The sequence below is a fragment of the Salvelinus namaycush genome, unplaced genomic scaffold (genome assembly GCF_016432855.1).
Source record: "Salvelinus namaycush isolate Seneca unplaced genomic scaffold, SaNama_1.0 Scaffold234, whole genome shotgun sequence".
Taxonomy (NCBI): Eukaryota; Metazoa; Chordata; class Actinopteri; order Salmoniformes; family Salmonidae; genus Salvelinus; species Salvelinus namaycush.
Window position 1 is genome coordinate 185,779 of NW_024059164.1, and position 72,089 is coordinate 257,867.

The following is a 72,089-nucleotide window of genomic DNA, read 5'->3' on the forward strand; positions in this document are numbered from 1 at the left end:
TTGTTTTTAATACAGCAGCCTCTGTCTCTTTCTATGTTGTGAGGGGGGCTTTGAATTCAGCCGGTACGTCACTGTCCAGTTTACTGATGACCTTATAGATGGCTTTCTTCCAGGATGGGTCTGAGTCTCTGGCCAGGGAGATGGAGATGTAAAACTCCTGTAGTGTAATCTCAGCCACTTCCAGGAACCTGTCAGGGACCTGCAGATTAAAGGCACAACCTGTAAGATGTATGTAAATGGATAATCTGCAATTCAAAAACAAAACCGCCACCATTTTGGTAAAAAAAGCTGACGGGTGTGGAGAAATGTAACCACTTCGAATGTGTAGACGAATTGCCATCTGAGTTACAGTTCATATGGAAATCAGTCAATTTAAATGCATTCATTAGGCCCTAATCTATGGATTTCACATGACTGGGAATACAGATCTGCATCTGTTGGTCACAGATACATTAACACAAATATTGTGGCGTGGATCAGAAAACCAATCAGTATCTGGTGTGACCATTTCCTTTCGCATAGAGTTGATCAGGCTGTTGATTGTGGCCTGTGGAACGTTTTCCCACTCCTCTTCAATGGCTGTGCGAAGTTGCTGGATATTTGGCGTAAACTGGAACACGCTGTCGTACACATCGATCCAGAGCATCCCAAACATGCTCAATGAGTGACATGTCTGAGTATGCAGGCCATGGAAGAACTGGGACATTTTCAGCCTCCGGGAATTGTGTAACATATCCTTCTGACATGGGGCCGTACATTATCATGCTGAAACATGAGGTGATGGCGGCAGATGAATGGCACTACAATGGGCCTCAGGATCTCGTCACGGTATCTGTGCATTCATAGTTCCCATCTACAAAATGCAATTGTGTTTGTTGTCTGTAGCTTATGCTTGCCCCATACCATAACCCCACAGCCACCATGGGGAACTCTGTTCACAACAGTGACATCAGCAAACCGCTCACCCACACGACACCATACACTCTGTCTGCTGTCTGCCCGGTACAGTTGAAACTGGGATTCATCCATGAACAGCACACTTCTCCAGCGTACCAGTTGCCATCGTCGGTTACGACGCCGAACTGCAGTCAGGTCAAGACCCTGGTGAGGACGAAAAGCACCTAGATGAGCTTCCCTGAGACGTTTCTGACATTTTCTGCAGAAATTCTTTGGTTGCGCAAACCCACTCTTTCATCAGGTGGCTGGTCTCAGACGATCCCGCAGGTGAAGAAGCTGGATGTGGAGGTGCTTGGCTGGCATGGTTACACGTGGTCTGCGTTTGTGAGGCCGTTTGGACGTACTGCCAAATTCTCTAAAATGACATTGGAGGCAGCTTATGGTAGAGAAATGAACATTCAATTCTCTGGCAACAGCTCTGGTGGACATTCCTGCAGCGAGCATGCCCATTGCACGCTCCCTTCACTTGAGACATCTGTGGCATTGTGTTGTGTGATACAACTGCACATTTTAGAATGGCCTTTTATTGTCCCCAGCACAAGGTGCACCTGTGTAGTGATCATGCTGTTTAACCAGCTTCTTGATATGCCACACTGGTCAGGTGGATGGATTATCTTGGCAAAGGAGAAATGCTCACTAACAGGGATGTAAACACAATTTTGCAAAACATTTGAGAGACATAAGCTTTTTGTGCGTATGGAACATTTCTGGAATATTTTATTTCCGCTCAGTAAACATGGGACCAACACTTTACATGTTGCGTTTATATTTGTGTTCAGTGTACAGTTGTGGCCAAAAGTTGAGTGACACAAATATTAATTTTTACAAAGTCTGCTGCCTCAGTTTGTATAATGGCAATTTGCATATACTCCAGAATGTTATGAAGAGTGATCAGATGAATTGCAAAGTCCCTATTTGCCATGAAAATTAACTGAATCCCCCCAAAACATTTCCACTGCATTTCAGCCCTGCCACAAAAGGACCAGCTGACATGTCAGTGATTCTCTCGTTAACACAGGTGTGAGTGTTGACGAGGACAAGGCTGGAGATCACTCTGTCATGCTGATTGAGTTCGAATAACAGACTGGAACCTTCAAAAGGAGGGTGGTGCTTGGAATCATTGTTCTTCCTCTGTCAACCATGGTTACCTGCAAGGAAACACGTACCATCATCATTGCTTTGTGTCAAGAAGGGCAGCAAAGAAGCCACTTCTCTCCAGGATAAACATCAGGGACAGACTGATATTCTGTAAAAGGTACAGGGATTGGACTGCTGAGGACTGGGGTAAAGTCATTTTCTCTGATGAATCCCCTTTCCGATTGTATGGGGCATCTGGAAAAAAAGCTTGTCCGGAGAAGACAAGGTGAGCGCTACCATCAGTCCTGTGTCATGCCAACAGTAAAGCATCCTGAAACCATTCATGTGTGGGGTTGCTTCTCAGCCAAGGGAGTGGGCTCACTCACAATTTTGCCTAAGAACACAGCAATGAATGAAGAATGGTACCAACACATCCTCCGAGAACAACTTCTCCCAACCATCCAGGAACAGTTTGGTGACGAACAATGCCTTTTCCAGCATGATGGAGCACCTTACCATAAGGCAAAAGTGATAACTAATTGGCTCGGGGAACAAAACATCAATATTCTGGGTCCATGGCCAGGAAACTCCCCAGACCTTAATCCCATTGAGAACTTGTGGTCAATCCTCAAGAGGCGGGTGGATAAACAAAAACCCACAAATTCTGACCAACTCCAAGCATTGATTATGCATCAGTCAGGATGTGGCCCAGAAGTTAATTGACAGCATGCCAGGGCAGATTGCAGAGGTCTTGATAAAGAAGAGTCAACACTGAAAATATTGACTCTTTGCATCAACTTCATGTAATTGTCAATAAAAGCCTTTGACACGTATGAAATGCTTGTAATTATACTTCAGTATTCCATAGTAACATCTGACAAAAAATATCTAAAGAGACTGAAGCAGCAAACTTTGTGGAAATTAATATTTGTGTCATTCTCAAAACTTTTGGCCAGGACTGTAGTTTTGAGTTTTATAAAAACATTTATATTTCGATTTTATATTATTTAGTTTTAGTGTTAGGTAGAGAAAGTAGTGGATTTGTTCCCTGTTAGCTAGTGATACATAGCGATGCATAAGTCTGTTTGAAACATCTCTGGATTTTCAAGCTTGAAAACCACATTAGAAAAAAGTCAAAATCCCTTTGATTTTTGTCCCCCCAAAAAACAACTAGAACTGAACATATTCATGTCGGTTTTTATTTTTAAAGATAATATTTTTAGTTTTATTTCAGTTTATGAAATTGTTTTTTTTAAGGATTATTTTTAGTTTCAGTTTTAGTTTACTATACTAACCTTGGTAACATAGCACATTTTCTGATATACAAAGTAATTCTGTCACCGGGCCGGCAGACGTGTTGATGGTAAGTTATACGTGCTTTTAATGCCAAAACATATGGATTTTTCAACAGCAGGAAATCTTTCTGTGGATTCTTTTGAACTGTCAGTCTTTTCTTTGTAGTCTCATTTGTGTAGTCGTTTGTGAAGTTGTTTGGCAAGATCACAATGCTTGGGTAAGTAAGCAGGCCAGTAGCAGGCTGGTTTGAATCCAGGTCCAAGGAAAGCGGTCAGATGAATTGGCAACAGGTTTAAAATCTCCTGCCGTTGTTCCCTTGAACAAGGCATTTAAACCTCAAAAATAGTTCTAGGAGTATTGCACTGCAGCTGACCCTGTGATCCAGCCAAAATGTGAGTTGTTTGTGTGGTGTCCCGGGGGGGGGGGGGGGGGGTTGCAGAGTAGAATAAACAGTTAATTCTGTTGATGGATGAATACAAATATAAATATACATATTCTATTCTCCATTATGACATCAGACAGAATAATCAACATCAAATGTAAACAATTCTACCCTTCTGAACTAACAGGTTTTATATCTGTCTGGCCTATTGACCTTTGACCCATTTAAAGCGTTTTGTTTGATTTCAACTCACCATACTTGAATTGATCTTTGTAGACGTGTACAGATTTAAGGCTTTTTTTTTTTTTATAAAAAAATAATCTGTGCTTAGACTTCCATTAACATACCTGTTGTATATGCTGACCACATATAAACAATGTATTGTGCATACCATCTTATCTTTGGATCAGATTGACTCTCTGTACAGGGATACAGCTGAGCACAATGGAGACGTAAGGATGAAGGCATGTCTTAAAAATACCGTGAGAGCGATGAAGTCATGAGCAGCACAATGAATTCAATCCGTGTGAATCCGCAATTAGCGAAACAGAATGTAGGCTCGTGAGATCAGGATGGTCGTACGTGTTTTTTAATGAATACAGAGATTTTACAGTACCTGAAAGTCATTGGCCTTGTTGTAGTGCATGTTGAGGGCTCTGAAGAGCTCCGAGTCTCTCCTCACTGCTACATCCCTCACACTGTTAACCCCTTCCACTCGCGCCTGACGGGCAAACTTCTCCATCTGAATATAGTAGAACTCTCTGAAGTTGCTGAACCATTTAATCAGCTGGGACATGATGCAGCGAGTGAGCTGTATGTGGGAACACAAAATAAACAAACAATTTGGGTAAGTAGATTCTAAGTTATTTTAAAATGAGTGATAGTTATATCTGGGTTATTTCACTTTGTCTGATGTAGGTTTAATTTAGTTGCTTTTAGTATGTGTGAGAATTTTTGTTCATCCCACTGTTTCTGCTTTCTTTGTAAATATGTCAAATAAATCATGTATGAACTATTTTGAATAAAGCAAATTGCCCACAGTTATGTGTGCAGTGATTTGTTTTCAATGAGGGGATTCTATCTCAACATTTCAGGTATTCACTCTACCAGTACTGGTAAGACCATAGTAAAAGGTCATTCATTAAAATCTGTATAATTCTCTGGATATATAACACGCCATTTATAACACATTTAAATCTGTATACACTATATATACAAAAGCATGTGGACACCCCTTCAAATTAGTGGATTTGGTTATTTCAACCACACCCGTAGCTGACAGGTGGATAAAATCGAGCACATAGCCATGCAATCTCCATAGACAAACATTGGCAGTGTCATAGGATGCCACCTTTCTAAAAAATGTCAGTTGGTCAAATTTCTGCCCTGCTAGAGCTGCCCCGGTCAACAGTAAGTGCTGTTATTGTGAAGTGGAAATGTCTAGGAGCAACAACGGCTCAGCCGTGAAGTGGTAGGCCAAACAAGCTCACAGAACAAGACTGCCGAGTGCTGAAGCGCGTAGCACATAAAAATCCTTTGTCCTCGGTTGCACCACTCACTACTGAGTACCAAACTGCCTCTGGAAGCAACATCGGCACAAGAACTGTTTGTCGGGAGCTTCATGAAATGGGTTTCCGTGGCCAAGCAGCCGCACACAAGCCTAAGATCACCATCCGCAATGCCAAGCGTCGGTTGGAGTGGTGTAAAGCTCGCTGCCATTGGACTCTGGAGCAGTGGAAACGCGTTCTTTCGAGTGATGAGTCACGAAATCTGGGTTTGGCGGATGCCAGGAGAACGCTACCTGCCACAATGTATATAGCCCACTGTAAAGTTTGGTGGAGGAGGAATAATGGTCTGGTGCTGTTTTTCATGGTTCGGGCCCATTAGTTCCAGTGAAGGGAAATCTTAACGCTACAGCATACAATGCCATTCTAGACAAATCTATGCTTCCAACTTTGTGGCAAAAGTTTGGGAAAGGCCCTTTCCCGTTTCAGCATGGCAATGCCCCAGTGAACAAAGCGAGGTCCATACAGAAATGGCTTGTTGAGATCGATGTGGAAGAACTTGACTGGCCTGCAGAGTGCCATGCCCTCAACCCCATTGAACACCTTTGGGATTAATTGGAACGCCGACTGCAAGCCAGACCTATGTTCCAACATCTAGTGGAAAGCCTTCCCAGAAGAGTGGAGGCTGTTATAGCAGCAATGTTCCAACATCTAGTGGAAAGCCTTCTCAGAGGAGTGGAGGCTGTTACAGCAGCAAAGGGGGGGGGCAACTCCATATTAATGCCCATGATTTTGGAATGAGATGTTCAACGAGCAGGTGTCCACATGCTTTTGGCCATGTAGTGTATTTCATTACCTGGACATCGGAGAAAAAGGTTGTGAGCACGTTAGAGCTAGGGTAGCGAGTATAGAAGAACATCAACTTGGCTTTCTTCAGGTGGTGTGTGGTCAGACCCTCCTACAGATCAGGTTATGGAGCTTAACACATTCAGATGTTGTGTGGTCAGACCCACCTACCAGTCAAATGTTTGGACACACCTACTCATTCCAGGGTTTTTCTTTATTTTTTACTATTTCCTACATTGTAGAATAATAGTGTAGACATCAAAACTATGAAATAACACATATGGAATCATGTAGTAACCAAAAAGTGTTAAACAAATCAAAATACGTTATATTTCAGATTCTTCAAAGTAGCCACCCTTTGCCTTGATGACAGCTTTGCAAACTTTTGGCATTCTCTCAACCAGCTTCACCTGGAATGCTTTTCCAACAGTCTTGAAAGAGTTCCCACATATGCTGAGCACTTGTTGGCTGCTTTTCCTTCACTCTGCGGTCCAACTCATCCGAAACCATCTCAATTGGGTTGAGGTCGGGTGATTGTGGAGGCCAGGTCATCTGATGCAGCACACCATCACTCTCCTTCTTGGTCAAATAGCCCTTACACAGTCTGGAGGTGTGTTGGGTCATTGTCCTGTTGAAAACCAAATGATAGTCCCACTAAGCGCAAACCAGATGGGATAGCGTATCACTGCAGAATGCTAACTTTAATGAATTTATAATCTGCAGCAGAGGTAACTCTGGGTCTTCCTTTCCTGTGGGGGTCCTCATGAGAGCTAGTTTCATCATAGCGCTTGATGGTTTTTGCGACTACAATTGAAGAAACTTTCAAAGTTCTTGAAATTTTCTGGATTGACTGACCTTCATGTCTTAAAGTCATGATGGACTGTCATTTCTCTTTGCTTATTTGAGCTGTTTGTGCCCTAAAATGGACTTGGTCTTTTACTAAATAGGGCTGTCTGCTGTATAACCCCCCTACCTTGTCACAACACAACTGATTGGCTCAAATGCATTATGAAGGAAAGAAATTCCACAAATGTACTTTTTAACAAGGCACACCTGTTAATTGAAATGCATTCCAGGTGACTACCTCATGAAGCCTTTTGAGAGAATGCCAAGAGTGTGCAAAGCTGTCATCAAGGCAAAGGGTGGATACTTTGAAGAATCTCAAATATAAGATTTGTTTAACACTTTTTTTGGTTACTACATGATTCCATATGTGTTATTTCAATGTAGAAAATAGTAAAAATAAAGAAAAACCCTGGAATGAGTAGGTGTGTCCAAACTTTTGACTGGTACTGTATATTCTGGTTATGGAGCTTAACACATTCAGATGGTGTGTGGTCAGACCCACGTACAGGTCAAGTTATGGAGCTGAACAGATACACTACTCAAGTCATTCATACATCAGAATAATATGAATGGGAGAAAATACATAGTATTCCTAAAGAAAACCATGTTGTCTACTCTTTTTTCACATGTCAATAGGTTTCACTATGTTGCTACACTTCTATTTCAATATTTATACCGTTGAAAACAAGCTTCTTTTCCTGAATTTCTGACAATTATTTTCAAAGACAGATATTATTTTTACATCAATGTTTTTCTTTGTCCTGCAATCATTAGACTACACTCAGATAGTAGAAGCAATTTCCATTCGGAGTAGAGATCACAAGATCAAAGGGTAAATTCTCCTTGAAGTGCAATCCTACCACAGCTACTAATGCTCCCCCCAAAGCCTCATAGATATTGTTCTCCTGGAAAAGGAAGAAGACTGAATTGATTTTTGTTTTATAGACTATCCATGTGGGCAGAGAAAGGTTATTATGAGACACTTAGCGAAACCTCAAGGAAAGGCAATCTTTCTTAGGCACAGTGTTGTGGATACGACTCATCATACCTGAAGCCAATTGGCTCACTAAAGAAAGCCAACCAAAGAATCTATCATTTGGTGGAAATGAAAAAATACACATCATCATGGTTGACCACAACATATTACAGACTGGCTGACTTATATTACAGATTTACTAAATCAATGAAAAGTATATAGTAGTATTCTATAGTAAAATATCGGTGCAGAGCCGTGGTGTCGTGGTAACACTCCCTGGCACGTCACAAATACTTTTTACACCACCGGAGACCAGTGGTGTAAAAATACTTTAAAGTACTACTTAAGTATCTGTACTTGACTTTACTATTTATATTTTGGGCAACTTTTACTTCACTACATTCCTAAAGAAAATTATATGCTTTTTACTCTCTACATTTTCCCTGGCACCCAAAAGTATTTGTTTACATTTTGAATGCTTAACTGGACAGGAAAATGGTCTAATTCACCCACTTATCAAGAGAACATCCCTGGTCATCCCTACTGCCTCTGATCTGGACTCACTAAACAGAGAACACCCCTGGTCATCCCTACTGCCTATGATCTGGAGGTCTCACTAAACAGAGAACATCCCTGGTCATCCCTACTGCCTCTGATCTGGACTCACTAAACAGAGAACACCCCTGGTCATCCCTACTGCCTATGATCTGGAGGTCTCACTAAACAGAGAACATCCCTGGTCATCCCTACTGCCTCTGATCTGGACTCACTAAACAGAGAACACCCCTGGTCATCCCTACTGCCTATGATCTGGAGGTCTCACTAAACAGAGAACATCCCTGGTCATCCCTACTGCCTCTGATCTGGACTCACTAAACAGAGAACACCCCTGGTCATCCCTACTGCCTATGATCTGGAGGTCTCACTAAACAGAGAACATCCCTGGTCATCCCTACTGCCTCTGATCTGGACTCACTAAACAGAGAACACCCCTGGTCATCCCTACTGCCTATGATCTGGAGGTCTCACTAAACAGAGAACATCCCTGGTCATCCCTACTGCCTCTGATCTGGACTCACTAAACAGAGAACATCCCTGGTCATCCCTACTGCCTCTGATCTGGAGGACTCACTAAACAGAGAACACCCCTGGTCATCCCTACTGCCTCTGATCTGGACTCACTAAACAGAGAACACCCCTGGTCATCCCTACTGCCTATGATCTGGAGGACTCACTAAACAGAGAACATCCCTGGTCATCCCTACTGCCTATGATCTGGACTCACTAAACAGAGAACACCCCTGGTCATCCCTACTGCCTCTGATCTGGACTCACTAAACAGAGAACATCCCTGGTCATCCCTACTGCCTCTGATCTGGAGGACTCACTAAACAGAGAACATCCCTGGTCATCCCTACTGCCTATGATCTGGACTCACTAAACAGAGAACACCCCTGGTCATCCCTACTGCCTATGATCTGGAGGACTCACTAAACAGAGAACATCCCTGGTCATCCCTACTGCCTATGATCTGGACTCACTAAACAGAGAACACCCCTGGTCATCCCTACTGCCTATGATCTGGAGGACACACTAAACAGAGAACACCCCTGGTCATCCCTACTGCCTCTGATCTGGAGGACTCACTAAACAGAGAACATCCCTGGTCATCCCTACTGCCTATGATCTGGACTCACTAAACAGAGAACACCCCTGGTCATCCCTACTGCCTCTGATCTGGAGGACTCACTAAACAGAGAACACCCCTGGTCATCCCTACTGCCTCTGATCTGGACTCACTAAACAGAGAACACCCCTGGTCATCCCTACTGCCTATGATCTGGACTCACTAAACAGAGAACACCCCTGGTCATCCCTACTGCCTCTGATCTGGACTCACTAAACAGAGAACATCCCTGGTCATCCCTACTGCCTCTGATCTGGAGGACTCACTAAACAGAGAACATCCCTGGTCATCCCTACTGCCTCTGATCTGGAGGACACACTAAACAGAGAACACCCCTGGTCATCCCTACTGCCTCTGATCTGGAGGTCTCACTAAACAGAGAACACCCCTGGTCATCCCTACTGCCTCTGATCTGGAGGACACACTAAACAGAGAACATCCCTGGTCATCCCTACTGCCTATGATCTGGAGGACTCACTAAACAGAGAACATCCCTGGTCATCCCTACTGCCTCTGATCTGGAGGACACACTAAACAGAGAACACCCCTGGTCATCCCTACTGCCTCTGATCTGGAGGACACACTAAACAGAGAACACCCCTGGTCATCCCTACTGCCTATGATCTGGAGGACACACTAAACAGAGAACACCCCTGGTCATCCCTACTGCCTCTGATCTGGAGGACACACTAAACAGAGAACACCCCTGGTCATCCCTACTGCCTCTGATCTGGAGGACTCACTAAACAGAGAACATCCCTGGTCATCCCTACTGCCTCTGATCTGGAGGACTCACTAAACAGAGAACACCCCTGGTCATCCCTACTGCCTCTGATCTGGAGGACACACTAAACAGAGAACACCCCTGGTCATCCCTACTGCCTCTGATCTGGAGGACTCACTAAACAGAGAACACCCCTGGTCATCCCTACTGCCTCTGATCTGGAGGACACACTAAACAGAGAACACCCCTGGTCATCCCTACTGCCTCTGATCTGGAGGACACACTAAACAGAGAACACCCCTGGTCATCCCTACTGCCTCTGATCTGGAGGTCTCACTAAACAGAGAACACCCCTGGTCATCCCTACTGCCTCTGATCTGGAGGACACACTAAACAGAGAACATCCCTGGTCATCCCTACTGCCTATGATCTGGAGGACTCACTAAACAGAGAACATCCCTGGTCATCCCTACTGCCTCTGATCTGGAGGACACACTAAACAGAGAACACCCCTGGTCATCCCTACTGCCTCTGATCTGGAGGACACACTAAACAGAGAACACCCCTGGTCATCCCTACTGCCTATGATCTGGAGGACACACTAAACAGAGAACACCCCTGGTCATCCCTACTGCCTCTGATCTGGAGGACACACTAAACAGAGAACACCCCTGGTCATCCCTACTGCCTCTGATCTGGAGGACTCACTAAACAGAGAACATCCCTGGTCATCCCTACTGCCTCTGATCTGGAGGACTCACTAAACAGAGAACACCCCTGGTCATCCCTACTGCCTCTGATCTGGAGGACACACTAAACAGAGAACACCCCTGGTCATCCCTACTGCCTCTGATCTGGAGGACTCACTAAACAGAGAACACCCCTGGTCATCCCTACTGCCTCTGATCTGGAGGACACACTAAACAGAGAACACCCCTGGTCATCCCTACTGCCTATGATCTGGAGGACACACTAAACAGAGAACACCCCTGGTCATCCCTACTGCCTATGATCTGGAGGACACACTAAACAGAGAACACCCCTGGTCATCCCTACTGCCTCTGATCTGGACTCACTAAACAGATGCATCTTTTGTAAATGATGTTTCATCCGTACATTTTAAAAACAGGAAAATGGAGCCGTCTGCTTTGCTTAATATATGTAATTTTAAATGATTTATACTTTTGATATTTAGAACCAAATACTTTTAGACTTTTACTCGAGTAGTATTTTACTGGGTGACTTACACTTTTACTTGAGTAACTTTCTATTAAAGGTATCTATACTTTTTACTCAAATATGACAATTGGGTACTTTTTTTTCCACCACTGCCGGAGACCAGGGTTCTGTTTCTCCTACTTGCCTGTGTCTCCCCATCTCATTTCCTTACTGTCTGAATAATGTAGTAAAACACCAAAATGTAGAGGAAAAAAAAGATATATACTATTTTCAAAGGATACATTCAGCACATATGAAGTCCTCTTCACCATACTCTGGAAGCTACCATACTCCATCTTAACGTGAGGGAGACCGAGACTATCCAGAAGCACATTATGCCCTGTGGCTATGGGGTGGTGAACCTGTGGACTCCTGGGTGGCCTGGAGGTCACCTTGGACTTCACTTTGACCGGATCCCACATTAAGTCAACCATCTCTGGGGTAGGTAGACCCGTGGTAGTAGGTCTACACTGGAGCCCTCCGAAGGTATCGTGATGGAAGCTGTTGTGTTTCAGGTTATCCAGTACTTGGTGGTCTTCCTGTAGAGCAGTGGGGTGGTTGTATAGGAGTGAGGGCTGATGGAAATGGAGAGGCCTTTTCACTGTTAGGTTTAGAGAACATGGGCGAGTCATTGAAGCAGGCTTTTGAACAACCAGAGATAGAGCCTCCGTTTGAATCTCTGGTAGTTGTTGGGCCATACCACTCTTGGAACATGGGGGGAGTCGTGACATGCTGTCTACATGGGTGGATGATGACGCTGGCTCATGAGAGCTGAGGAACATGGTCTCATCATCTGTTTCCACCATTCCCCCATCCTTGATGTGTAGCTGTGGTGACTTGAATAATGTATGTGATATGTTTTTGAAAATCGAGTCAATGCTCGAGTTTACGGCTCTGGAGAGCTCATACTTGAGAATATCTGCTAGGAGTTTGTCTTCTTTGTCTGGGTTTGAGTGGATGTAGTCAGTTAGCTTGTGATTCTTCCACCCCAGATGACCTCTATCTAAAGGCCCTCCATTGTTAAACTCACTGTAAGGGTCCATAAACACCTCTGTCTCCGGGTATCCTTTGTTCCAAGTACTTTGGTGGTCGTCCTCCATCACACCTGTTGAAAACGTCCCATCACTGACGTCCTCCTGAGACTCAGTCTGATACTCGTAGATCTGGATGAACCTGGCCTGGAGTTGACCCAGGAGCCTCTGCATGGTCTGAAGCTGCTTCTTCAGGTTATGGCCTTCGTCCGTACTCTTTCCGCTAGCGCCCCCCGTCCTCAGGAGGTCCTGGTGCTGCGGCACCCTCTGTTTCCTTTTGTTCTCCTGTTTGTTTTCCACTGTCTCACTCTGAAGGTCACTGGTAGGAGTGGTCTCTCCTTCATCTGTACAATGAACACTGGGACTGGGAGGAGAGACTGCCATGCCTCTGATGATGTTCTCCACTCTGGCACGCTTCGCCTGGCGTCTATCCCCCAGCTCCAGGGTCCAGTCCTGGTTCGACCCGGCTCCATTGGGGCTGACTCTAGTGGGGCTGGCCCCGGTGGATGCCTGGCTGGCTGGAGACAGAGGCTCCATGGTGGTGCTGCTGCTCTTGGAAGAAGTGCTGCTGTGATGATCCACCAGTCTAGGGCTCGTCAAGGCAGAGAAGGAAATCTGAGCGTCGGGGTGGAAATATGCAGCAGAGCACTCCTGGAGGGTCTGTTCACGCTCCATGGTTTTCTGTAGGAGCATAGAGATAAGGGATCCTCCGCTTGAGCGAGAGAAGGATGGACGAGTGGACGAGTTGTATGTGTTGTCGTGTAGAAAGGAGGGAGGATGCTCTGCTCTGTCCTCTGGGTAGGTGCTGCTGGGGAAATGATGCATGCTGTGGTCCAGAAGGCTTGGGTTCATGCTTCATGCAAAAATAAAGACAAATGTAGTTTATCTTAACAAACGGTTTTAGAAATTAGACACAGTTCTACTGAAATCTTAAAGGAAAACAATATTGTTCATGGAAAACCAACAATGCTGCAAAATGTAAAGTTATTTCCCCCAGAAAACAACATATAATTTTAATGATAAAACTATATTTAGCAAATCTGCTATAGTATTTATTAACAAATCAATAATTTTGCAATTGGTAATACCTATGAAATACTGTATTTTGTCTGTTAAAAGCAGTTTGAAAGTTATAAGTTTTGTGAAGTCAAATCTACCAGACAACAATAGCTGTATTCATAGTGTGCAACTTGTAGAATATTACTCACATTTTAACTCAAAACTATGTGGATATAATGTCAATGCTAGAAAGGAAATATGCATCCTGTAAAGAAGCACAATTTAAATGTCTTTATTTTTAGATAAATCTGTTGACTGAGCACTACTTTTACACGTGACGAAATGCTCTAATGTAGCGTTGTTAGCAGTAGACACGTTTTAAGACCCAAATGACGACAAACCTGCTATTCATTTGATGAAATCCAATCACACTATTTCTTTTAATAAAAAAAAATATTTGAGCTATTACTTTCAAAAAATCCTTATCGTTGTTGAGAATATTGTTACAGCCTATTGTCTACATTTCACCTGTCTTATTTCCTAAGATCCCACAGACACAAACAAGAAAAAGGATGTCTGCCTACCTGTTGCTCAGAGTGAAGACAGCTGTCCAGAAAAGAGAGAAGAATCTATGTCCTGTCACAGGAGAGGAGGGTTATTATAACAGGAAAATACTGTATTTCATAGAACCCCATGAATCCACACAAGGAGGGGGCGTGGCACCTTATAATAAAAGCAACCTCATTATCAATTAGCTCATACCATCAGCCTCTGTGGGAACGAAATGACAGACTAAACATTTCCTAATTTTGTTTTGCACAATATCACACCGCATGTTTTTGAATGGCGCATGTTTATTATTTAGCCTTTTAATTCTATACATTGATCACAAAATACGATTGAATTCATGAGTTTCTTCAATAATTATAATATTTTAGACAACAAAACGCAGCATGAAGTTAAGACTGTAGGAGTGTAGGCAGGCCTACTAGGAATGAGCTACCTCCCCTATCATTAAAACGACATTGGTTTGTCCCTAGTCGCTTTCCGTCGGCGCAGAGTCTTGATGACAGCTTCTACTTTGAGACCTTCGTTACCACTCCCTTGGTCGGTTTGCCACCACAGTTGAAGCTATGTTATCGCATTCCCGATGTCTTTCCCGGACACTTGGGCGTTCTCTGTCTGCGTTAAGTCAGGTAGGAGAGAAATAACAATTACAATTACCGTGTACCGAATCTTTGGGTTCGGCAAAACTTTTTTGAACGCCATAGCTAGCAGGGAATAGGCCTCACCCGAACCCAAGGACATAATGACACCCTTCCTACTACTATGTCTAACTAAGGAAATGGCTTGTTTTTCCCTCAATACATTATGAAATATAAGTCTTTCGATATGCGTAGTTAGTAGGAATATCACCAAAACCATTAACTTAGTTAACTAAATTATTTAAAGACCAATCGAACTGTCACAGGTAGCTAAATCGGTTAAACTAACTTAGTTAGCTACCTGAGCTTATTAGCTAGCTAGCATTATGGTATTCTTGTTCGTTTTTTTACTGGGATTTGCTTGTTGGCGTTACCTAGCTAAGTATCTTGCTATCTAACCTGCTAGCTAGCAAGGTATCTAGCCTAGCTACCATAAGATTACTAGCTAACTAGTTAGTTAGATGTCCTCTACTGCTCTAGAATCCATGGTGGGTTCCACATTAACAGGCGTGAGCTGTCATGTATGCAACATTTAATACCGCAGATGGCTCGGTAGTAACTAGCTGTACACATTTAGGATTGTCAAGACACACTTGAGCCACACCTCTCATGCATATGCTGCAGTGTTATTCCCCAGCTAGCAGATTGTTTGTCGTATATTTTACAGCTGACCTCTGTTTGAAACTTGCGCCAGAAATAGCCCGTGTCATGTCAGGCATGAAGGTGTCGTGTGTGGAGCTCATCTGTTATTAGCTGAGGAACGCTAAGCTCGATTCTATTATATCGAGGGAGACGTCGGTGGTTTTATTAGATAAAAGTTTATTACATTTGAATTTTTTTTAAGTATGAATTTCAGCACCTCGCGGAAGGGCAGCAGTTCTAAAGGACAAACATAGGAAAGGGGGGGGGGTAACGTGTATCAAAGGTGACGGAAGAGGGGGGGGGGGTAACGTGTATCAAGGTGACGGAAGAGGGGGGGAGGGTAACGTGTATCAAAGGTGACGGAAGAGGGGGGAGGGTAACGTGTATCAAGGTGACGGAAGAGGGGGGGAGGGTAACGTGTATCAAAGGTGACGGAAGAGGGGGGGGTAACGTGTATCAAGGTGACGGAAGAGGGGGGGGGGGGTAACGTGTATCAAAGGTGACGGAAGGGGGGGGGGGGTAACGTGTATCAAAGGTGACGGAAGGGGGGGGGGGGGTAACGTGTATCAAGGTGACGGAAGGGGGGGGGGGGGGGTAACGTGTATCAAAGGTGACGGAAGGGGGGGGGGGGGTAACGTGTATCAAAGGTGACGGAAGGGGGGGGGGGGTAACGTGTATCAAAGGTGACGGAAGGGGGGGGGGGGAACGTGTATCAAAGGTGACGGAAGGGGGGGGGGGGTACGTTATCAAGGTGACGGGGGGGGGGGGGGTAACGTGTATCAAAGGTGACGGAAGAGGGGGGGGGGGGGTAACGTGTATCAAAGGTGACGGAAGGGGGGGGGGGGGGGTAACGTGTATCAAAGGTGACGGAGGGGGGGGGGGGGGTAACGTGTATCAAAGGTGACGGAAGGGGGGGGGGGGGGGGGGGTAACGTGTTCAAGGTGACGGAAGAGGGGGGTGGGGGGGGTAACGTGTATCAAAGGTGACGGAAGAGGGGGGGGGGGGGTAACGTGTATCAAAGGTGACGAAGAGGGGGGGGGGGGGGGGTAACGTGTATCAAAGTGACGGAAGAGGGGGGGGGGGGGGGGGTAACGTGTATCAAAGGTGACGGAAGAGGGGGGGGGGGGGTAACGTGTATCAAAGGTGACGGAAGAGGGGGGGGGGGGTAAGTGTACAAAGGTGACGGAAGGGGGGGGGACGTGTATCAAAGGTGACGGAAGGGGGGGTAACGTGTATCAAAGGGACGAAGAGGGGGGGTAACGTGTATCAAAGGTGACGGAAGAGGGGGGGGGGGGGGTAACGTGTATCAAAGGTGACGGAAGAGGGGGGGGGGGGGTAACGTGTATCAAAGGTGACGGAAAGGGGGGGGGGGGGACGTGTATCAAAGGTGACGGAAAGGGGGGGGGGGGACGTGTATCAAAGTGACGGAAGGGGGGGGGTGGGACGTGTATCAAAGTGACGGAAGAGGGGGGGTAACGTGTATCAAAGGTGACGGGAGAGGGGGGTAACGTGTATCAAAGGTGACGGAAGAGGGGGGGGGGGGTAAACGTGTATCAAAGGTGACGGAAGGGGGGGGGGGGTGTAACGTGTATCCAAGGTGACGGAAGGGGGGGGGGGGGGTAACGTGTATCAAAGGTGAACGGAAGGGGGGGGGGGGGTAACGTGTATCAAGGTGACGGAAAGGGGGGGGGGGGGGGTAAACGTTATCAAAGGTGACGGAAGGGGGGGGGGTGGTAACGTTTATCAAAGGTGACGGAAGGGGGGGGGGGTAAGTGTATCAAAGGTGACGGAAGGGGGGGGGGGTAACGTGTATCAAAGGTGACGGAAGAGGGGGGGGGTAACGTGTATCAAAGGTGACGGAAGAGGGGGGGGGTAACGTGTATCAAAGGTGACGGAAGAGGGGGGGGGTAACGTGTATCAAAGGTGACGGAAGAGGGGGGGGTAACGTGTATCAAGGTGACGGAAGAGGGGGGGGGTAAACGTGTATCAAAGGCGACGGAAGGGGGGGGGGGTAACGTGTATCAAAGGTGACGGAAGAGGGGGAGGGTAACGTGTATCAGTGACGGAAAGGGGGGGGGGTAACGTGTATCAAAGGTGAGGAAGAGGGGGGGGGTAACGTGTATCAAAGGTGAGGAAGAGGGGGGGGTAACGTGTATCAAAGGTGACGGAAGAGGGGGGGTAACGTGTATCAAAGGTGACGGAAGAGGGGGGGGTAACGTGTATCAAAGGTGACGGAAGAGGGGGGGGAGGTAACGTGTATCAAAGGTGACGGAAGAGGGGGGGAGGGTAACGTGTATCAAAGGTGACGGAAGAGGGGGGGAGTAACGTGTATCAAAGGTGACGGAAGGGGAGGGTAACGTGTATCAAAGGTGACGGAAGAGGGGGGAGGGTAACGTGTATCAAAGGTGACGGAAGAGGGGGGGAGGGTAACGTGTATCAAAGGTGACGGAAGAGGGGGGGGTAACGTGTATCAAAGGTGACGGAAGAGGGGGGGGGTAACGTGTATCAAAGGTGACGGAAGGGGGGGGGGGGTGGTAACGTGTATCAAAGGTGACGGAAGGGGGGGGGGGGGTAACGTGTATCAAAGGTGACGGAAGGGGGGGGGGGGGGGTAACGTGTATCAAAGGTGACGGAAGAGGGGGGGGTAACGTGTATCAAAGGTGACGGAAGAGGGGGGGGTAACGTGTATCAAAGGTGACGGAAGAGGCGGGGGGTAACGTGTATCAAAGGTGACGGAAGAGGGAGGGGGTAACGTGTATCAAAGGTGACGGAAGAGGGGGGGGGTAACGTTGTGTCAAAGGTGACGGAAGGGGGGGGGGGTAACGTGTATCAAAGGTGACGGAAGGGGGGGGGGGTAACGTGTATCAAAGGTGACGGAAGGGGGGGGGGGTAACGTGTATCAAGGTGACGGAAGGGGGGGGGGTAAGTGTATCAAAGGTGACGGAAGAGGGGGGGGGGTAACGTGTATCAAAGGTGACGAAGAGGGGGGGGGGGGGGGTAACGTGTATCAAAGGTGACGGAAGAGGGGGGGGGGTAACGTGTATCAAAGGTGACGGAAGAGGGGGGGGGGGGTGGTAACGTGTATCAAAGGTGACGGAAGAGGGGGGGAGGGGTAACGTGTATCAAAGGTGACGGAAGAGGGGGGGAGGGTAACGTGTATCAAAGGTGACGGAAAGAGGGGGGGAGGGTAACGTGTATCAAAGGTGACGGAAGAGGGGGGGAGGGTAACGTGTATCAAAGGTGACGGAAGAGGGGGGGGGGGTAACGTGTATCAAAGGTGACGGAAGAGGGGGAGGGTAACGTGTATCAAAGGTGACGGAAGAGGGGGGGGTAACGTGTATCAAAGGTGACGGAAGAGGGGGGGGGTAACGTGTGTCAAAGGTGACGGAAGGGGGGGGGGGTAACGTGTATCAAAGGTGACGGAAGGGGGGGGGGGTAACGTGTATCAAAGGTGACGGAAGGGGGGGGGGGGTAACGTGTATCAAAGGTGACGGAAGGGGGGGGGGGGTAACGTGTATCAAAGGTGACGGAAGGGGGGGGGGGGTAACGTGTATCAAAGGTGACGGAAGGGGGGGGGGGGTAACGTGTATCAAAGGTGACGGAAGGGGGGGGGGGGTAACGTGTATCAAAGGTGACGGAAGAGGGGGGGGGGTAACGTGTATCAAAGGTGACGGAAGAGGGGGGGGGGGTAACGTGTATCAAAGGTGACGGAAGAGGGGGGGGGGGTAACGTGTATCAAAGGTGACGGAAGAGGGGGGGGGGGGGTAACGTGTATCAAAGGTGACGGAAGAGGGGGGGGGGGGGTAACGTGTATCAAAGGTGACGGAAGAGGGGGGGAGGGTAACGTGTATCAAAGGTGACGGAAGAGGGGGGGAGGGTAACGTGTATCAAAGGTGACGGAAGAGGGGGGAGGGTAACGTGTATCAAAGGTGACGGAAGAGGGGGGGGGGGTAACGTGTATCAAAGGTGACGGAAGAGGGGGAGGGTAACGTGTATCAAAGGTGGCGGAAGAGGGGGGGGGGGGTAACGTGTATCAAAGGTGACGGAAGAGGGGGGGGGGGGGGTGTAACGTGTATCAAAGGTGACGGAATAGGGGGGGGGGGGGGGGTAACGTGTATCAAAGGTGACGGAAGAGGGGGGGTGTAACGTGTATCAAAGGTGACGGAAGAGGGGGGGGTGTAACGTGTATCAAAGGTGACGGAAGAGGGGGGGGGGTGTAACGTGTATCAAAGGTGACGGAAGAGGGGGGGGGGGGGGTGTAACGTGTATCAAAGGTGACGGAAGGGGGGGGGGGTTGTAACGTGTATCAAAGGTGACGGAAGAGGGGGGGGGGGGTGTAACGTGTATCAAAGGTGACGGAAGAGGGGGGGTAACGTGTATCAAAGGTGACGGGAGGGGGGGGGGGGGGGGGTGTAACGTGTATCAAAGGTGACGGGAGAGGGGGGGGGTGTAACGTGTATCAAAGGTGACGGAAGAGGGGGGGGGGGGTGTAACGTGTATCAAAGGTGACGGAAGGGGGGGGGGGTTGTAACGTGTATCAAAGGTGACGGAAGAGGGGGGGGGGGGGTGTAACGTGTATCAAAGGTGACGGAAGAGGGGGGGTAACGTGTATCAAAGGTGACGGGAGGGGGGGGGGGGGTGTAACGTGTATCAAAGGTGACGGGAGAGGGGGGGGGTGTAACGTGTATCAAAGGTGACGGAAGAGGGGGGGTAACGTGTATCAAAGGTGACGGGAGGGGGGGGGTAACGTGTATCAAAGGTGACGGAAGAGGGGGGGGGGGGTGTAACGTGTATCAAAGGTGACGGAAGAGGGGGGGGGGGTTGTAACGTGTATCAAAGGTGACGGAAGAGGGGGGGGGGTGTAACGTGTATCAAAGGTGACGGAAGGGGGGGGGGGGGGGGGTGTAACGTGTATCAAAGGTGACGGAAGGGGGGGGGGGGGTGTAACGTGTATCAAAGGTGACGGGGGGGGGGGGGGGGGTGTAACGTGTATCAAAGGTGACGGGAGAGGGGGGGGGGTGTAACGTGTATCAAAGGTGACGGAAGAGGGGGGGGTAACGTGTATCAAAGGTGACGGAAGAGGGGGGGGTAACGTGTATCAAAGGTGACGGGAGGGGGGGGGGGGGGTAATGTGTATCAAAGGTGACGGAAGAGGGGGGTGGGGGTAACGTATCAAAGGTGACGGAAGAGGGGGGGGTGTAACGTGTATCAAAGGTGACGGAAGAGGGGGGGGGGGGTGTAACGTGTATCAAAGGTGACGGAAGAGGGGGGGGGGTAACGTGTATCAAAGGTGACGGGAGGGGGGGGGGGGGTAACGTGTATCAAAGGTGACGGAAGAGGGGGGGGGGGGGTAACGTGTATCAAAGGTGACGGAAGAGGGGGGGGGGGGTAACGTGTATCAAAGGTGACGGAAGAGGGGGGGGGGGGTAACGTGTATCAAAGGTGACGGAAGAGGGGGGGGGGGGGGTAACGTTTATCAAAGGAGTTCCCAAGTGGCTCAGCTCTCTAATGCACTGCATCTCAGTGCTCGAGGCGTCACTACAGACCCTGGTTAGTTTCCAGGCTGTATCACAACCGACTGTGATTGGGAGTCCCATAGGGCGGTGCACAATTGGCAAAGCGTCGTTAGGGTTTGGCCTGGGGGGTAGGCTGTCAAGGGGACTCATTCACTGTGTCAGTTCTGTGGCATTAAACTCCAGCTGTGTTGTTAGGACGTGTCTGGATTCAGGAACACGTCATGGCCAGATGTTTTGTCTCGTTATGCTGAGATGCAGAGTGACCATGAAAGCAGGGGTGTTTTCAGTTACGACAGAAATGATGCTCGCCGTTAAATTGATTGGAAATGGTAACATTATGTTGATAAAAAACTGTGATTATGGTGTCCTAGAGGTCTATTGTGTAGAGTTATCCGAGTTATCCGATTTCAGTCACACCCATATAGATCAGTCCACACCACACCACACCCATATAGATCAGTCCACACCACACCACACCCATATAGATCAGTCCACACCACACCACACCCATATAGATCAGTCCACACCACACCCATATAGATCAGTCCACACCACACCACACCCATATAGATCAGTCCACACCACACCCATATAGATCAGTCCACACCACACCCATATAGATCAGTCCACACCACACCCATATAGATCAGTCCACACCACACCCATATAGATCAGTCCACACCACACCCATATAGATCAGTCCACACCACACCCATATAGATCAGTCCACACCACACCCATATAGATCAGTCCACACCACACCCATATAGATCAGTCCACACCACACCCATATAGATCAGTCCACACCACACCCATATAGATCAGTCCACACCACACCCATATAGATCAGTCCACACCACACCCATATAGATCAGTCCACACCACACCCATATAGATCAGTCCACACCACACCCATATAGATCAGTCCACACCTCACCACACCCATATAGATCAGTCCACACCACACCCATATAGATCAGTCCACACCACACCACACCCATATAGATCAGTCCACACCTCACCCATATAGATCAGTCCACACCACACCACACCCATATAGATCAGTCCACACCTCACCACACCCATATAGATCAGTCCACACCTCACCACACCCATATAGATCAGTCCACACCACACCCATATAGATCAGTCCTCACCACACCCATATAGATCAGTCCACACCACACCCATATAGATCAGTCCACACCACACCCATATAGATCAGTCCACACCACACCCATATAGATCAGTCCACACCACACCCATATAGATCAGTCCACACCTCACCACACCCATATAGATCAGACCACACCACACCCATATAGATCAGTCCACACCTCACCACACCCATATAGATCAGTCCACACCTCACCCATATAGATCAGTCCACACCACACCCATATAGATCAGTCCACACCACACCCATATAGATCAGTCCACACCACACCCATATAGATCAGTCCACACCACACCCATATAGATCAGTCCACACCTCACCACACCCATATAGATCAGTCCACACCACACCCATATAGATCAGTCCACACCTCACCCATATAGATCAGTCCACACCACACCACACCCATATAGCTCAGTCCACACCTTACCACACCCATATAGATCAGTCCACACCTCACCACACCCATATAGATCAGTCCACACCTCACCACACCCATATAGATCAGTCCACACCACACCCATATAGATCAGTCCTCACCACACCCATATAGATCAGTCCACACCACACCCATATAGATCAGTCCACACCACACCCATATAGATCAGTCCACACCACACCCATATAGATCAGTCCCCACCACACCCATATAGATCAGTCCACACCTCACCACACCCATATAGATCAGACCTCACCACACCCATATAGATCAGTCCACACCTCACCACACCCATATAGATCAGTCCACACCTCACCCATATAGATCAGTCCACACCACACCCATATAGATCAGTCCTCACCACACCCATATAGATCAGTCCTCACCTCACCACACCCATATAGATCAGTCCTCACCTCACCACACCCATATAGATCAGTCCACACCTCACCACACCCATATAGATCAGTCCACACCTCACCACACCCATATAGATCAGTCCACACCACACCCATATAGATCAGTCCACACCACACCCATATAGATCAGTCCACACCACACCCATATAGATCAGTCCACACCACACCCACCAAATGGAAGCAAAATGTCCTTAAAAGACTGTTGAAAGAATGGTGCACACCGTTTTGGGGGAAACATTTTGTTTCGGGTACAAACCATTAAGCAACGTAGCAAACACTGAACGCACCCCAGTTCTTCATTTTAATTTTTTTTAATATGCCCCTTTTGACTACAAAGCTGTTTGTTTGAATCAGAGAGAGATTTAATCTAAGCACACCTCAACTGCTACAAATTCAAAGCTCCCTTAATGCAAGCATATTGAATGAAGATGTCGGCCGAATTGATTCTGAAGCAGCCCAGCGAAGAATTCAATTGAAAGGATATTTATCTTCCTCCCTTTCCCATTTATTTTCAGGGAAAGTATGTGCTGGCTGGAAGGACTGCTTCAGGTGAGTGGGCCTCTTGCTTTCTCCTCTGTCTGTAGAGTTTAACTGTACAGGGTCCTGTTCATTAGGGCACACCGTAACAAAACGATTTGCAATGGAAAACAAAAAAAACACGCTTTCCTCAATGGACAAGTCCATGTAAGCCTTTCCCTGTTTCAGTCTGTTTTGCTCCGTTGTGTGCCTGATGAACACAGCCCACCCAGGACTAATGTAAGATCAGAGGCCTTTGTTCCTCGTAATAAATCTGAATAAACATGCCCTGTATGAATGGTGATTCATGGCTCAGAAGACTGTAATGCCCATGAAGTATCAAAGAGCACTGGAGGGCCTGTGAGTGGTTAAATATGCCCCATCATCAAGGAGCTGTTTTATGTATTCGCCCGGCCCAGGGTCCTCAAGAAGTCTGACTCAACTGTGGCAGCCATGGTTATCACTGTTAATAATTATAATAATCATATCCCTTCCTCTTTCTCTCTCTCCCCCCTCTTTCTTCCCTTCTCTGTCTCTCGGTCTGTCTTCGTTTTCTTTTATCTCCTTGAAGGCCTATCCGCTGGCAACAGGGTTGTCTACAGGAACAGTCAGTCGTAGGTGTCCTCTCTGTCCTGGGTATTTGTCCGTTTGTTTTGCCTCAGGCTGACAAACCAAAAAAATCTGAAGATGTCCAATGTCTGCTACAGAATACGTTTCAGTCTTTTAGTGTGTGTTGCTCTAGTTTTAAAGCCACTTGTTTTACAACGGGCTACTTTATAGCCTGCTACATAATGACATGTTTTCTTCTTCTGTGTTTAGTAGATTTGAATCTCTGTCATCAGTTGGTGTCTTCCACATCAGATACTTCAAGACGTCTGCAGCACACAGTACGTATCCAAACCCCTGTCTCGTCTGCCTCCGGGACCTGTGTATTTAAACAAGTCGTTGTATTAAATAAATCTCACTCTGACATCTTTTGGGGGTTTTTCGATCAGGGGATGAAGTTGTCACCGTCAACACCCCTCCGTTCTCTGAGTCGATCACAGAAGGGGACGTCAGGTGGGAGAAAGGTCGGTGTCCTGGATTGTTTTTGTGGAGCCGGCTCCCGTTTAGTATGTTGTTCCCAGGAATGTTTTGTGCAGGACAGTAATACCTTCCTTTGGTCTTTTCCAGCTGTTGGAGATTCAGTGAAAGAGGACGAGGTGGTGTGTGAGATCGAGACTGACAAGGTCCTGTAAACACTAAGAAGTCACACATTGGAATACAAAATAAAGCCTTGACCTATGTTTAAAAACACTTTCTGGGAATAAAGAAATGGCGTTGATGATCAGATATTTAGAAAAGGCGAGCTGTCAAATGCTGAGTTTTGTAATTTCAGTAACTGTTTTGATGAGAAGAATCCGTTTTTCTCTCAGACCTCGTTGCAGGTGCCGTCTCCGGCGGCCGGTGTGATCACGGAGCTGCTTGTGCCAGACGGAGGGAGGGTGGAGGCCGGGAATCCCCTCTTCAAACTCCAAAAAGGAGGTACGCTCTTTCCTCTTTCCTCTCTCTCTCATCCAACTGATCCTTTGATCTTCATACACGTAGTACCATTCATATCAGGAGTTGATCTGAAAATCACACAATCATGATGTCAGTGTCTCTTCTTCTCTGGTCAGCTGCAGCAGCCGCTTCTGTCCCGGCGGCAGAGGCCCCTGCAGCAGCCGCTGCTCCAACCCCGGCTGCCATCCCCGTCGCCATGCCCGCGGTGCCTCCCGTGCCAACGCAAGCAGCCCAAGCCAAACCTGGTACGTCAGCTGCTCAACTGTTATAAAAGTGCATTTAGATTCATGTTAACTTTAGTAGAATTATTTTAAAAAATATATATATTTAAGCGGGGTTCTCACAATTTATTTTATCTTTATAAGCTTTTTTTTGTTGCATAAAGTCTGTCTTATGCTCTTTCTAGTTTCTGCAGTCAAGCCCAGCGCAGCACGAGCAGAACCAGCAGCAGTAGCCCATGGGGCCAGGACAGAGAGCAGGGTAAGACCTCTCCATTTCAGGCCAGCTTCAGGCCAACACTCCCATACTAACAGAACAAGATGAAATGGCAGGGGAAAGCCTTAGGCTAAGTTTCAAACCAAGAGAAGTGGGTCTTGCTGTGATTTATTGAGAAACCAAACAGATGCTCTCAACCAATTGTTTTATTATTCGTCCAGGTCAAGATGAATCGTATGAGGCTGAGGATCGCTCAGAGGCTAAAAGAGGCTCAGCAGACCTGTGCCATGCTCACCACCTTCAACGAGATAGACATGAGGTACTAGACAATCCAACTTTATTTGTCCTCTATGGTCAAGTGGTTCCAGGGCAACAACAGGTGCAAACATGCAGATATAGACACTTCATAAATGACCTGTTGTTTACTCTTGGAAATGTTGTTGTCCACCAAATGACCCCCGAGTAGGAAGCTCCATGAAGATGTTTTCCTGAAGCGACACACACCCTCTGCTTTAATGCTTGTTCTCTCCCATCCCTCACCCTCTGCTTTAATGCTTGTTCTCTCCCGTCCCTCACCCTCTGCTTTAATGCTTGTTCTCTCCCATCCCTCACCCTCTGCTTTAATGCTTGTTCTCTCCCGTCCCTCACCCTCTGCTTTAATGCTTGTTCTCTCCCGTCCCTCACCCTCTGCTTTAATGCTTGTTCTCTCCCGTCCCTCACCCTCTGCTTTAATGCTTGTTCTCTCCCATCCCTCACCCTCTGCTTTAATGCTTGTTCTCTCCCATCCCTCACCCTCTGCTTTAATGCTTGTTCTCTCCCGTCCCTCACCCTCTGCTTTAATGCTTGTTCTCTCCCGTCCCTCACCCTCTGCTTTAATGCTTGTTCTCTCCCGTCCCTCACCCTCTGCTTTAATGCTTGTTCTCTCCCGTCCCTCACCCTCTGCTTTAATGCTTGTTCTCTCCCGTCCCTCACCCTCTGCTTTAATGCTTGTTCTCTCCCGTCCCTCACCCTCTGCTTTAATGCTTGTTCTCTCCCGTCCCTCACCCTCTGCTTTAATGCTTGTTCTCTCCCATCCCTCACCCTCTGCTTTAATGCTTGTTCTCTCCCGTCCCTCACCCTCTGCTTTAATGCTTGTTCTCTCCCGTCCCTCACCCTCTGCTTTAATGCTTGTTCTCTCCCATCCCTCACCCTCTGCTTTAATGCTTGTTCTCTCCCGTCCCTCACCCTCTGCTTTAATGCTTGTTCTCTCCCGTCCCTCACCCTCTGCTTTAATGCTTGTTCTCTCCCGTCCCTCACCCTCTGCTTTAATGCTTGTTCTCTCCCGTCCCTCACCCTCTGCTTTAATGCTTGTTCTCTCCCGTCCCTCACCCTCTGCTTTAATGCTTGTTCTCTCCCGTCCCTCACCCTCTGCTTTAATGCTTGTTCTCTCCCGTCCCTCACCCTCTGCTTTAATGCTTGTTCTCTCCCGTCCCTCACCCTCTGCTTTAATGCTTGTTCTCTCCCGTCCCTCACCCTCTGCTTTAACGCTTGTTCTCTCCCGTCCCTCACCCTCTGCTTTAACGCTTGTTCTCTCCCGTCCCTCACCCTCTGCTTTAACGCTTGTTCTCTCCCGTCCCTCACCCTCTGCTTTAATGCTTGTTCTCTCCCGTCCCTCACCCTCTGCTTTAATGCTTGTTCTCTCCCGTCCCTCACCCTCTGCTTTAATGCTTGTTCTCTCCCGTCCCTCACCCTCTGCTTTAATGCTTGTTCTCTCCCGTCCCTCACCCTCTGCTTTAATGCTTGTTCTCTCCCGTCCCTCACCCTCTGCTTTAATGCTTGTTCTCTCCCGTCCCTCACCCTCTGCTTTAATGCTTGTTCTCTCCCGTCCCTCACCCTCTGCTTTAACGCTTGTTCTCTCCCGTCCCTCACCCTCTGCTTTAACGCTTGTTCTCTCCCGTCCCTCACCCTCTGCTTTAACGCTTGTTCTCTCCCGTCCCACACCCTCTGCTTTAATGCTTGTTCTCTCCCGTCCCTCACCCTCTGCTTTAATGCTTGTTCTCTCCCGTCCCTCACCCTCTGCTTTAATGCTTGTTCTCTCCCGTCCCTCACCCTCTGCTTTAATGCTTGTTCTCTCCCGTCCCTCACCCTCTGCTTTAATGCTTGTTCTCTCCCGTCCCTCACCCTCTGCTTTAATGCTTGTTCTCTCCCGTCCCTCACCCTCTGCTTTAATGCTTGTTCTCTCCCGTCCCTCACCCTCTGCTTTAATGCTTGTTCTCTCCCGTCCCTCACCCTCTGCTTTAATGCTTGTTCTCTCCCGTCCCTCACCCTCTGCTTTAATGCTTGTTCTCTCCCGTCCCTCACCCTCTGCTTTAATGCTTGTTCTCTCCCGTCCCTCACCCTCTGCTTTAATGCTTGTTCTCTCCCGTCCCTCACCCTCTGCTTTAATGCTTGTTCTCTCCCGTCCCTCACCCTCTGCTTTAATGCTTGTTCTCTCCCGTCCCTCACCCTCTGCTTTAATGCTTGTTCTCTCCCGTCCCTCACCCTCTGCTTTAATGCTTGTTCTCTCCCGTCCCTCACCCTCTGCTTTAATGCTTGTTCTCTCCCGTCCCTCACCCTCTGCTTTAATGCTTGTTCTCTCCCGTCCCTCACCCTCTGCTTTAACGCTTGTTCTCTCCCGTCCCTCACCCTCTGCTTTAACGCTTGTTCTCTCCCGTCCCTCACCCTCTGCTTTAACGCTTGTTCTCTCCCGTCCCTCACCCTCTGCTTTAACGCTTGTTCTCTCCCGTCCCTCACCCTCTGCTTTAATGCTTGTTCTCTCCCGTCCCTCACCCTAGGGTTAGGGTTAGGGTTAGGGGCTTTAATGCTTGTTCTCTCCCGTCCCTCACCCTCTGCTTTAATGCTTGTTCTCTCCCGTCCCTCACCCTAGGGTTAGGGGCTTTAATGCTTGTTCTCTCCCGTCCCTCACCCTAGGGTTAGGGGCTTTAATGCTTGTTCTCTCCCGTCCCTCACCCTAGGGTTAGGGGCTTTAATGCTTGTTCTCTCCCATCCCTCTGCTTTAATGCTTGTTCTCTCCCGTCCCTCTGCTTTAATGCTTGTTCTCTCCCGTCCCTCTGCTTTAATGCTTGTTCTCTCCCGTCCCTCTGCTTTAATGCTTGTTCTCTCCCGTCCCTCTGCTTTAATGCTTGTTCTCTCCCGTCCCTCACCCTCTGCTTTAATGCTTGTTCTCTCCCGTCCCGCCGCAGCAACATCCAGGAGATGAGGAAGCTCCATAAAGATGCTTTCCTGAAACGACACAACATCAAGCTGGGTTTCATGTCAGCCTTCGTTAAGGCTTCAGCACACGCTCTCATGGACCAGCCTTCTGTCAATGGAGGTAAGACCCTCTACCCCCACAGACTAACCCTCTACCCCCCACAGACTAACCCTCTACCCCCACAGACTAACCCTCTACCCCCCACAGACTATCCCTCTACCCCCACAGACTAGCCCTCTACCCCCGCAGACTAACCCTCTACCCCCCACAGACTATCCCTCTACCCCCACAGACTAGCCCTCTACCCCCGCAGACTAGCCCTCTGCCCCCGCAGACTAGCCCTCTGCCCCCGCAGACTAGCCCTCTGCCCCCGCAGACTAACCCTCTACCCCCGCAGACTAACCCTCTACCCCCGCAGACTAGCCCTCTACCCCCGCAGACTAACCCTCTACCCCCGCAGACTAACCCTCTACCCCCGCAGACTAGCCCTCTACCCCCGCAGACTAACCCTCTGCCCCCGCAAACTAGCCCTCTGCCCCCGCAGACTAACCCTCTGCCCCCGCAGACTAACCCTCTACCCCTGCAGACTAACCCTCTACCCCCGCAGACTAACCCTCTACCCCCGCAGACTAACCCTCTACCCCCGCAGACTAACCCTCTACCCCCGCAGACTAACCCTCTACCCCCGCAGACTAACCCTCTACCCCCGCAGACTAACCCTCTACCCCCCAGACTAACCCTCTACCCCCGCAGACTAACCCTCTACCCCCGCAGACTAACCCTCTGCCCCCGCAGACTAACCCTCTGCCCCCGCAGACTAACCCTCTACCCCCGCAGACTAACCCTCTACCCCCGCAGACTAACCCTCTACCCCCGCAGACTAACCCTCTACCCCCGCAGACTAACCCTCTACCCCCGCAGACTAACCCTCTACCCCCGCAGACTAACCCTCTACCCCCGCAGACTAACCCTCTACCCCCGCAGACTAACCCTCTACCCCCGCAGACTAACCCTCTACCCCCGCAGACTAACCCTCTACCCCCGCAGACTAACCCTCTACCCCCGCAGACTAACCCTCTACCCCCGCAGACTAGCCCCCACAGACTAGCCCCCACAGACTAGCCCCCACAGACTAGCCCCCACAGACTAGCCCCCACAGACTAGCCCCCACAGACTAGCCCCCGCAGACTAGCCCCCGCAGACTAGCCCCCGCAGACTAACCCTCTGCCCCCACAGACTAGCCCTCTGCCCCCACAGACTAGCCCCCACAGACTAGCCCCCACAGACTAGCCCCCACAGACTAGCCCCCACAGACTAACCCCCACAGACTAACCCCCCCAGACTAGCCCCCTACCCCCACAGACTAACCCTATCTCTGTTGGAGATAAGACTCTCTACAGACTCCCACTTCTCTCTCTCAAATTCCATGAACTTTCCCCAAACTCCCTGGATTTCCAGAAATACCAGTTGGAAGATTCCTGGAATCAGGATAGAAGAAGCAGGAAATCCAGGATTTCTCAAAACCCCAGGGACTTTTGATAGTTACCAGAACCCCACAGAGACATTATTTCAACAGTTACATGTTAAGGTCAACAGGCTTTTTGATTAAGTTATATGATATTCTGTTGCTGGGAGGAATCGTATGTACCAACTCATAATTACTTAGAAGTCTCAAACTGAATTTCTTTACCAGAAACCCCAAAATGGATGAAATGAAACAGAAATGGCATTGAGGTAAAAAATGTGAGGATGATTTTAGTGTCTCTTCCCGTCCCCAGTGATTGATGATACAACCAAGGAGATCGTGTACAGGGATTATGTTGACATCAGTGTGGCTGTGGCCACTCCCAAGGTGAGGCACCGAGGACATGTGACCTTTACATTCTGTTCTCTTATTAACTGCCCCTTATTGTCCTGGTCCTGAGCTGTTGGTGGGAGATGGGTGGGAGGTTGGACCAAATCTATACATTAAATAGTGGTCATTTTTATTTTGGATTGATCATGGGCTAGAGATCCTTGTACAGTAGGACATTGTGTTTGTCTTATGTGTGTTTGTGTTCTTTGCTGTGTGTTGGGTGAAAATTCTATAAAAATGTAACCGGAAAGGTCTGGGTTTCTTGCTTTATGTGGTCTCATCTGCTCCTCTTCACCAGGGACTGGTTGTACCGGTTATTCGCAACGTAGAGACCATGAACTTTGCTGACATTGAGAAAACCATCAACGGTCTGGGAGAGAAGGTACTGTACAAGGCTTTGTTTGAGTGGGATGAATGTGTCACTGTTGTAGACATTACGATCCAACAGTTCGTCTGAGAATTGGTTTCTTCTGTCACCACATCAATATGATGACGCCACCTCGTGATAAACGGTGCCCTGAAGCTCTTCAAACGGGAGATCAATGAAGAACAAATTGAATGACGACAGGACTGACTCCTGTGTGTGTTTTTGTTCAGGCTCGTAATAATTTGCTGGCTGTGGAGGACATGGACGGAGGTACCTTCACCATCAGTAACGGGGGAGTGTTCGGTTCCATGTTCGGCACGCCCATCATCAACCCACCCCAGTCTGCCATCCTGGGCATGCACGGTATCTTCGACAGGCCTGTGGCCATCGGCGGCAAGGTGGGTGACACCCGCAGTTCATGTGCTTCTGTATGTCAACACATTAAATTCATCTCCATCCAGAAGTTGAATTGGACATTATTTGCCGCAAATGTATGAATGCATGTTGTCATGTCAACAAAGTTATCTTTTCTAAAATCTAGCTACTATATGTAAGTTTCAATTTCAACCTCAGTCAGTTATTTTATCATGATTTATTATGACTAAATGACTGTGGTACATTCGGTTCTATGGCGACAGCGGTGCAGTGGGTTCTGTGGCGACAGCGGTGCAGTGGGTTCTGTGGCGACAGCGGTGCAGTGGGTTCTATGGCGACAGCGGTGCAGTGGGTTCTGTGGCGACAGCGGTGCAGTGGGTTCTGTGGCGACAGCGGTGCAGTGGGTTCTGTGGCGACAGCGGTGCAGTGGGTTCTGTGGCGACAGCGGTGCAGTGGGTTCTGTGGCGACAGCGGTGCAGTGGGTTCTGTGGCGACAGCGGTGCAGTGGGTTCTGTGGCGACAGCGGTGCAGTGGGTTCTGTGGCGACAGCGGTGCAGTGGGTTCTGTGGCGACAGCGGTGCAGTGGGTTCTGTGGCGACAGCGGTGCAGTGGGTTCTGTGGCGACAGCGGTGCAGTGGGTTCTGTGGCGACAGCGGTGCAGTGGGTTCTATGGCGACAGCGGTGCAGTGGGTTCTGTGGCGACAGCGGTGCAGTGGGTTCTGTGGCGACAGCGGTGCATTTGGTTCTGTGGCGACAGCGGTGCATTTGGTTCTATGGCGACAGCGGTGCAGTGGGTTCTGTGGCGACAGCGGTGCAGTGGGTTCTATGGCCACAGCGGTGCAGTGGGTTCTGTGGCGACAGCGGTGCAGTGGGTTCTGTGGCGACAGCGGTGCAGTGGGTTCTGTGGCGACAGCGGTGCAGTGGGTTCTGTGGCGACAGCGGTGCAGTGGGTTCTGTGGCGACAGCGGTGCAGTGGGTTCTGTGGCGACAGCGGTGCAGTGGGTTCTGTGGCGACAGCGGTGCAGTGGGTTCTGTGGCGACAGCGGTGCAGTGGGTTCTGTGGCGACAGCGGTGCAGTGGGTTCTGTGGCGACAGCGGTGCAGTGGGTTCTGTGGCGACAGCGGTGCAGTGGGTTCTGTGGCGACAGCGGTGCAGTGGGTTCTGTGGCGACAGCGGTGCAGTGGGTTCTGTGGCGACAGCGGTGCAGTGGGTTCTGTGGCGACAGCGGTGCAGTGGGTTCTATGGCCACAGCGGTGCAGTGGGTTCTGTGGCGACAGCGGTGCAGTGGGTTCTGTGGCCACAGCGGTGCAGTGGGTTCTATGGCGACAGCGGTGCAGTGGGTTCTGTGGCGACAGCGGTGCAGTGGGTTCTATGGCCACAGCGGTGCAGTGGGTTCTGTGGCGACAGCGGTGCAGTGGGTTCTATGGCCACAGCGGTGCAGTGGGTTCTGTGGCGACAGCGGTGCAGTGGGTTCTATGGCGACAGCGGTGCAGTGGGTTCTATGGCCACAGCGGTGCAGTGGGTTCTATGGCCACAGCGGTGCAGTGGGTTCTATGGCCACAGCGGTGCAGTGGGTTCTATGGCGACAGCGGTGCAGTGGGTTCTATAGACTAGCTACTAGTTGTTCTCATCTTGTTTCTCTCCATCAGGTGGAGATCCGGCCCATGATGTACGTGGCTCTGACATACGACCATCGGCTGGTCGACGGCAGAGAGGCAGTCACCTTCCTGCGTAAGATCAAGTCAGTGGTGGAAGACCCCCGCGTTCTTCTGCTCGACATGTGATCCCAACGTCCCATCACTACAGCAGGGCCACGTTCAGTACACAGCGCTGTTGCCTGACATTACAGAGGGGTATGCTATAACGCAGAATCAGAGTTAGCCAGCTAACTTTGATCAACAAGCAGCAATAACTGGTTGTTGATCTGGTTACATTTAAGAAAGCTCAACTTAGATTTGCCTTTTTTTGGTTGTTCGGTCAATTTTGACCATGCTCATTTCAAGGTTATCTTTCCCCCCAAAAAATGTAAAAAGTTATTTCAGAATATTTAGGCAATTTAGCTGGCTCTCGTTGACCCTGCTTTGTAGTATACCCCTCAGATAGCAGTGTTGTGAATAGAGAGGACTTGATTCCTTCTTATACCCTTCGAGAGGGATGTTGTTTCAACATAATGCTCCAAAACGTTGTGCCCTGCTGAACGCACCCCAAAGCTATTTAAACATCACTCAGCCTCTGTATAAAACCAACCCCCCCCCCCCCAAAAAACACAAGCGACAGCCAAATCTTATGTACTGCTTTTGGTTAAAGAGAGAGAGCCTGAGTCCCTGATCTGGTTGTGGTGTTTTGTCAAGAAAGGACAAAACGGATATATGGGAATCACACAAATAGAGAATTTAATGTTGAGATTATTCACTTTATTATTGGGTGGGTATCATTCTGCAGCTTTTGCTCAGATTGACATGTCAGATTGATTCAACAGTTGGTCAACATCATACAGTGTTACCACTGACTCTCTGATGAACCTACCTGGTCTGATCCGACTCAATATTAGACTGACTCTGATGAACCTACCAGGTCTGATCCATCTCAATATTAGACTGACTCTGATGAACCTACCAGGTCTGATCCGTCTCAATATTAGACTGACTCTCTGATGAACCTACCAGGTCTGATCAGTCTCAATATTAGACTGACTCTGATGAACCTACCAGGTCTGATCCATCTCAATATTAGACTGACTCTGATGAACCTACCAGGTCTGATCAGTCTCAATATTAGACTGACTCTGATGAACCTACCAGGTCGGATCCGTCTCAATATTAGACTGACTCTCTGATGAACCTACCAGGTCTGATCCGTCTCAATATTAGACTGACTCTGATGAACCTACCAGGTCGGATCCGTCTCAATATTAGACTGACTCTGATGAATCTACCAGGTCTGATCCGTCTCAATATCAGACTGCCTCTGATGAATCTACCAGGTCGGATCAGTCTCAATATTAGACTGACTCTCTGATGAACCTACCAGGTCTGATCCATCTCAATATCAGACTGACTCTGATGAACCTACCAGGTCATTTTATTGATGAATAAACTCTGATGAACCTACCTACCATTTTATTGGACAGTGTACTGTACCACGTGTATCCAGTACATACGACTAATAGAAGTGAACTTGGAAAAGAAACGGACACATTTATTTTTCTTCAAAGCATCATGAATTTTGTGTACCTTTTTTTTTTTTTTTTTTACACCGAGATTTTCCATCGCGCTGTACATGTAAATCTATCCATGCTAGTGATTTAAAGCCAATACGTGTTTTTATAACGCTACCCTAAAGAAATGTTCAGTTGGACAAGATGAAGTCCATTCTGAAGCTCCTGTGCTGTTTTGACTGTCCCATGTCCTGGTTCTGTGTTTTGACAGAGCTATTCATGGGGATACAGAAGCCTGTCTCCCCTGTATGTCTAGTCTCTTGGCTTCCTACTGTTGCAGTAACTTCTGCTTATTTTGGGGTGACTGTCCACTGAGCAGCATTGGAAGTGATTTGGAATCTCATGGAAACTACCACACACATTGGGGTTTGTGTCCATAATGGCATCCTATTTCATTTATATAGTGCACTACAAAAGTAGAGCACTATATATGTATTAGGGTGCCATTTCAGATACAGATAATTGTCTTTGAGGTTTTGGTAGAGAAGGGAGTAACCACTTTCCGTCGTCTCTCTAAGATGTACTTCTGTCTGTCCATGAGAAGGCACCATGCTATAGAAAACCCGGACGCCAGTTTTGTTCAGGACTTACACAACATCGTTTTTGGGAGTAGTTTTCAAGAAGCACAATTTAGCAGCATGCACGATGTATTTCTCATGATCAACTCTTCTTTGTTGAACCCACCCAGGTAAAGAGATGTCTTTCTGTGCTGCGTACAATGCTTAGTAACTATTTAAAAACGACTATTGTAGGTAGTAACGCCACGTAATATAGAATTTATAATGGATTAGTAAATAGTTTATTAATCATTACTCCATTCATAAGATGTTTAATATAGGTCATTTATTTAACCATTTAGTTAAGTCATTAGTTAAAAGTATTTTTTTTGCTTGACCTCATCTAAAGTGTGGGTTATTTATATTTTATAAGTATGTATTATTTTGTGAGGGTGGAGAATTTGCAAACCCGGAACTCCCAGAACTAAATCCACCCCACTGAGAAAATGATGCAAAGTTTCAGTTCTGGGTTAATTGAGAGAAGACTGCTCTAAGGCATGACTGCAAACCACACTTTGCTTTTGGTAGAAAGGTCACTGCCAAGAAACGCTCATGTTCAAATTCTCATCGGTGTTGTGGGCTTATTGTTTAACCGTTGATATGTTCGAGGGGCCATTTTGAGACCTTAAGGAGCATCGGGTATTACTGGAATGTCTACCAATGGCATGTCCATCTGTTTGGTGAGAAATTACACTGGTCACTCAAAACATTTTTATAAATGATTTATAAAGTATAAATAGCCAACTTTTAGATTAGGTCATGCAAAAATACTTTACTAATGATTAGTAGATGGTTTAGAAGGACTTATATTGAACATCTTAGAAAACATTAAATACTTTAAAAGTTGTTTTATAAATGTGTGAATAACTAGGTTACTAACATTTTTTACAAATGTGAGTAATGATGAATAAATTATTTACTAATCCGTTATAAAATGCTTTTATGTAGAGTTATTATGAAGTGCTACCCAACATTAAAACATCTTAGTTTTCATTTACATTGTCTTGTTGTTTTTTTATCCTTCCCCTCTCTGACCATATCTACTGAGTGCTTACCATTCACAACCACTTATCATCTTGAAGAAGAATCTGGCTTTAAATTGTCATGTATTGTTATTTTTTATAGTATTTGTATTTATTAAGGTTCCCCATTTTTAGTTCCTGCCAAAGCAGCAGTTACTCTTCCTGAGGTCCAGCAAAAAATTAAGGCAGTTTATACAATTTTAAAAACATTTACAATACATTGACAGATTTCACAACACACTGTGTGCCCTCAGGCCCCTACTCCACCACTACCACATATCTACCACATATCTATCTAATCTCCACCCGGCACAGCCAGAAGAGGACTGGCCACCCCTCAGAGCCTGGTTCCTCTCTAGGTTTCTTCCTATGTAGGTTCTTGCCTTTTTCTAGGGAGTTTTTCCTAGCCACCGTGCTTCTATATCTGCATTGCTTGCTGTTTGGGGTTTTAGGCTGGTTTTCTGTACAGCACTTTGTGACATCTGCTGATGTAAAAAGGGCTTTATAAATACATTTGATTGATCTAATGTATGTATATAGCCCTTCCTACAGCAACATGGATCACAGTAGAGCAAGTAGAAGCAACGTGGCAAGGACTAGGAAGGTTAGTTTTAAATGAAGCGTTCAGCAAATCCACTAACATGCAGGTGCTGTTTACACAAAATAACCATATGAAATAAAGGATAGATGCACCATGGGAAATGTCAGACAAAACCGAGGGAACATTTATCAGTGTTCTAGTGTCTATTCTTCATAGAAAAGGAATTACGAGAGGAACCAAACAAGCAGACCATGTGGCCCCGTCCTACTCTTGATGTACTGGTAACAGGGTATAATTGAACAGACAATCTACAGTTCAAACGATAACGAAGCAGTCAGCCCGCCACTTTTGGTTAACAGCAGAGGGAATAACAAATCTCAAATTCTTCGACAGAGCTATAGATGTATGGTGTGGCCATCCGTGATATCAAGATGATAGTTTTAACCGTGTATTAAGGCTGTACAGTATTTGTTTACAATTGCGTTGTTTACAATGGCTTAAAACATGCTTCTATTTAACTAAGCTCATGAGGCATTTTTAAGTTATATTGTTCCAGGATCCAAAATTGAATGTAGCAATTGCAGATTGTCCCTTTTTAATGAAGAGGAAGCGGGACGAGAACATTTTGTTCCTTAGCTGCTGTTTGTCATTACACTGCTGGACTGCACCCAGATGAGTCCTAACCCAGAGCTGGATCTGGGCCCTGTTCATTAAGGCACACTGTAGCAAAACCTGTTTCAATGGAAAGGGGAAACAAGCAGTTCTTATTGAGTCCTGATAGTCCCTCCCTGTTTGTCTGTTTTCTTCCCTTTGGTGCTTAATGAAGACGACCCTGATCTTCAAAGCTAATTATCGTAGTGCTCTGCTGTTCTCTAGAAGCCTCTGAATAATAGGCTCACCTCTCTAACAGAGAGTCTTGAGGGTTGCTTGGCCCGGGCCTTTCCTCCCTCTCTTCCTCCCCTCAAGTGCCTGCAGCTGCCTCCATAAGACGAGCACCCTCCACTCTGTTTACTTTAATAATCATGGAGGACAATGGTTGTGTCTTTGTTTCTGTGCCAGAACCTACACAAACGTCTGAAAAACACCATTTGGAAGGAGGAGAAAAAAAACAAAAAAAACAGGTTCATTCATTATGTTGAACACAAAATAAATAAAAGAAATATCCTGATGTTAGATTAGCATGAGAATACAGGAGGCCTTGATGATTCATGAATACAGGGAACAATAAAACCATGGGGTCTTTAATTTAAATATTTACTTTTATTGGCCACTCAAGATTCCATTAGCTCTATGGAGATGATTTCCTACTGTGCTGAATACACTCTATTAGGCCAAGCCTATGCTGCAACGTGCATAGATATCCAACGGGTTTTCCTTCTGTTGTTTTATGTCTCGTCTTGAAAATTTGGCCCAACATGTGAATATCCAATGGAAAGGCCTCGTTGAATAAGACGAGGCCTTCAAGGCTTTGTGTTAATTCAGATGAAAGATGGACCATTAGGAACAGGAGAGTTAGATATTTATTTTCATTAAGCCAACATCAGAGAGGTAATTTACCTCAATTATTCTGTTATTTTTTTTTCTTCCCCCTTTTTGAAACAGGCCTGTTGGCATATACAGAGCCTTCAGAAAGTATTCACACACCTTAACTTTTTCCCTCATTTTTGTTGTGTCTCAGCCTGAATTTAAAATGGATTAAATTGATATTTTGTGTCACTGGCCACTACACAATACCCCATAATGTCAAAGTGGAATATTCTTTTGGGAAATGTTTAGAAATTCATAACTGAAAAGCTGAAATGTCTTGAGTCAATAAGTATTCAATCCCTTTTGTTATGGCAAGCCTAAATAAGTTCAGGATAAAAAATGGGAATACCAAGTCACCTAAGTTGCATGGACTGTGTGCAATAATAGTGTTTAACATGATTTTTGAATGACTACCTCATCTCTGTACCCCACACATACAATTATCTGTAAGGTCCCTCGGTCGAGAAGTGAATTTCAAACACAGATTCAACACAAAGACCAGGCATGTTTTCCAATGCCTCGCAGAGAAGGGCACATATTGGTAGATGGGTAAAAACTAAAACAATTAGACATTGAATATCCCTTTGAGCATAAAGTTATTAATTACACTTTGGATGGTGTATCAATACACCCAGTCACTACAAAGATACAGGCGTCCCTCCTAACTCAGTTACCGGAGAGGAAGGAAACCGCTCAGGGATTTCACCATGAGGCCAATGGTGACTTTACAACAGTTACAGTTTAATTGTAATGGTAGGAGAAAACTGAGGATGGATCAACAATATTGTAGTTACTCCACAATACGAACCTACTTGACAGAGTGAAAAGAAGGAAGCTTGTACACAATACATTTTCCTAAAACATGCATCCTGTTTGCAATAAGAAAATTAACTTAATGTCCTGAATATAAAGTGTTATGTTTGGTGCAAATCCAACACATCACTGAGTACCACTCTTCATATTTTCATGCATATTTTCATGCATGGTGGTGGCTGCATCATGCTATGGGTATGCTTGTCAAGAACTAGGGAGTTTTTTGAGGGGGATAAAAAGAAACAGAATGGAGTTAAGCACAGGCAAAATCCTAGAGAAAAACCTGGTTCAGTCTGCTTTCCACCAGACACTGGGAGATGAATTCACCTTTCAGCAGGACAATAACCTAAAACACAAGGCCAAATCAACACTGGAATTGCTTACCAAGATGACATTGAATGTTCCTGAGTGGCCTATCTACAGTTTTGACTTTAATCGGCTTGAAAATCTATAGCAAGACTTGAAAATGGCTGTCTAGCAATGATCAACAACCAGCTTGAAGAATTTTTGTACAATCCAGGTGAGCAAAGTTTTTAGAGCCTCCCAGCTGTAATTAGAGCCTCCCAGCTTCTGGTATAGAGAAGAAAAAACAAGGAAACCGTCAACAGTATGTTTATGTTATATAACATTTTCTAGAATTGACCATATTAAATTATCATTGTAATTGAGCACACATTGATGTCAGACATGCACCTACCCCAATGCTCTGTTGCTGATGACTGGGGTGAATGCAGGACTAGATTTCAGGAGCAGGACAAGACATCCTCTTTTTGACTGATGACTGACATAAGGTCATGTACGTGATTGGCCAATCTGGCTTATATGATTATGATGGTCATAATGCTTCTTGACAGTGTCATAAAGGTTATTTTCTTAGTCCAAGTAAAGTGACAAAGGATGATCATAATTCATAAGGACTTTTCAAACAAAAGGCAACTTCTGGCAGGGAAAAAACATGTTTGAATAAATGTGCGTTTTGACACTTATGTAGGTGTCATAACCAGCCATAAAATAATACAATACGTTACAACAGGAGTAAATATATTTATCATGACAGTGTTATGACCATATTATGACAGCTGTTATGACATTATGATATGGTTATGACCGTGTCATAATGTTTTATGACACTGGGTGTCAAGTAAAGTGTTTTATTTTTCATGATTGTTTTTTTTTTTTTTTTTTTTTTACAAATGTTATAATTTTTCCTTGACTTGTCATTACAGAGTATTTTAAATCGTTTAAATCGTTGACTAAAAAAATATGACAATTCAATTCATTTTAATCTCACGTTTTGTAACACAACGACATTTTTTTAAAGTAAAGGGGTGTGAATAGTTTCTGAAGGCACGGTAGTCTTGCTACTCTCTGTAGCGAGTCATCTTGGGTTAGTGGCTCTACGTTGCATTATTTTGTTTTTATTTATTTTTAATTTAACCTTTAACGAGACAAGTCAGTTAAGAACAAATTCTTATTTACAATGACGGCCTAGCAACAGTGGGTTAACTGCCTTGTTCAGGGGCAGAACGACAGATTTTTTACCTTGTTATCTTGGGCTTTTGATCCACCAACCTTTCGGTTACTGGCCCAACGCTCTAACCACTAGGCTTCCTGCCGCCCAAAGAGGCATTAGTGGGCAAAGTGATATTTTATAACAGATACAACTTCTTCAATTAGGGATAGAGCTGTATCATACCCTTGTTCTATCTATTTTAATGCAGTAATACCATTACTATTCAATGTCTTCTAGGGGTTTCCAAACCTTTTCTCAGGGACCCCCAGCTGTTCCAAACCTCTCCTCAGGGACCCTCAGCCGTTCCAAACCTCTCCTCAGGGACCCCCAGCCGTTCCAAACCTCTCCTCAGGGACCCCCAACCTTTCCAAACCTCTCCTCAGGGACCCTCAGCCGTTCCAAACCTCTCCTCAGGGGCCCCCAACCATTCCAAACCTCTCCTCAGGGACCCCCAGCAATTCCATGTGTTTGATCTATTCCAGAGATAGCACCTGATTCAACTTGTCAACTAATCATCAAGCCCTTGATTAATTAGGTGAATCAGGGAGCTAGTTCAGGGCTACACGTCTTGGGGTCCCTGAGGACCACTATCTTATAGTGTCAGGTGAAGCTGATTTATCCTACGTAATATGCTTCGTAAAACAGTATTGAAAGCAACGTTTTTAAGTTTCAAAAATCTCTACCTTGGTGCAATAGTGTTCTTCACTCAAGAGCAATGAAACAGCTATCGGGTTAGCAGAGGACACAGGCACCACAGTGTCCCGCACCTTGAAGTCAAGTGCATCAGATTCACAAAACGTCCATTTTTGCGTTACCGATGAGTACCTATCCTCCCATTGAGAAACGTGGCGCCAAATCAAATCCATTTTAAAAGAACTCACGCCTTTGAACCAGATATTTCCTCAAATGACAGTCCAACCAACAGCAAATTGAACCAATCAGTGGGCTAAAAGCTCTTTAGGAAACAAGTGGTTGTAGTCATGTTCCATCCACACACTATCTGAGCTGAACACACACAGCTGTCACATCAAAACATCAGGAGAAGGGTGAGAACATCTTTTACCAGAGCAACAGAGACAGTCAGGGTGGGGTCAATTCCCTTTTAATTCCAATCAAATGGCGGACGTGCGTAAAGATGGCAGAATTCGATATGACTTCATTGTTTGAACTCTTATTGCCTATAAATCAGAAGTATCTTTTTTTTTCTTCTTCAAAAATGCCGGTGTCTTTCGGAGCTAAAAACTGGGATCATGTATATTGTGACTAATGACGGTACAAAAAAAAAAGAGCAACGGAAGAGCAACGAGAACTTAGCAAATGAGGTCTTTATGCACCGCCGCAATTCAGATAGTACACACAGATTCCATTTTCAGTTTGGAATTAGAATTTGGAATTAGAATTTGGAATTAGAACTTTCTGATTTTACTGGAATTTTAAATGGGACTGAGCCCAGCCCTGCTACAGTACGTACAGTAGGCTATGCAAACAATGCCCTTTGACCTCCTCCTCACAGAGACCCACCCAGGTCATGGCAACAATGTGACCGACCGGGGTTGGAACCCTGTTGTCCTGTGCCACATATAAGACTTGCTGCTGAGCTAGGCAGGCACGGTTACCCATTAGGTGAGCGTGGCTCACCAAACCACAGGCACAGTTACTCACCAGGTAGCTCACCAAACCACAGGCATGGTTACTCACCAAACCACAGGCATGGTTACTCACCAGGTAGCTCACCAAACCACAGGCATGGTTACTCACCAGGTAGCTCACCAAACCACAGGCATGGTTACTCACCAGGTAGCTCACCAAACCACAGGCATGGTTACTCACCAGGTAGCTCACCAAACCACAGGCATGGTTACTCACCAAACCACAGGCATGGTTACTCACCAGGTAGCTCACCAAACCACAGGCATGGTTACTCACCAAACCACAGGCATGGTTACTCACCAAACCACAGGCATGGTTACTCACCAGGTGGCTAACCAAACCACAGGCATGGTTACTCACCAAACCACAGGCATGGTTACTCACCAGGTAGCTCACCAAACCACAGGCATGGTTACTCACCAAACCACAGGCATAGTTACTCACCAAACCACAGGCATGGTTACTCACCAAACCACAGGCATGGTTACTCACCAAACCACAGGCATGGTTACTCACCAAACCACAGGCATGGTTACTCACCAAACCACAGGCATGGTTACTCACCAAACCACAGGCACGGTTACTCACCAAACCACAGGCATAGTTACTCACCAGGTAGCTCACCAAACCACAGGCATGGTTACTCACCAAACCACAGGCACGGTTACTCACCAAACCACAGGCATGGTTACTCACCAGGTAGCTCACCAAACCACAGGCATGGTTACTCACCAAACCACAGGCATGGTTACTCACCAAACCACAGGCATGGTTACTCACCAAACCACAGGCATGGTTACTCACCAAACCACAGGCATGGTTACTCACCAAACCACAGGCACGGTTACTCACCAAACCACAGGCATGGTTACTCACCAAACCACAGGCATGGTTACACACCAGGTAGCTCACCAAACCACATGCATGGTTACTCACCAAACCACAGGCATAGTTACTCACCAAACCACAGGCATAGTTACTCACCAAACCACAGGCATAGTTACTCACCAGGTGGCTAACCAAACCACAGGCATAGTTACTCACCAGGTGGCTAACCAAACCACAGGCATGGTTACTCACCAAACCACAGGCATGGTTACTCACCAAACCACAGGCATGTTTACTCACCAGGTGGCTAACCAAACCACAGGCATGGTTACTCACCAGGTGGCTAACCAAACCACAGGCATGGTTACTCACCAAACCACAGGCATGGTTACTCACCAGGTGGCTAACCAAACCACAGGCATGGTTACTCACCAGGTGGCTAACCAAACCACAGGCATGGTTACTCACCAAACCACAGGCATGTTTACTCACCAGGTGGCTCACCAAACCACAGGCATGGTTACTCACCAGGTAGCTCACCAAACCACAGGCATGGTTACTCACCAAACCACAGGCATGGTTACTCACCAAACCACAGGCATGGTTACTCACCAAACCACAGGCATGGTTACTCACCAAACCACAGGCATGGTTACTCACCAGGTGGCTCACCAAACCTCTTCTGGTTTAGGCGAAGCCTTCTCAGCTACCTAAAGTGTCTCTCCATAATCTCTCCGTACAGAAATACACCTCGAGACACAATCAGCCTTATTTACACCCAACGCTGTGCCTGCATAAGTAATGATATGCATGCATATTCATCAGGAGTATCTGTCCATGCATGCATATTCATCAGGAGTATCTGTCCATCCATCTCCTTTACAGGCTATGCGTAGTCACAAAGCAGATACGATTGGCTGCATCTGGTCCTATTCTTCCTACCTCCCTCTGCCTGTCTTTTATAAGTCCTGGACCAAGGCCTCCTATTCTTCCTCCTCCTGCCTCTCAGTCTGTGTATATATCTCTGGATGTGTTGTTGTCATAGCAGAAGATTAATACTGGCTGTAGAATGGGCCGGAGTGATGAGATTAATACTGGCTCTAGAATTAACCCAGATTTAACCCACTGCTCCCCGGTAGGCCGTCATTGTTAATAAGAATTTGTTAAATAAAGGTTACATTAAAAATTCATAAAAAAATTAAGAATGGGCTGTGATGAGATTAATGCTGGCTGTTGAATGGGCCAGAGTGAGTGAGAGAATGAGAGAGTGAGAGAGTGAGTGAGAGAGTGTGAGAGAGAGAGAGAGAGAGAGAGAGCGCTCGGGAACACCTGGCTGAACTGACGTGCCCTCCCTGTGTGCAGCTGGCTGGGGTTAAAGGTCAAACGTATTCACCAATCACCATGAAGGGTTTGAGTGGGAAAGATGAGTGTAGATCCCTACAAAACAACCTTGAATATTCAGTTTTGTTTGTTTGTTTCATTGGTGCATCTGTGTGCTTCCGTGCATGCAAACACAACCCCATTCTACAAGGACACAATCCTATTCACAGACTGATGTTTATTAGAGGATCGCTCTCTTATCATCCTCCATTTTGTCTGGTCATCCTCCATCTTGTCTGTCCTGCTTCTTTCACTGTCCTCTCACCACCAATGGCTGCCTATGACTGCTCAGCAAACTGACTGTGGAAGGAACCGAGCACACAGGGAACCCAATGACAAGACACTAGATGAAGTAGTACCATAGACAAAACACATTTGACTCTGTGTACAAACTAAGACCTTATAATCTCCTTAAAGGGGCAATATGTAGTTGAAACAATAATAAAGTGGGTTCCCCGCCTCTGTTTTGATAAACAGCTGAGGGTTGAGAAACATAACTACTCTCAAAGTAGTAGACGGAGCAATGCATGAGATAAAATTATAGATTAAACATGTTTTTGAGTTTGTTTACCTTGAATTTGTTTACAAACAGTGGAGTTAAGAAGCTTCTATGTTTGGGTTGTGATGGAGTGTGGGAGTTGAACTAAGCTCATGAGGAATGTGGAGGTTATATTCTTCAAGAATCAGTGGATATATCATTCATTTATACGTTTAAAAAAAATTGATGTAGCAACTGCGAATTGCCCTTTAACCTTTTCTCTGGCAGATTCTGGATGAGGGACACTGCCTGTACCCTGCCTGACACACCTGTAGTTTACCCTGCCTGACACACCTGTAGTTTACCCTGCCTGACACACCTGTAGTTTACCCTGCCTGTACCCTGCCTGACATACCTGTAGTTTACCCTGCCTTACACACCTGTATTTTACCCTGCTTGACACACCTGTAGTTTATCCTGCCTGTACCCTGCCTGACACACCTGTAGTTTACCCTGCCTGACACACCTGTATTTTACCCTGCCTGACACACCTGTAGTTTATCCTGCCTGTACCCTGCCTGACACACCTGTAGTTTATCCTGCCTGACACACCTGTAGTTTATCCTGCCTGACCCTGCCTGACACACCTGTAGTTTATCCTGCCTGACACACCTGTAGTTTACCCTGCCTGACACACCTGTAGTTTATCCTGCCTGACCCTGCCTGACACACCTGTATTTTACCCTGCCTGACACACCTGTAGTTTATCCTGCCTGACCCTGCCTGACACACCTGTAGTTTATCCTGCCTGTACCCTGCCTGACACACCTGTAGTTTATCCTGCCTGACACACCTGTAGTTTACCCTGCCTGACATACCTGTAGTTTATCCTGCCTGAAACACCTGTAGTTTATCCTGCCTGTACCCTGCCTGACACACCTGTATTTTATCGTGCCTGACACACCTGTAGTTTATCCTGCCTGTACCCTGCCTGACACACCTGTAGTTTATCCTGCCTGACACACCTGTAGTTTATCCTGCCTGTACCCTGCCTGACACACCTGTATTTTATCGTGCCTGACACACCTGTAGTTTATGCTGCCTGTACCCTGCCTGACACACCTGTAGTTTATCCTGCCTATACCCTGCCTGACACACCTGTATTTTACCCTGCCTGACACACCTGTAGTTTACCCTGCCTGACACACCTGTAGTTTATCCTGCCTGACACACCTGTAGTTTATCCTGCCTGTACCCTGCCTGACACACCTGTAGTTTACCCTGCCTGACACACCTGTAGTTTACCCTGCCTGACATACCTGTAGTTTATCCTGCCTGAAACACCTGTAGTTTATCCTGCCTGTACCCTGCCTGACACACCTGTATTTTATCGTGCCTGACACACCTGTAGTTTATCCTGCCTGTACCCTGCCTGACACACCTGTAGTTTATCCTGCCTGACACACCTGTAGTTTATCCTGCCTGTACCCTGCCTGACACACCTGTATTTTATCGTGCCTGACACACCTGTAGTTTATGCTGCCTGTACCCTGCCTGACACACCTGTAGTTTATCCTGCCTATACCCTGCCTGACACACCTGTATTTTACCCTGCCTGACACACCTGTAGTTTACCCTGCCTGACACACCTGTAGTTTATCCTGCCTGACACACCTGTAGTTTATCCTGCCTGTACCCTGCCTGACACACCTGTAGTTTACCCTGCCTGACACACCTGTAGTTTACCCTGCCTGACACACCTGTAGTTTATCCTGCCTGACACACCTGTAGTTTATACTGCCTGTACCCTGCCTGACACACCTGTAGTTTATACTGCCTGTACCCTGCCTGACACACCTGTAGTTTATCCTGCCTGACCCTGCCTGACACACCTGTAGTTTACCCTGCCTGACACACCTGTAGTTTATCCTGCCTGTACAGTCCTTGTCGAAGTCCTGGATCAGCCACTCCAGCTGATGTTGATCCAGGGGTATGTTAGCTTGCTGCAATACACAAACACAATGGTTATCTTTACCATCATATTCAAAATAATATTAGTTAATATATTGATTGATTGATTGACTGATTGGTTGGTTTATTGATTGTGTTGACTGGTTGGTTGATTGATCTAGTCATGTTCAAACACTTGTGAGACTGAGAAACAGTGACTAGTCATTTCTGTCAGTAGGCTGCTCGTGGCGTCAGACCTGCACAGCCTTCCTGAACTCCTTGTTGTCCACAGACATGGTTCCCTCTTTATCCAAACTCTGGAACAACTCTACCAGGCCCTCCTTTCGCTCTGCAAGGAAGTCCTACAGGAAATACATTGAAGCCATTTGTTATTCACAAAGATAAATTCAGTTATTTTGTTCTAGATACAGTATAATCATTTTTTTTTAATCAATAATCCAAATGTAGTTATGCTTTTGTATTTGAATGTAATGTGTGGTTTCAATGGGCTTGCTTGCCTAACACCACAAATTAAGTTAATTTGGGAAAAATAAAGTTTTCAGTCTCACTGAGAACAGTGTTCTCAGTCTAACTAACAGTGTTCTCAGTCTAACTAACAGTGTTCTCAGTCTAACTAACAGTGTTCTCCGTCTAACTAACAGTGTTCTCCGTCTAACTAACAGTGTTCTCCGTCTAACTAACAGTGTTCTCAGTCTAACTAACAGTGTTCTCCGTCTAACTAACAGTGTTCTCAGTCTAACTAACAGTGTTCTCCGTCTAACTAACAGTGTTCTCCGTCTAACTAACAGTGTTCTCAGTCTAACTAACAGTGTTCTCAGTCTAACTAACAGTGTTCTCCGTCTAACTAACAGTGTTCTCAGTCTAACTAACAGTGTTCTCCGTCTAACTAACAGTGTTCTCAGTCTAACTAACAGTGTTCTCCGTCTAACTAACAGTGTTCTCCGTCTAACTAACAGTGTTCTCCGTCTAACTAACAGTGTTCTCAGTCTAACTAACAGTGTTCTCAGTCTAACTAACAGTGTTCTCCGTCTAACTAACAGTGTTCTCCGTCTAACTAACAGTGTTCTCAGTCTAACTAACAGTGTTCTCCGTCTAACTAACAGTGTTCTCCGTCTAACTAACAGTGTTCTCAGTCTAACTAACAGTGTTCTCAGTCTAACTAACAGTGTTCTCAGTCTAACTAACAGTGTTCTCAGTCTAACTAACAGTGTTCTCAGTCTCAGTCTAACTAACAGTGTTCTCCGTCTAACTAACAGTGTTCTCAGTCTAACTAACAGTGTTCTCCGTCTAACTAACAGTGTTCTCAGTCTAACTAACAGTGTTCTCCGTCTAACTAACAGTGTTCTCAGTCTAACTAACAGTGTTCTCAGTCTAACTAACAGTGTTCTCCGTCTAACTAACAGTGTTCTCCGTCTAACTAACAGTGTTCTCAGTCTAACTAACAGTGTTCTCAGTCTAACTAACAGTGTTCTCAGTCTAACTAACAGTGTTCTCAGTCCAACTAACAGTGTTCTCAGTCTAACTAACAGTGTTCTCAGTCTAACTAACAGTGTTCTCAGTCTAACTAACAGTGTTCTCAGTCTAACTAACAGTGTTCTCCGTCTAACTAACAGTGTTCTCAGTCTAACTAACAGTGTTCTCCGTCTAACTAACAGTGTTCTCCGTCTAACTAACAGTGTTCTCCGTCTAACTAACAGTGTTCTCCGTCTAACTAACAGTGTTCTCCGTCTAACTAACAGTGTTCTCAGTCTAACTAACAGTGTTCTCCGTCTAACTAACAGTGTTCTCAGTCTAACTAACAGTGTTCTCAGTCTAACTAACAGTGTTCTCAGTCTAACTAACAGTGTTCTCAGTCTAACTAACAGTGTTCTCCGTCTAACTAACAGTGTTCTCCGTCTAACTAACAGTGTTCTCCGTCTAACTAACAGTGTTCTGAGTCTAACTAACAGTGTTCTCAGTCTAACTAACAGTGTTCTCAGTCTAACTAACAGTGTTCTCCGTCTAACTAACAGTGTTCTCCGTCTAACTAACAGTGTTCTCCGTCTAACTAACAGTGTTCTCCGTCTAACTAACAGTGTTCTCCGTCTAACTAACAGTGTTCTCCGTCTAACTAACAGTGTTCTCCGTCTATCTAACAGTGTTCTCCGTCTAACTAACAGTGTTCTCCGTCTAACTAACAGTGTTCTCCGTCTAACTAACAGTGTTCTCCGTCTAACTAACAGTGTTCTCCGTCTAACTAACAGTGTTCTCCGTCTAACTAACAGTGTTCTCCGTCTAACTAACAGTGTTCTCAGTCTAACTAACAGTGTTCTCAGTCCAACTAACAGTGTTCTCAGTCCAACTAACAGTGTTCTCAGTCCAACTAACAGTGTTCTCCTTCTAACTAACAGTGTTCTCCGTCCAACTAACAGTGTTCTCCGTCCAACTAACAGTGTTCTCCGTCTAACTAACAGTGTTCTCAGTCTAACTAACAGTGTTCTCAGTCTAACTAACAGTGTTCTCAGTCTCAGTCTAACTAACAGTGTTCTCCGTCTAACTAACAGTGTTCTCAGTCTCAGTCTAACTAACAGTGTTCTCCGTCTAACTAACAGTGTTCTCCGTCTAACTAACAGTGTTCTCCGTCTAACTAACAGTGTTCTCAGTCTAACTAACAGTGTTCTCCGTCTAACTAACAGTGTTCTCAGTCTAACTAACAGTGTTCTCCGTCTAACTAACAGTGTTCTCCGTCTAACTAACAGTGTTCTCCGTCTAACTAACAGTGTTCTCCGTCTAACTAACAGTGTTCTCAGTCTAACTAACAGTGTTCTCAGTCTAACTAACAGTGTTCTCCGTCTAACTAACAGTGTTCTCCGTCTAACTAACAGTGTTCTCCGTCTAACTAACAGTGTTCTCCGTCTAACTAACAGTGTTCTCCGTCTAACTAACAGTGTTCTCAGTCTAACTAACAGTGTTCTCAGTCTAACTAACAGTGTTCTCAGTCTAACTAACAGTGTTCTCAGTCTAACTAACAGTGTTCTCCGTCTAACTAACAGTATTCTTGTTTTACGATATTCCCAAGTCTCGTTCATCACTAAATTGACACTGACCTGTATGATGTTGAGTGCGATGGAGGGTTTTTTGGTCCTGGTGATAGAGCCCGTAACCCCCTGGTACTGGACCTCCAGACCTGAACGGTTCTGACACACTGCCTCCAGCAGCTCCACAAATGCCTCGTTTACCAGCACCGTCTACACACACAGGGACGGACAGACGGATACACACACACACAGACGGACAGACAGATACACACACACGCAGACGGACAGACAGATACACACACACGCAGACGGACAGACGGATACACACACACACAGACGGACAGACAGATACACACACACGCAGACGGACAGACGGATACACAAACACACAGGCACGGACGGACACATACACACACACACAGGGACGGACAGACAGATACACACACACAGGGACGGACAGACGGATACACAAACACACACAGGGACGGACAGACGGATACACACACACAGGGACGGACAGACGGATACACAAACACACACAGGGACGGACAGACAGATACACACACACACACAGGGACGGACAGACAGATACACACACACAGGGACGGACAGACGGATACACAAACACACACAGGGACGGACACATACACACACACACAGGGACGGACACATACACACACACACAGGGACGGACACATACACACACACACAGGGACGGACACACACACACAGGGACGGACGGACACACACACACACACAGGGACGGACACATACACACACACACAGGGACGGACGGACACACACACACACACAGGGACGGACACATACACACACACACAGGGACGGACACATACACACACACACAGGGACGGACGGACACATACACACACACAGGGACGGACACATACACACACACACAGGGACGGACACATACACACACACACAGGGACGGACACATACACACACACACAGGGACGGACACACACACACAGGGACGGACGGACACACACACACACACAGGGACGGACACATACACACACACACAGGGACGGACACATACACACACACACAGGGACGGACACATACACACACACACAGGGACGGACACATACACACACACACAGGGACGGACACATACACACACACACAGGGACGGACACATACACACACACACAGGGACGGACACATACACACACACACAGGGACGGACGGACACATACACACACACAGGGACGGACACATACACACACACACAGGGACGGACACATACACACACACACAGGGACGGACACATACACACACACACAGGGACGGACACATACACACACACACAGGGACGGACACATACACACACACACAGGGATGCACATGCGTAAAATCACGTACAAAACTCAAACAAACACAAACAAGTTGCTAAACAGTTGATGGTTGTAGTTTGAAGTATCTCACTGAGATGTTAATCTCTTCCAGGGCTGACTTGGGGTTGTATCTGACGCTGTTGAGTAGAGTCAGAGCTCCCATCTGTGTTAAAGGGTTATGGGCCAGCTGTACAACGGAAGCACATCAAACTACATTGAATTTTAGTCTACACTTGTCTGAACATTAGATGTACGGGGGAAGTATGTCATTTATGGCATGCTTATGTACTGTTTTATGGATGCTGTACGTATGAGTTATGAATGTGTTATGAAGCAGCCACCTACCCTGAGGACCCTGAGCCTGTCGTTGGCTGCCAGGCCGTTACAGAGCAGTGCGGTGCCCTCGTCTGAGACTTTGTAACACATTTATAACACATACATAACGCATTCATAAGCACCCCACACCAGGATAGAGTAGCTGCTGCATGTGCAACAACTAATGGGGATCCTAATAAAGTAAACTAAACCCACCCGTAAGACCCTGAGGCTGTCGTTAGCTGCCAGGCCGTTACAGAGCAGAGCGGTGCCCTCGTCTGAGACCCGGTTGTTGCTGAGGTCCAGATGCACCAGTGTGTTGTTGTGACGTAGGGCCTCCCCCAGAGCCTGCGCACCGGCACTGCCGAACCCGTTCCAGGACAGGTCCAACTGCTTCAGGGTTACATTCACCTGGAGGAGGAGGGGAGGGAGAGAGGGATGTCCAGTGATTTCTTGTTGGAATATAATGTTCTATCTGACATTTTGGTCAAAAAATTGTGTGGTTGTCCTTTACATGTGAGATATTTCAGATAAAAACACATTTTAACTTGGTGCTATACTGTACTAGCTGCAATCCAATCACACAATGCTGGGTTGTCAATAAAACGTAATTCTATGTAAGGTGACATATTTATTGATTCATGAAAGAGGAAGACAACACCAAAACAGTTCTGAGATCTGGGACTTGAAAAATACTAATAATGTCAAAATTATACAGTACATTTTGCAGATATAACTTCATAGTCCCAAGTCCTTGATTATTTATATCATAGATTCTTGTCCTCTTTTAAATTACTTTCTTTTAAATTATTTTTCTTTCCACCCTTTTTTTTCAGAAGAATGGCCATAACGTAAGCTCTTTGTGCTACAGTCAGGTAGAGGTGCCTTAGAGCACGGTTAAGGCCCTTCATTGCTGTTTGTCTTGTTCTATATCGATACGAAAACCTCCATGGAAGGGGTATTTCACAAAAATTTACAAACTTACCACATTTTATTGATAACTAAAAGTAGTTTATTGACTTTGGGTGTCAGAGACCAGAAAAATATATCAGTTTACTCATGCAAATCTAAGCTTTAGGGTTATGATATTACCTGTTACATTATATTACCTGTTACATGATATAACTGGCATGATATTACCAGTTACATGATATAACTGGCATGATGATATGGGAGAGGAGGAGAGGTGGGTGGGAGAGGAGGAGGTGGGTATCAATGGTAGAAAGAATAGGGGAGAGAGGAAGGGAGGAGAAGAGGATGGGAGAGGAGAGTGGATAGGGGAGGGGATTTAGAGAGGAGGATGGTAAAGGAGGAGAGGAGGATGGGAGAGGAGGGTGGATAGGGGAGGGGATTTAGAGAGGAGGATGGTAAAGGAGGAGAGGAGGATGGGAGAGGAGAGTGGATAGGGGAGGGGATTTAGAGAGGAGGATGGTAAAGGAGGAGAGGAGGATGGGAGAGGAGGGTGGATAGGGGAGGGGATTTAGAGAGGAGGATGGTAAAGGAGGAGAGGAGGATGGGAGAGGAGGGTGGATAGGGGAGGGGATTTAGAGAGGAGGATGGTAAAGGAGGAGAGGAGGATGGGAGAGGAGGGTGGATAGGGGAGGGGATTTAGAGAGGAGGATGGTAAAGGAGGAGAGGAGGATGGGAGAGGAGGGTGGATAGGGGAGGGGATTTAGAGAGGAGGATGGTAAAGGAGGGGAGGAGGATGGGAGAGGAGGGTGGATAGGGGAGGGGATTTAGAGAGGAGGATGGTAAAGGAGGGGAGGAGGATGGGAGAGGAGGGTGGATAGGGGAGGGGATTTAGAGAGGAGGATGGTAAAGGAGGGGAGGAGGATGGGAGAGGAGGGTGGATAGGGGAGGGGATTTAGAAAGGAGGATGGGAGAGGAGGGTGGATAGGGGAGGGGATTTAGAGAGGAGGATGGTAAAGGAGGAGAGGAGGATGGGAGAGGAGGGTGGATAGGGGAGGGGATTTAGAGAGGAGGATGGTAAAGGAGGGGAGGAGGATGGGAGAGGAGGGTGGATAGGGGAGGGGAGGAGATTTAGAGAGGAGGATGGTAAAGGAGGGGAGGAGGATGGGAGAGGAGGGTGGATAGGGGAGGGGATTTAGAAAGGAGGATGGTAAAGGAGGGGAGGAGGATGGGAGAGGAGGGTGGATAGGGGAGGGGATTTAGAAAGGAGGATGGTAAAGGAGGAGAGGAGGATGGGAGAGGAGGGTGGATAGGGGAGGGGATTTAGAAAGGAGGATGGTAAAGGAGGGGAGGAGGATGGGAGAGGAGGGTGGATAGGGGAGGGGATTTAGAGAGGAGGATGGTAAAGGAGGGGAGGAGGATGGGAGAGGAGGGTGGATAGGGGAGGGGAGGAGATTTAGAGAGGAGGATGGGAGAGGAGGGGAGGAGGATGGGAGGGTGGATAGGGGAGGGGATTTAGAAAGGAGGATGGTAAAGGAGGGGAGGAGGATGGGAGAGGAGGGTGGATAGGGGAGGGGATTTAGAAAGGAGGATGGTAAAGGAGGAGAGGAGGATGGGAGAGGAGGGTGGATAGGGGAGGGGATTTAGAAAGGAGGATGGTAAAGGAGGGGAGGAGGATGGGAGAGGAGGGTGGATAGGGGAGGGGATTTAGAGAGGAGGATGGTAAAGGAGGGGAGGAGGATGGGAGAGGAGGGTGGATAGGGGAGGGGAGGAGATTTAGAGAGGAGGATGGGAGAGGAGGGGAGGAGGATGGGAGGGTGGATAGGGGAGGGGAGGAGATTTAGAGAGGAGGATGGGAGAGGAGGGTGGATAGGGGAGGAGATTTAGAGAGGAGGATGGGAGAGGAGGGTGGATAGGGGAGGGGGGAGGATGGGAGAGGAGGAGGATGGGAGAGGAGGGTGGATAGGGGAGGGGAGGAGGATGGGAGAGGAGGAGGATGGGAGAGGAGGAGGATGGGAGAGGAGGGTGGATAGGGGAGGGGAGGAGGATGGGAGAGGAGGGTGGATAGGGGAGGGGGAGGATGGGAGAGGAGGATGGGAGAGGAGGTGGATGGGAGAGGAGGGTGGATAGGGGAGGGGAGGAGGATGGGAGAGGAGGGTGGATAGGGGAGGGGGGAGGATGGGAGAGGAGGAGGATGGGAGAGGAGGAGGATGGGAGAGGAGGGTGGATAGGGGAGGGGGGGAGGATGGGAGAGGAGGATGGATAGGGGAGGGGGAGGATGGGAGAGGAGGAGGATGGGAGAGGAGGGTGGATATGGGAGGGGAGGAGGATGGGAGAGGAGAGTGGATAGGGGAGGGGGGAGGATGGGAGAGGAGGAGGATGGGAGAGGAGGGTGGATAGGGGAGGGGAGGAGGATGGGAGAGGAGGGTGGATAGGGGAGGGGGGAGGATGGGAGAGGAGGAGGATGGGAGAGGAGGCGGATGGGAGAGGAGGGTGGATAGGGGAGGGGAGGGTGGATAGGGGAGAGGAGGGTGGATAGGGGAGAGGAGGGTCGATAGGGGAGAGGAGGGTGGATAGGGGAGGGGGGAGGATGGGAGAGGAGGAGGATGGGAGAGGAGGGTGGATAGGGGAGGGGGGAGGATGGGAGAGGAGGAGGATGGGAGAGGAGGTTGGATAGGGGAGGGGGAGGATGGGAGAGGAGGAGGATGGGAGAGGAGGGTGGATAGGGGAGAGGAGGAGGATGGGAGAGGAGGGTGGATAGGGGAGAGGAGGACGATGGGAGAGGAGGGTGGATAGGGGAGAGGAGGGTGGATAGGGGAGAGGAGGGTGGATAGGGGAGAGGAGGGTGGATAGGGGAGGGGAGGGTGGATAGGGGAGGGGGAGGATGGGAGAGGAGGGTGGATAGGGGAGAGGAGGGTGGATAGGGGAGAGGAGGGTGGATAGGGGAGAGGAGGGTGGATAGGGGAGGGGAGGGTGGATAGGGGAGGGGGAGGATGGGAGAGGAGGGTGGATAGGGGAGAGGAGGGTGGATAGGGGAGGGGAGGGTGGATAGGGGAGGGGGAGGATGGGAGAGGAGGGTGGATAGGGGAGAGGAGGGTGGATAGGGGAGAGGAAGGTGGATAGGGGAGAGGAGGGTGGATAGGGGAGAGGAGGGTGGATAGGGGAGAGGAGGGTGGATAGGGGAGAGGAGGGTGGATAGGGGAGAGGAGGGTGGATAGGGGAGAGGAGGGTGGATAGGGGAGAGGAGGGTGGATAGGAGAGAGGAGGGTGGATAGGGGAGAGGAGGGTGGATAGGGGAGAGGAGGGTGGATAGGGGAGAGGATTGTGGCACTGAAGAGGAGTGGACAGCGTTTCTATGATTTTTAGCCAGGTAATACTAAGACTACCTTAAGTCCAGCACACAGTGTCACGGCTCCACTCATCCTCAAATGGTTCCAGCTCAGGTCCAGCATCTCCAGGCCCTCGTTATTGGCTGAGAGGAAAGAAAAACGGGCCAATCAACAAATCAGTTGGGGGAAAAAAGGGAATTTACAATTGGTCCAGGCAAAAGTGATGAGATCTCATGTTCATCAATTACCAGATTGAGTGCTGTTGATCAGAAGTATGGAGAGGAAATATGCATTCACAGGTGTCCCTCGGGACCTGTAATGGGAATAACACTCCCGATGCATCCCAAATGGCCCCCTATTCCCTATGGGCCCTGGTCAAAAGCACCCAAAATGGCCCCCTATTCCCTATGGGCCCTGGTCAAATGGCACCCTATTCCCTATGGGCCCTGGTCAAATGGCACCCTATTCTCTATGGGCCCTGGTCAAATGGCACCCTATTCCCTATGGGCCCTGGTCAAATGGCACCCTATTCCCTATGGGCCCTGGTCAAATGGCACCCTATTCCCTATGGGCCCTGGTCAAATGGCACCCTATTCCCTATGGGCCCTGGTCAAATGGCACCCTATTCCCTATGGGCCCTGGTCAAATGGCACCCTATTCCCTATGGGCCCTGGTCAAATGGCACCCTATTCCCTATGGGCCCTGGTCAAATGGCACCCTATTCCCTCTGGGCCCTGGTCAAATGGCACCCTATTCCCTCTGGGCCCTGGTCAAATGGCCCCCTATTCTCTATGGGCCCTGGTCAAATGGCACCCTCTTCCCTATGGGCCCTGGTCAAATGGCACCCTATTCTCTATGGGCCCTGGTCAAATGGCACCCTATTCCCTATGGGCCCTGGTCAAATGGCACCCTATTCCTTATGGGCCCTGGTCAAATGGCACCCTATTCTCTATGGGTCCTGGTCACATGGCACCCTATTCCCTATGGGCCCTGGTCAAATGTAGTACACTAAATAGTGAATAGGGTGCCATTTGACAGAGACACGTCCACGCAGCATAGTGGAAACCAAGACTGTTCTCAGGGCAGGTCGTATCTAGATATGTTTGCGTCGCGTCGTTGACAATTGTAGCATTTTAGCGAACCCTAACCCTTACTCTAATTCTCCTAACCTGCTACGTTAATTCTCTTAACCTGCTGCTTAAGTTATCCTAACCTGCTACGAAAAGTCCCTTCTGCTAGTAAACCTGCCCTGAGAACAGTCTTGGTTTCCAATAATGCGATCCAGCCAAATCCACCGTCTTACCTAGCATCTGTCCCAGGTGTTCTCCTCCCATGTCACAGAACTGGTTGTGACTCAGGTCCAGGTCTTTCAGCCAGTAGTTGTTCTATTGGAGGGGGAAGAGTCATAGGGTTGCACAAATCTGCTAACTTTCACCCCAAACAAACAGGGGATTTGTGGAAAGTTACCAGATTTCTACAGTAGCTCTTTGTATGTGTTGTTTGAAACGGCCTCCCGATGATTCATGACAGATATAAAAAGATAACTTACTGCCAGAGCGTCAGCCAACCTTTTGGCATCAGCGTCGATGAACCCATTTCCTGGTTGAGGAAAGAAGGAGTGACAGCTTTAATGTTTACATACATGTACACAACGATTCAACGTGTGTGTGTATACAGTAGGCCATAGATAAAACTATACAGCACCTGATAGGTTGATGGATTTGATGGAGACATTGTCTAACAGCATTTTACAGATGTGCTTAGACCCTGCGGACTGGAGGTGGTTGTTGGAGAGGTTCTGGAACAGACACATTTCCTATCAGCCACTACCACAGATCGGTCGATTTGGGATTTTGGGGCCGTGGTTTGAAGCACAAACCAGAGCCACGTGTAATACTCTGTCAGAAGGTTATTATGTTATATACGAAATCTGAAACTAAAATTGGAAAAACTATTTAATAACATATTGTAACGACCCTGGGTTTATAAGCGCGGAAATCGAGTCTGCCGCAGGAGCATGCTTTTGCGGCACAGTCGATAGCGCGCCGGACTTCGGGCTCGAAGGTCGAGGGTTCGAGACCTGTTTCATTACAATATTTATAGGAAAAACATTTGAAAAACTAAAACTATAATGAAACTATTATCTTTAACCTCAAAATCACACAGCTGTGATGGAAACAGGAAGTGTCTGTAAAATTGTAAAAATGCCGACAGATAATTTATCCGTTCGACATGGTGGGATCTTTTTGTGTCTGTAAGATTAATTATGCGAGAACGGGGAGTGGAAACGCCTTTCTGCGCAAATATTAATATAATAACCATTATATCGAAGTAAACTTGGAGTCACGTGATGCCATGGTGTGAAGTCCTCCCACTACGACTCCGGTAACCATGCAGTTTATTACGCTACAAATTAAATAAGTTATGACTAGCTTCAAGAGGGTGGTGAAAGAGCATGGTGATGAGCTTGACGCTCTTTTCCAATAAATATTGAGGGTCTTATTCTGGTGACATGATGATCGATGCTTGACTGCCGTTTGACAAATAAAAATATTCTCCCCCGTATCCATAATAATCTCATCATGTAGACTAGCCTACCGAGTTGAAAATGCGATGGAAACACGTTCACTTTAGATTTTTATTTTGTGTGCTCTATGTCATCACACACTGATTTTTTTTTTGGTGTGCTCTATGTCATCACACACTGATTTTTATTTTGTGTGCACCATGTCATCACACACTGATTTTTATCTGCAACAAGTCAGTTTGGTGGAAACACACCATTGGTGGGAAAATGCGGATGTGGATTTTAGAATATTTGCATGAAAATCTGCTACCAATAGGTGGGGTAAAGGACTCAATGGAACGCAGACATTTGATCTAACAAACTGGATATTCGTGAAATCCGTCAAGATTTATGTTTTGTAACAGGCCTGCAATGTGGTTACTGAAGTTCCATTTTGATGTATTTGACTGCATAACATGTAGAAGTTGTTCCTGGTGTGTTTACGGACATATTCAATCAATCCCTGTCCCAGTCTGCTGTTCCCACATGTTTCAAGATGGCCACCATTGTTCCTGTTCCCAAGAAAGCTAAGGTAACTGAACTAAATGACTACAGTCCCATTGCACTCACTTCTGTCATCATGAAGTGCTTTGAGAAACTAGTCAAGGATCATATCACCTTCACCCTACCTGATAGACCCACTCCAATTTGCTTACCGCCCCAACAGGTCAACTGATGATGCAATCGCCATCACACTGCACACTGCCCTATCCCATCTGGACAAGAGGAATACCTATGTAAGAATGCTTTTCATCGACTACAGCTCAGCATTTAACACCATAGTACCCTCCAAACTCGTCATTAAGCTCGAGACCCTGGGTCTCGAACCCCGCCCTGTGCAACTGGGTCCTGGACTTACTGACGGGCCGCCTCCAAGTGGTAAAGGTAGGAAACAACCTCTCCACCCCGCTGATCCTCAACACTGGGGCCCCACAAGGGTGCGTTCTCAGCCCTGTTACTGCATAGTTGGAACTAGAAGCACAAACATTTTGCTACATTCGCATTAACATCTGCTAACCATATGTATGACACAACAGTGGTAGGCCTGATCACTGACAATGATGAGACAGCCTATAGGGAGGAGGTCAGAGACCTGACCATGTGGTGCAAGGACAACAACCTCTCCCTCAACGTGATCAAGACAAAGGAGATGATTGTGGACTACAGGAAAAAGACGACAGAGTACGCCCCCATTCTCATCGACGGGGCTGTAGTGGAGCAGGTTGAGAGCTTCAAGTTCCTTGGCGTCTACATCAACAACAAACTAACATGGTCCAAGCACACCAAGACAGTCGTGAAGAGGGCAAGACAAAACCTATTCCCCCTCAGGAGACTGAAAAGATTCGTCATGGGTCCTCAGATCCTCAAAAGATTTTACAGCTACACCATTGAAAGCACCCTGATTCCTGACGGGTTGCATCACTGCCTGGTACGGCAACTGCTCGGCCTCCGACCGCAAGGCACTACAGAGGGTAGTGCGAACAGCCCAGTACATCACCGGGCCTAAGCTTCCTGCCATCCAGGACGTCTATACCAGGCGGTGTCAGAGGAAGGCCCTAAAAATTGTCAAAGACTCCAGCCACCCTACTCATAGACTGTTCTCTCTGCTACCGCACGGCAAGCTGTACCGGAGCGCCAAGTCTAGGTCCAAGAGGCTTCTAAACAGCATCTACCCCCAAGCCATAAGACTCCTGAACAGCTAATCAAATGGCTACCCAGACTATTTGCACCCCCCCACGCTGCTACTACTCTGTTATTATCTATGCATAGCCACTTTAACAACCCTACCTGCATGTACATAATTATCTAAATTACCTCGACACCGGTGCCCCAGCACATTGACACATTGACTCTGTACCGGTACCCCCCTGTATATAGCCTCCACATTGACTCTGTACCGGTACCCCCTGTATATAGCCTCCACATTGACTCTGTACCGGTACCCCCTGTATATAGCCTCCACATTGACTCTGTATGGTACCCCCTGTATATAGCCTCCACATTGACTCTGTACCGGTAGCCCCTGTATATAGCCTCCACATTGACTCTGTACCGGTACCCCCTGTATATAGCCTCCACATTGACTCTGTACCGGTACCACCTGTATATAGCCTCCACATTGACTCTGTACCGGTAGCCCCTGTATATAGCCTCCACATTGACTCTGTACCGGTACCACCTGTATATAGCCTCCACATTGACTCTGTACCGGTAGCCCCTGTATATAGCCTCCACATTGACTCTGTACCCCCTGTATATAGCCCCGCTATTGTTATTCACTGCTCCTCTTTAATTATTTGTTTTTCTTATCTCTTACTTTTTTCTTACTTTTTATTTTTTAGGTATTTTCTTAAAACTGCATCGTTGGATAAGGACTTGTAAGTAAGCATTTCACTGTAAGGTCTACACCTGTTGTATTCGGCGCATGTGACAAATAACATTTTATTTTATTTGACATAGTGTGATAGAATAAACAATAGCCTAAATGTATGCTAATTTTGTTGGAGGGCAATGAGGAGACTCTGGATCTTTCCCCCACGTGTTTCCATGGCAATTCCATTGTTTTGGTCGAGTTTGATTGACCTCTTCACGACATCTATTGACCCTTCGCTAAGCCCTGCCCCAGAATTTTGGCCAACCAATCGCAGCGCTCCAATGGATAGCAACTGTCATCAAGTCCGACACCTCAGACAAGCTAGCTAGCCACTTAATATAACTTGTTTTCTCAAAATGCATGTTAGCTAGCTAAGTTAGCAATATTGTGAATACAACGCCCATCTCAAATCCAACTTTATTTGCCACATGCGCCGAATACAACAAGTGTAGACTTTACCGTGAAATGCTGTCTGCTGTCGACATCAGGATATGATTTGAGAGGACTGGTTAGCTCCAAAAGTGGTAATAGCTTTGACTGAATTCAGTGGCTAGCTACTCTACACACGTAATTTTACCAGGTTCCCGTGAAGCGAATGTAAATGACAGTTCACCACAACATACTCACTTGTCTCCTGATTAGCAAGGGATAGTCTGTGTTTAATTTCATTGTGTATTAGAAACACAGTTTGAGATCATTGTGAGGGGATTTCGTCAGTGGTTGAATGGGGAATTGGGCTTCCCGGAATTGTTTTGTCTGAGGCTGCAACAGGAACCAAAGGGTCAATTGGATGGAAACCTGTCTCCATAGGAGAACCCTTTTTGGTTCCAGGTAGAACCGTTTTGGCTTCAATATAGAACCTTTTCCACAGAGGGTTCTACATGGAACCCAAAATGGTTCTATCTGGAACCAAGAAGGGTTCTACCTGGAAACAAAATGTGTTCTCCTTTGGGGACAACGAAGAACCCGTTTGGAAACCTTTTTTTTTGTAGAGTATACTATCACTATCTATCAGTAGCTAACAGGCAAGAAATCCGAGCGTGAGCGCGGAGCAAAAGCGTGAACAATGGCGGCAGCAAACCCCACACCAGCAGTGGTTGATCGCAAAAGGCATAAACCCTGTATGGGATTATTTTGAGTACATTGCTGGAAAGGACACAAACAATTGTAGTGTTAGAAGATGGCAGCGTGTGGAACAGAGATGAAAGGGAGAACCCCAACCAACCTCAAAGTTAATCTGAACAGCGCCCTCAAAGAATTTCAGCATAAAGACAAAGTGGGACAGCTATTATATCTATCAGAATTCAACTCCTGGTATCATATGAACACACGTAAAACGTGGAAAACTTGTAGAATTACAGTAAATGAATGTTAAACGGCTACATTTTCTCCTCGCTAGATGGCACAACGTGTAGAATTGCAGAACAGGAGCTTTAAAACTGCACATTTTTCTCTCTGCCAACAAGAAGGGTGTGAATAGTTTAAACAGTTTGGGTTGTGAGGTGGGGGTTTGTTACTTCGCCGATAAATGACAATATCCATCTGGACCTAGGAAATTTGAGTGACCAGACCATCTCAAATAGTACTGGAATACCCCTGCTATAGGTCTACAACACATTAATAAATAGTACTGGAGTAGACCTGCTATAGGTCTACAACACATTAATAAATAGTACTGCAGTACTCCTGCTATAGGTCTACAACACATTCAAAATAGTACTGCAGTACCCCTGCTATAGGTCAACAACACATTAATAAATAGTACTGGAATACCCCTGCTATAGGTCTACAACACATTAATAAATAGTACTGCAGTACTCCTGCTATAGGTCTACAACACATTAAAAATAGTACTGCAGTACCCCTGCTATAGGTCAACAACACATTAATAAATAGTACTGGAATACCCCTGCTATAGGTCAACAACACATTAATACATAGTACTGCAGTACCCCTGCTATAGGTCTACAACACATTAATAAATAGTACTGCAGTACTCCTGCTATAGGTCAACAACACATTAATAAATAGTACTGCAGTACCCCTGCTATAGGTCTACAACACATTAATAAATAGTACTGCAGTACTCCTGCTATAGGTCTACAACACATTAATAAATAATACTGCAGTACTCCTGCTATAGGTCTACAACACATTAATAAATAGTACCGCAGTACCCCTGCTATAGGTCTACAACACATTAATAAATAGTACTGCAGTACCCCTGCTATAGGTCTACAACACATTAATAAATAGTACTGCAGTACTCCTGCTATAGGTCTACAACACATTAATAAATAGTACCGCAGTACCCCTGCTATAGGTCTACAACACATTAATAAATAGTACTGCAGTACTCCTGCTATAGGTCTACAACACATTAATAAATAGTACTGCAGTAGACCTGCTATAGGTCTACAACACATTAATAAATAGTACTGGAATACCCCTGCTATAGGTCTACAACACATGCATTGCTCCTAGCCTCCCATCCATAAACTAAAACTGAAGCTAAATCATATAAAAACGAAATAGAAATGTTTTTATAAAACTGAAACTGAATTAACACGAGTAAATCAAGTCTGAAAACGAACTGAAACTAAACTGAATTCCTAATAAAAATCTAAAAACGAATAGAAATTTAAAAAAAATAGGAAATCACAAATCTAAAGTAACCTTGCTTTGATATTATGGCTCTGGCATTGGTAATTTACCCTGTGTCACCCTCTGATGGAGGAAATTATATAACACTGGTAGAAACCAGAGACATATACACTGCATGACCAAAAGTATGTGGACACCTGCTCGTCGAACATCTCATTCCAAAATCATGGACATTAATATGGAGTTGGTCCCCCCTTTGCTGCTATAACAGCTTCCACTCTTCTGGGAAGGCTTTCCACTAGATGTTGGAACATTGCTGTGAGGACTTGCTTCCATTCAGCCACAAGAGCATTAGTGAGGTCTAGCACTGATGTTGGGCGATCCCAAAGGTGTTCGATGTGGTTGAGGTCAGGGCTCCGTGCAGGCCAGTCAAGTTCTTCCACAACGATTTATTTCGACAAACCATTTCTGTATGGACCTTGCTTTGTGCACGGGGACATTGTCATGCTGAAACAGGAAAGGGCCTTCCCCAAACTGTTGCAACAAAGTTGGAAGCACAGAATCGTCTAGAATGTCATTGTATGCTGTAGCATTAACATTTCCCTTCACTGGAACTAAGGGGCCCAAACCAATGAAAAACAGCCCCAGACCATTATTTCTACTCCACCAAACTTTACAGTTGGCACTATGCATTTGGGCAGGTAGCGTTCTCCTGGTATCTACCAAACCCAGATTCGTCCGTCGGACTGACAGATGGTGAAGCGTGATTCATCACTCCAGAGAACGCATTTCCACTGCTCCAGAGTCCAATGGCGGTGAATTTACTCCACTCCAGTCAACGCTTGGCATTGCACATGGTTATCTTAGGCTTGTGTGTGGCTTCTCAGCCATGGAAACCCATTTTATGAAGCACCCGACTAACATTTATTGTGCTGATGTTGCTTCCAGAGGCAGTTTGGAACTCTGTAGTGAGTGTTGCAACCGAGGACAGACGATTTTTACGCGTTACGTACTTCAGCACTCGGTGGTCCCGTTCTGTGAGCTTGTGTGGCCTACCACTTCGCGGCTGAACCGTTGTTGCTCCTAGACGTTTCCACTTCACAATAACAGCACTTACAGTTGACCAGGGCAGATCTAGCAGTGCAGAAATTTGATGAACTGACTTGTTGGAAAGGTGGCATCCTACAGTATGACGGTGCCACGTTGAAAGTCACTGAGTTCTTCAGTAAGGCCATTCTACTGCCAATGTTTGTCTATGGAGATTGCATGGCTGTGGGCTCGATTTTATACACTTGTCAGCAACAGTTGTTGCTGAAATAGCCGAATCCACTAAGTTGAAGGGGTGTCCACATACTTTTGTATATATATTGTATTTAGAGAGTTGCGGCAACTTTTAGAATGGAATCCATGTTAGCGCCTTTAAGCATTACATTCACGATGAGAATTTGGAATATTGTACCTACATAGCATTGTTTAAAATTCGTCAATATTGCTCATGGGAAGCTAAGTATAGAAACTATAGTTTCTAAATTCAATCTGGAGTGCCAGAGGGCGCTCAGAGTGCATTCTGGGTGTTCGTAAATTCAGCATGGTCAGATTGTCCATTCATAAATTCAGAGTGTTTCGCTCTTGGAGCCTTCAGAGGGCACACCGAATGCTCTGGCTGAGGAGTAGGGCATTCTGACCTCACAACAGCAGTCAAGCACCCAAGCTAACTGGCTAACATTGGCTAGCTACTTACAGACACAAATGAGAAAACACTTCTTCACTCTGACCATTTTACTCGCCCTAGCAGAGCTGGTTAGGCTGTTTTCATGTTATCCAGAGCGTTGGTGACTGTAACTGGGCTGCTGGCCACAATTTAATTACACTTTTTTTTTGCCGACGTTTACTGACACCGCTCATATTCAACCGGTGTCGAGCGTTCGTCAATTCATAATTTATTCTACGTCCTGGCACACTCAGACGAGAGTGCTCTGAAATCGGAGTAGATAGCCAGAGGGAATTTACGAATACACTAGCTATTTATATGGAGCTAACATGGCTGCCATGGACGGAAGTGCCATGTAAACGCATCATAATGCAGAAACCTCATGTTCTAACTCCCTAGATTTATGGCTCTGGTAGAAAACCAATGTTTGTGTAGCAGCAGTTTTCCTTGATAATCTCCATGTCCCTTCAACCAGTGTAGCGTACCCATAAAGATATCCATGCAATACTATTATTTAATACTATAATACTATTCTATAATACTATTCTTTAAATACTATTCTGTAATACTATAATACTATTTTATAATGCTATAATACTATTCTATAATACTATTCTGTAATACTATAATACTATTCTATGGTACTATTCTTTAATACTATTCTATAATACTATACCATAATACTATTCTATGATACTATTCTATAATACTACTCTTTAATACTATTCTATAATACTATTCTTTAATACTATTCTGTAATACTATACTACTATTTTATAATGCTATAATACTATTCTATAATACTATTCTGTAATACTATAATACTATTATATGGTACTATTCTACTATTCTATAAGACTATAATACTATTCTATAATTATATTCTTTAATACTATAATACTATTCTATAATAATATAATACTATTCAATAATACTATTCTTTAATAATATTTTATAATACTATTCTATAATACTACTCTTTAGTACTATGCTATAATACTATTCTATAATACTATTCTATAATAATATTATTTTATATTATTCTATAATACAATTCTATAATACTATTCTATAATACTATTATTTAATACTATTCTTTAATACTATTCTATAATACTATTATTTAATACTATTATTTAATACTATTCTATAATACTATTCTATAGTACTATTCTATAATATTATTCTATAATGTTATTCTATAATACTATTCTATAGTACTATTCTATAATACTATTCTATACGTACTAGACTCTGAATAGTAAAGTTCTCCTTGAACATCTCCATGAGGTAGCCAGTCCCCTCAGCCAGAAGGTAGTTGTCCTTCAGCTCCAGGTTACTGATCTGCACGTCGCTCTATAAGGCAACACATACAGATTCAACCAAGTGATCTACTGTATCTACCTACAGTCAACATACCACCAACCCTCGATGAGCATAACAAGAGATCTCGGTAGCACTAACATTATAACTCTATGGTGCCGGCCTGCTATACAGATAGATGGTCGCTATATGTCAAGTATTTTTGAGGCCTAGGCTTGAAAGTATCAAAATTAAGAAGACAGTTTCCCCCTCTCTTTATCCAAACCCCATGGTGGAGGGTTCATTCTACTCACCAGGAGGGTGATGGCCAGGGCTTTAGCCCCCAGCGGTCCCAGGCCATGATGGTTGAGGTCCAGGGTGCCCTGCTGGTTGAGGTCCAGGGTGGTGGAGGCTAGCTGACGGAGGACGTAGGAGCAGGGGATCACAGCCGTCAAACGACAGGCCACCAGGTAGAGCTCTGTAGGGGAGACCAGCCTGTCTCTCCTGTCCTGCTCTGGAGGATGAGAGGAGAGGAAACAAGAGGAAATGGAGGGGGAGTGAAGAGAGGAGGAGGGAGGGGAAAGGAAAGCAGAGGAGAGGAGAGGGGGACAGGAAAGGTGAGCAAAAGAGAGGTGGAGAAGAGAGGAGACAGGGAGAGGAGAGGAAATGAAATGAGAGGTGGGAGAGGAGAGGAAAAGAGAGGAAAGGAAAGGAGAAGGGGAGGTGAGAAGAGGGGAAAATAGGGGGGAGAGGAAAGGGGGAGAGGAGAGTAGATGAAAGGAGAGGAGGAGAGGAAAAGAGAGGGGAGGAAAGGAGAAGAGAGGAGAGGGAAGAGAGGAGAGGAAAGGAGAAGGGGGAGGAGAGGAGAGGAGACGGGGAGATTAGAAGAGAGGAGATGGTTATGGGACCAAAGGCAGACATGGAGAATCCCTGAAAAGCAATTAAAAAGTCCCATTTGATGTACTGTGGTGTTTTGAAAACGTAAAAATGTATGTACTGTAGTGTTTGGTGAAATACACACACACACTCACTCACACAAACACACATCTCTCTCCCTCCCTCCCTCCCACCCTCTTTCTCTCTCTCTCTCTCTCTCTCTCTCTCTCTCTCACACACACACACATACACACACCACCTCCCCCACCCCCCACACACAGCTCCAGTAGTACCATCAGCCTCCAAGTCTGTGTCCCACTCGTCCCCGCTGTCAGGCTGCTCTGCTGGGGTTGAGTCTGGGCTCTCCTCCTGGCCCAGACCATCCAAAACCTTGTCCGACCCCACCGTCTCCTCCTCCCTGTTCTCTGGGGCTGGTAGAGTCAGCACGTCCCCCTCGCTCTGAGACATCACTGTTTTGCATGTTTGTGGTCAATAAGAAATTGAAGGCAATCAATTCAGGAAGTGATTTGAATGTTAAATTCCAAAATGGATAAATGTTTAAATGTTTTATAAATAGCTTCTACTTTCAGATTATTTAGAATTCATTGAAAATATACAACAACAAATAAATGTTATTGAATTGGATTTTCAGTTTACTTCCTGAATTGACTGCCTTCAATTCTACTTAACCCCAACTCTGCTACCCTTGCCTTCAGCACCTCACTAAGACCAAGTAACAGGAGGGAGAAAGGGGGGGAGGTATCTCTGATCCATGTTACTGCCCTGTATGGTTTTGTGGTAGTGTAATTCATTCAAAATTAGTATGTAAATATTAAATCATATTTGGTGCTTGTAAGGTTCTGTATTTATTTTCTTAGTCAACCTTGTGTTCTGTTTCTTTTTTGTTCTGGAACGTAGCCCTGTTTCTTTGTGTTCTGGAACGTAGCCCTGTTTCGTTGTGTTCTGGAATGTAGCCCTGTTTCTTTGTGTTCTGGAACGTAGCCCTGTTTCTTTGTGTTCTGGAACGTAGCCCTGTTTCTTTGTGTTCTGGAATGTAGCCCTGTTTCTTTGTGTTCTGGAACGTAGCCCTGTTTCTTTGTGTTCTGGAACGTAGCCCTGTTTCTTTGTGTTCTGGAACGTAGCCCTGTTTCTTTGTGTTCTGGAACGTAGCCCTGTTTCTTTGTGTTCTGGAACGTAGCCCTGTTTCTTTGTGATCTGGAACGTAGCCCTGTTTCTTTGTGTTCTGGAACGTAGCCCTGTTTCTTTGTGTTCTGGAACGTAGCCCTGTTTCTTTGTGTTCTGGAACGTAGCCCTGTTTCTTTGTGTTCTGGAACGTAGCCCTGTTTCTTTGTGTTCTGGAACGTAGCCCTGTTTCTTTGTGTTCTGGAACGTAGCCCTGTTTCTTTGTGATCTGGAACGTAGCCCTGTTTCTTTGTGTTCTGGAACGTAGCCCTGTTTCTTTGTGTTCTGGAACGTAGCCCTGTTTCTTTGTGTTCTGGAACGTAGCCCTGTTTCTTTGTGTTCTGGAACGTGGCCCTGTTTCTTTGTGTTCTGAAACATAGCCCTGTTTCTTTGTGTTCTAGAACGTAGCCCTGTTTCTTTGTGTTCTGGAACGTAGCCCTGTTTCTTTGTGTTCTGGAACGTAGCCCTGTTTCTTTGTGTTCTGGAACGTAGCCCTGTTTCTTTGTGTTCTGGAACGTAGCCCTGTCTTTCATTTTTGTTCATTGATTTCACCTGTGTTGGTTTCTCACCTGGTCTCATCAGCTCCTTATTTAGTTCAGTTCATTCTGTTTGTGCCTTTGGGAGGTATTGTTCATTTTGACTCTACTAAGTCTTTTCCCAGCTCGTTTGTGAGAACCAGTTATAGCCTTCAGTCCTAGTTTTGATTCACCTGCCTGTTTGCAAACCTGTGTATGACCATTGCCTGCCTGTGACCACGATTCCTGCCTTCTGCTAAGGTGAAATAAACACCTGCGTGTGAATCTACATCTTTTTCTCCCTGAGTATTCATTAGTGCTAGTGTAATGAATTAATATTTAGTGCTAGTGGAATTAATTATTGTTTTACCATTTATTCATAGCTACAGTTATTCTCATTGAGAATTGTATTGGTTGTTGATCAGATGTTTATGAAGAAATATATTTGTAACTGTCTTTAGTTTTGAACAAAAACTATAACAGATTTGAAACATATGGAAATGTATGTGAGTTAGATATGCCAAATAATAGTGTTCATTGTTATGATACCTTAGGTGTCTTGAGCAGCAGCTGTGGGGGAGTCTGGGATGTGGTAAGAAGAACAGTGGGATTCCATCAGTGACAACACTAAAGAATTCAGAACCCATTGTTGTCCAGGTAACTAGTGCAGCAAAATTCTAGAACCCACAGAACAATACAATGGCATCACAAAGAGATGAATAGAGTACTAATCTTTCACTTTAACTACAGAGACAGTCATGCCTCTATTTAACCATAGAGATCCTATTAAATTACTAGATGGTCTACAGTATTTCATAAGCCCTCAAAGTTCCAGAATAGGCTGAAAATGGCAGCCATATTGGTCAGACAGAAATCCAAACCCATCCAATTGAAATGAATGGCAGTAGAGGCATAATCCTGATTTTTAATTTGGCAGGAAAATAAAAGTAAAGCATGTGATTATATCAAATTGTGTAATATAATTATTGTCAGCCTAAAATATTGTCATAACTTGAAATACAGTTTATGGGTTTCATGCACATTTTCTGTATAAATTGCATTTTATTTATTTGAAATTTTGCTGGATGAAATCTCTTGATGCACCATCTCGTTTTCAAGTGTAAAAAAATTAATAATAATAAAATACTTAGTAACAATATGGAAACTACTGTCTAAGGTAGTAATAATGACTTACATGAACTACTAACAGGCCTACAACTAATACAATTATTAAAACTATTGCTACAACTACGACTACTAATATGACTACTGCAACGGCTAATACGTCTACGGCTAATACGTCTACTGCTACGGCTAATACGTCTACTGCTACGGCTAATACGTCTACTGCTACGGCTAATACAACTACTGCTACGGCTAATACGTCTACTGCTACGGCTAATACGTCTACTGCTACGGCTAATACGTCTACTGCTACGACTACTGCTACGGCTAATACGTCTACTGCTACGGCTACTAATACGTCTACTGCTACGGCTAATATGTCTACTGCTACGGCTACTAATACGACTACTGCTACGGCTAATACGTCTACTGCTACGGCTACTAATACGTCTACTGCTACGGCTAATACGTCTACTGCTACGGCTAATACAACTACTGCTACGGCTACTAATACGTCTACTGCTACGGCTAATATGTCTACTGCTACGGCTACTAATACGTCTACTGCTACGGCTAATACAACTACTGCTACAACTACTGCTACGGCTAATACGTCTACTGCTACGGCTACTAATACGTCTACTGCTACGGCTAATACAACTACTGCTACGACTAATACGTCTACTGCTACGGCTAATACAACTACTGCTACGGCTACTAATACGACTACTGCTACGGCTAATACGTCTACTGCTACGGCTACTAATACGTCTACTGCTACGGCTAATACGTCTACTGCTACGGCTAATACAACTACTGCTACGGCTACTAATACGTCTACTGCTACGGCTAATATGTCTACTGCTACGGCTACTAATACGTCTACTGCTACGGCTAATACAACTACTGCTACAACTACTGCTACGGCTAATACGTCTACTGCTACGGCTACTAATACGTCTACTGCTACGGCTAATACAACTACTGCTACGACTACTGCTACGGCTAATACGTCTACTGCTACGGCTACTAATACGTCTACTGCTACGGCTAATACAACTACTGCTACGTCTACTGCTACGGCTAATACAACTACTGATACGACTACTGCTATGACTACTAATATGACTACTAATACGACTACTGCTACTGATATGACTACTAACACGACTACTGCTATGACTACTGCTACAACTACTGCTACGGCTAATACGTCTACTGCTACGGCTAATACAACTACTGCTACGACTACTGCTACGGCTAATACGTCTACTGCTACGGCTAATACAACTACTGCTACGACTACTGCTACGGCTAATACGTCTACTGCTACGGCTAATACAACTACTGCTACGACTACTGCTACGGCTAATACGTCTACTGCTACGGCTAATACAACTACTGCTATGACTACTAATACGACTACTGTTACGACTACTGTTATGACTACTAATACGACTACTGCTACTGATATGACTACTAACACGACTACTGCTATGACTACTGCTACAACTACTGCTACGGCTAATACAACTACTGCTACGACTAATACAACTACTGCTACGACTACTGCTACGACTACTAATACGACTACTGCTATGACTACTAATACGACTACTGCTACGACTACTAATACGACTACTGCTACGACTACTAATACGACTACTGCTATGACTACTAATACGACTACTGCTATGACTACTGCTATGACTACTGTTACAACTACTGCTACAGCTAATACGACTACTGCTACGACTACTAATACGACTACTGCTATGACTACTAATACGACTACTGCTATGACTACTGCTATGACTACTGCTATGACTACTGTTACAACTACTGCTACGACTAATACGACTACTGCTATGACTACTAATACGACTACTGCTATGACTACTAATACGACTACTGCTACGACTACTAATACGACTACTGCTATGACTACTAATACGACTACTGCTATGACTACTAATACGACTACTGCTATGACTACTAATACGACTACTGCTATGACTACTAATACGACTACTGCTATGACTACTAATACGACTACTGCTACGACTACTAATACGACTACTGCTATGACTACTAATACGACTACTGCTATGACTACTAATACGACTACTGCTATGACTACTAATA

At 46.3% G+C, this 72,089-nt stretch overlaps 2 protein-coding genes across 4 annotated transcripts; one reads left to right on the forward strand and one right to left on the reverse strand.

The window, feature by feature from the left end:
* Window positions 1-14,603: 14,603 nt before the first annotated feature.
* Window positions 14,604-36,035, forward strand: LOC120038698 (dihydrolipoyllysine-residue succinyltransferase component of 2-oxoglutarate dehydrogenase complex, mitochondrial-like). 3 transcript variants are annotated; one of them, XM_038984361.1, is made up of 15 exons: window positions 14,604-14,740; window positions 23,458-23,491; window positions 24,030-24,072; window positions 24,278-24,345; window positions 24,454-24,528; window positions 24,632-24,687; window positions 24,874-24,982; window positions 25,117-25,245; window positions 25,407-25,480; window positions 25,657-25,754; window positions 28,657-28,787; window positions 30,446-30,519; window positions 30,821-30,904; window positions 31,120-31,287; window positions 32,914-36,035. In XM_038984361.1, the coding sequence occupies exons 1-15, from the start codon at window positions 14,678-14,680 to the stop codon at window positions 33,046-33,048; spliced, it is 1,341 nt and encodes a 446-aa protein (XP_038840289.1). In that variant the 5' UTR covers window positions 14,604-14,677; the 3' UTR covers window positions 33,049-36,035. The 3 variants fall into 3 exon arrangements, with proteins under 3 accessions (XP_038840289.1, XP_038840290.1, XP_038840291.1); XM_038984362.1 differs by having other exon boundaries at window positions 24,281-24,345; XM_038984363.1 differs by having other exon boundaries at window positions 14,624-14,740; window positions 24,030-24,094; window positions 24,281-24,345.
* Window positions 36,036-51,191: 15,156 nt separating this feature from the next.
* Window positions 51,192-67,590, reverse strand: LOC120038707 (leucine-rich repeat-containing protein 74A-like). Its single transcript, XM_038984371.1, has 10 exons — window positions 67,416-67,590; window positions 66,561-66,760; window positions 66,193-66,300; window positions 57,394-57,487; window positions 57,239-57,288; window positions 56,993-57,074; window positions 55,747-55,832; window positions 51,664-51,862; window positions 51,482-51,549; window positions 51,192-51,323 (listed from the first exon to the last, which is right to left on the reverse strand). Exons 1-10 carry the CDS (start codon window positions 67,588-67,590, stop codon window positions 51,192-51,194), a joined length of 1,194 nt encoding a protein of 397 aa, XP_038840299.1.
* Window positions 67,591-72,089: the final 4,499 nt, after the last annotated feature.

Bases quoted from the DNA above. Each gene is read 5' to 3' on its own strand.
- LOC120038707 (XM_038984371.1), bottom strand. From the start codon at position 67,590: ATGTCTCAGAGCGAGGGGGACGTGCTGACTCTACCAGCCCCAGAGAAC. The intron at 66,301-66,560 runs GTGAGTAGAATG...GTTGCCTTATAG, and splicing joins CCCTGGCCATCACCCTCCTG to AGCGACGTGCAGATCAGTAA. The intron at 51,324-51,481 runs GTAGGTGGCTGC...TCCGTTGTACAG, and splicing joins ACAGGCTCAGGGTCCTCAGG to CTGGCCCATAACCCTTTAAC.
- LOC120038698 (XM_038984361.1), top strand. From the start codon at position 14,678: ATGTTATCGCATTCCCGATGTCTTTCCCGGACACTTGGGCGTTCTCTG. The intron at 23,492-24,029 runs GTGAGTGGGCCT...ATCTCCTTGAAG, and splicing joins GGCTGGAAGGACTGCTTCAG to GCCTATCCGCTGGCAACAGG. The intron at 30,905-31,119 runs GTACTGTACAAG...GTTTTTGTTCAG, and splicing joins TCAACGGTCTGGGAGAGAAG to GCTCGTAATAATTTGCTGGC.